General features: G+C 50.5%; 6 protein-coding genes across 6 annotated transcripts; 4 read left to right on the top strand and 2 right to left on the bottom strand.

The window, feature by feature from the left end:
- Positions 1–9,726: 9,726 nt before the first annotated feature.
- On the top strand, positions 9,727–10,653 carry LOC311200852 (olfactory receptor 14C36-like; the record flags this gene model as incomplete). Its single annotated transcript, XM_084275157.1, has 1 exon — positions 9,727–10,653. The coding sequence occupies one exon, from the start codon at positions 9,727–9,729 to the stop codon at positions 10,651–10,653; it is 927 nt and encodes a 308-aa protein (XP_084131283.1).
- Positions 10,654–24,830: 14,177 nt separating this feature from the next.
- Positions 24,831–31,630, top strand: LOC311200851 (olfactory receptor 14A16-like; the record flags this gene model as incomplete). The annotated part of the gene is made up of 2 exons (XM_084275156.1): positions 24,831–25,639; positions 31,153–31,630. The coding sequence occupies 2 exons, from the start codon at positions 24,831–24,833 to the stop codon at positions 31,628–31,630; spliced, it is 1,287 nt and encodes a 428-aa protein (XP_084131282.1).
- Positions 31,631–34,898: 3,268 nt separating this feature from the next.
- On the bottom strand, positions 34,899–35,816 carry LOC311200850 (olfactory receptor 14A16-like; the record flags this gene model as incomplete). The annotated part of the gene is made up of 1 exon (XM_084275155.1): positions 34,899–35,816. One exon carries the CDS (start codon positions 35,814–35,816, stop codon positions 34,899–34,901), a length of 918 nt encoding a protein of 305 aa, XP_084131281.1.
- Positions 35,817–43,616: 7,800 nt separating this feature from the next.
- LOC311200849 (olfactory receptor 14A16-like) lies at positions 43,617–44,549 on the top strand (the record flags this gene model as incomplete). Its single annotated transcript, XM_084275154.1, has 1 exon — positions 43,617–44,549. The coding sequence occupies one exon, from the start codon at positions 43,617–43,619 to the stop codon at positions 44,547–44,549; it is 933 nt and encodes a 310-aa protein (XP_084131280.1).
- Positions 44,550–51,453: 6,904 nt separating this feature from the next.
- On the bottom strand, positions 51,454–52,377 carry LOC311200847 (olfactory receptor 14A16-like; the record flags this gene model as incomplete). Its single annotated transcript, XM_084275152.1, has 1 exon — positions 51,454–52,377. One exon carries the CDS (start codon positions 52,375–52,377, stop codon positions 51,454–51,456), a length of 924 nt encoding a protein of 307 aa, XP_084131278.1.
- Positions 52,378–66,886: 14,509 nt separating this feature from the next.
- On the top strand, positions 66,887–67,886 carry LOC311200989 (olfactory receptor 14A16-like; the record flags this gene model as incomplete). Its single annotated transcript, XM_084275288.1, has 1 exon — positions 66,887–67,886. The coding sequence occupies one exon, from the start codon at positions 66,887–66,889 to the stop codon at positions 67,808–67,810; it is 924 nt and encodes a 307-aa protein (XP_084131414.1). The 3' UTR covers positions 67,811–67,886.
- Positions 67,887–70,188: the final 2,302 nt, after the last annotated feature.

The following is a 70,188-nucleotide window of genomic DNA, read 5'->3' as shown; positions in this document are numbered from 1 at the left end:
CCCTAGGTTGAGTTCAAGGAGGCAATAATGTTCCATGGCCATGAGGCCATGAGGCCTCTGAGGCCTCTGCAGGGACATCAACCATTGCCAAGGGGAAAAAGACCTCGTTTCTGTCAGTTGCTTTCAGCCTGGCCAACACCCCCCACCTTCTGCACCGCAGCCCATCTCACTCTGCCCCACACCTGTGCCTGTTTCCCTGCAGGCTGCAGGCACCTAACCCCTTCCCCCACTTTTTTCTCACCCCACCATGTCCCTGCCTGTACTGCTGTCTCTCCCTCCTCGCCAGCTGTTCCCAGATAAACCAAGCAACCAGCTCATCCACACTTCCTCCAAGTAACTCCAAGCACCACAGCACTACCCTCAGAATGGCATTTCTCCATGCTTATTACCCATCTGCACCTCTAGTTTTAATTGCCATTCATTTGAAAAGGAACTTTCAAGCTCTCTGAGCTACCCCTATACTCTCCTCAGACTCCCATTCCCCAGGCTAAAGAAGCTCAGGTCTCACAGCCTCTCCACACAAGACCCCTAACCCTATTTTGGCAAAATTTCCCTCAACCTCGTGACAGTTTCTCCACATTCATCCTGACCGACCCCCCCCCCCCCCCCCCCACTCCTGGACACTCTGCTGGTGTCCACACCAGTGCTGAGTCAAACAATAAGTGCCTTTGCCTGGGTGGCCATACTGCTCCCAGTGCTGCCCAATGTGCTCATGGCCAGGTTGCTGTGTAGCAGCCCTGGCTGCTATGGCATCCCTCAGAATGCCCAAAGCCTCCTCCTTGACACTGCTGCTCCGCCAGTCATGTCTGAATTCCCTTGATGAGGTTTAACCCTGCTCACTGATGATGTCATCATGCATGGGAGATGCTTTTGGGCAGCTGGCATCAGCTGCCCTGGCAGTCCTCCCTCACAACAACCAGTGCTCCCTGAGCTTCCTTTCTAGTGGAGCAGCATGTGAATCAGGAAGGGCCTTGATGCTGGGCAAGCACTGGGCAGCAATGAATAAATTATCATAGGTCACCAGTGCTGGATTGGTCACAAAAGAGGACGATGTGTTGGTTCTACCCCCTGTTGTGGTTATCCCCTGATGCAGAACATCACAAGATCAGAAGGAGCAGATCAGCTCTGCTTGGAAAAGTTCTTGAGGTTTCTCTGTGTAAAACCATGAAGGTTTTTGCCAGGGTCTGCTGGAAGTGAAGCTCCGATGTGTCAGTGGTTAATGTGTGCGTGTAGAAGCCTCAGCTGACTTGTGGTGCCTCAGCAAGAGGCATTAAAGGACATGATAGAAAATAAATAAATAGAGGAGAGAGTAATTTAAATGCTTCTGGTGGTTCAGCCCCAAACAGTGTATCAGCACCACACACCACTGGCTCACTCCCAGAGGAGAAAGAGACAGAGCCTCTGTTGGTTGGGATAAGGAGAGTTCACTGAAAAAAACTCCATGAAACTAGAACAATAAACAGCCCATTACACTCATACCCGGTGAGACCACAGAGTACCATACCCACCTGAGGATTACAGAGTGCTGCAGGACAGGAGGACCAACCCAACAGCCCAGCTGCACTCAGACTGCCCTGGAGGCACCCAGGAGTGGTGCCCAAAGCAGTTCCTTTACAGAGAAGTGATGTCAGGTGGTGTGGAAAACAGCCAGGGCTAACTCAGCCTCCCCAAGCAGCCAGCACAGGTGAGATAACTGTGGCCTGACCAGAACCAGGACAATATCTACCCCTTTTTGCACACCATCTACATCATGGCCAGATGGGTTTGCCTCTGCACTCCCAGTTGCTTTGTTTCCATTGCTGCAACCACTCCCACAGGGCATTGGCCACCATCCAGGAGTGAGGATAGGGGTAGAATTTTGGCCACTTTTCTCATCTGGCAATGTTTAAAGCCAGCTGGATGGCTTTTACCTCTGCAAACTTGCCCTCTAATCTTGTTCATCATATTAGCTGTTCACTTCTTGCAAAAAAAGGCTGAGCAGTCCCTTCAAGAGGATCACAAGCACAATGACAGACTGGTGGGCTGACTACTGGAAGCTGGTGCAGCATTTTTCCTGGAGAAATCTCTTTCTGTAACTTTTCCCTTGCAGCTTCTTCACTCAGGATTGGAGGTGGGTTTCCCATCTCACCTCCTCATGTCTTCACCATGGTCATGCAGACAGAATGGATACCTCTTGGTGTGTACTTTTTACTGGAACAGGGGAAGGCCTACTTCAGATGGCTGAGATAAGGGAGGAACAAAAACTTTCTTTAAATAGATGGAGTTGGCCAGACACCTCAGCCACTCTCGGTGCTTCTCCCTTTCCCCAATCTATTACTGCCAGGCAGTTGGCATATGATGCTGGTGCACTCCACACAGACTTACACCACATGGGTGAGGGACATTGGACTTCATCAGGATTGGTGGGTAGCTGCAGATCATCAGGATCATAGTAATTCATCTCTCACATGGCTAATCCCCTCAAATACTCCATAATCTGCTCTGTGGTCATGCACTTGCCTGGCCAACACATGACATCTTCACTGAATGGGTACCTTTCCCCCACACTGGACAGAAGTGGCCTCCAGAGGCTGAGGGCTTGAGACTTCTTTCCAATCACCTTGTCAATGGCTGCTTCTCTGGACAGGGATCCCAGCTGCTTGGCCTCCCTGCCTCCAAATTCCAGGCTGCGTGCCCCATTGTCCCAGCCTTGGAGTAGCCAGGGGATGTTGTGCTCCCCTGGAAGGCATCTGAAATCTTTTCTCATTTCTCCCAGCTCACCCATGTACAAGGTTCAGGTTATAATGCTCACTCCTGGAGGAGAAACAGACAGACGCTCTGTGGGTTTGGAGGACAGTTAGTGACAAAAATCACTGTGAAAAAATGATAACAGCACATCACAAACTACATTCACATCCAGTGATAACAGAGAGTACTTTACTGACCAAAGGATCACAAGGTACTGCACAACGCAAGGGCCAACCAAAGGCCCCACTCACATTCAGACTGTCCTTAAGGAAAGCATGAGTGTCCCTCCCCAACCAGCCCCTTTTATGGGGGAGAGATGTCAGGTGGTGTGGAAAACAGCCTGGGCACACTCAGCTGAGCTGTGCTAACTCAAGTCACCACTGCTGGCTGCTTGGGGAAGTTAACTCTTGCCTGACCAGAAACAGGACAGCTGTGCATTTCATCTCCCCTGTCTGTCACATATTTCTACCTGTCCAAAGTCAATTGTCCATGTATGAAATCATCATTCCGACAGTGTGTCTTCACACCAGTGCTTCTGGTTGCTCTCTAGATTTCCCTTCCCCTTCCCCTTGGACCATTCAGACACCTCTCAACCATCCAGCTGCTGCTCTGAGTTTCAGGGAGTTAAACCCTTGCCTTTCTGGCAGTTGTCTGACTCATTCTGTCTTTAGCCAGCTCTTGAGTTGTGGTGATTTCACAGTCTCCTTCCTCACTAGAACATCTCTCACAGGGTTAAGCTTTGTGGAAGGTGAGTCTCACTGGTGGCAGATTGCACTTGGCACAGAGTGAGGAGTGTTTAATTTAATGGTGAATCTTGTCAGGTTTCTTGTGTTGGTGGGAAAATAACTCCCTCTGTGCTGGCTGTGTGCAGCCAGTTCTCTAAGGAAAGCAGGGGAGCTGGTACAGAGGGGCTGTAATGCCCCACTGTGGAGTGCAGCAGAGAGACCTGATGTAAGGACAAGGGATGCAAGTCCCAGTTGGCTGGTGAGAGTCATGGTGGGCTTGTGGAGATGTGCAGCAGAGTTGTCCACATTGTGCCAGACATCAGGGGAACTTTTTTCGGACCAGTCCAGACCTCCATAGGAGACACCCTGGATCAATCTCAGTCAGAGGTTGTCACCTCTCCTCTACAGTGAAAATAATAACCTACACCCTTAAAAAGAAATCAATTTTACTCTGAGCTCCCTTTGAAACTGCTTCAATGGTCTGTACATCTCTTGAAGACTTGAAGATAATTACATGAAGAGACACAGCTCATTAGGGCTTGCTTTTTACTTCTAATGAGCCCTGGGGTGCATTTGGTGCTGAGTCCTTGAAGCTCAGGTACTGAGAGGAGATTACACAAAAACTCCATGTCAAAAGTAGAAGCCAAAGTACCCTGAAGTATTAATGAGTCCCGCTGAGAGCCATTGCTGGCTGAGCCTCCCCAGGGACTCGTTAGAACAGGTAATTGGAGGCCATGTTGGCTGGTAGGCAAAGGCAATGTACAAGCAGCTGAGATGCTGAGCAAGCCCTGGGTTGGTTTGATGAAGCATAAAGGCCAAGCCCTGACCACCAGCCAATGGAAGACAGGTCCTGGCCCTCAGGCATTACTTGGGGCTCTTCCTTGGGCAGTGTGGTCTGTGTAATGCTGAGGGAAGAACAACAGAATGAGAGTTTCTCCTCATTGTTGGTCCAAAGCCCAGCTAGAAATTCATCTGGCCTCCATTTAAATAAAAGAAGGAGCAGGGAGACCCTCCATCCCCTATCAGATTCAGGAGGAAACATTTTTGAAAAATGAGGACAAGGCTGAGGTGCTTAATGAAATCTTTGCCACTGTCTTTAGTAATAGGAGCAGTTGTACAGAGAGAATCCAGTTCCCTGAGCTAGGAGACAGGGAGCAGAATGACCCCACCTCAATCCAGTAGGATATGGTCCTGCTGCACCACAGAGATGTGCACAGATCTGTGGGGCTGAATGGGATGCAGCCAAGGGTGCTGAAAATGCTGGCAAGGGGGTTGACCAAGCCACTTCCCATCAGTCCTGGCTGACTGGATCAGTCAGTGTAACCCCCTATATAAGAACGGACAGAAGGATGATCAGGGAAATTACAGGCCTGATAGTTTGACTTCAGTCACAGAGAAGCTGATGGAGCAGATCATCCTGAGTAGCATTATCCAGTTCATGAAGAACCCCCAAGTGATCAGGCCCAGTCAGCTTGGGTTCATAAGGGCAGGTCCTGTTTGACCCACTGAATCTCCCTCTATGACAGGGTGACCTGCTTCTTGGAGAAGGGAACGGCTCTGGATGTTGTCTACCTTGACTTTAGCAAGGCCTTGGACACAGTTTTCCAGAACTTTCTCTTAGAGAAGCTCACTGCTTGTGGCTTGGAAACTGTGGTAGTTCAGCCCCGAACAATGGCTGAGCACCACATGCTGCTCGCTCTCTCCCGGAGGAGAAACAGACAGAGCCTCTGTGGGTTGGGATAAGGACAATTTACTGACAAAAGAACCATAAAAGGATAACAATAACAGCCAAAATTGCACTCATACTCAGTGATAGCACAGAGAGTACCTTACAAACCCAACAATAACAGAGTGCTGCACCATGCCATGAGCACTCCTCCCCAACCAGCCCCTTTGACAAGGAAATTATGTCAGTGTGCTGGTTTTGGCTGGGATGGAGTTGATTTCTTTTCTAATAGGACATGGAATGCTGTGTTTGGGAATTAGGATTGGAGCAGTGCTGATAACACCCTGATGTTTCTGGTTGTTGCCAAGAAGTCAAGGACTTTTCAGTTGTTTCTATTTCCCTACTAAGGAGAAGGAAGGGGACACAGCCAGGACAGGTGACCCAAACTGGCCAAAGGGGGTATTCCATGCCAATTTCATCATAGTCAGCATAAAAGGAGGGCTGGTGGGAGGAGGGCGAGGCTGGTCCAGGACGTGCAATTTTGGCGACAGTCCTGTTTTCGGGGCGGCTCTGGGCTGCCGGGCCAGAGTTGTGTGGTTCAGTGAGAAACTGCATTGTGTATCACCAGTTTCATATATTTTGCTACAAAGTCCTGTTATCATTGTTGTATCTCTCTTTCTGCTATTCTAGTAAACTATTCTTATCCCAACCCATGTGGTTTTGTTTCCTTGGATTTGGGCTTTTTTTCCCTTTCCCTTTCCTCTCCCTCCCCTCCAACTTGTCCCCCCACCCTCTTCCTTTTAAAGAACAAGAGACTGTGTGGTGCTCAGCTCTCAGCTGGGGCAAAACCACATCTACTCAAATCCCAAAGAAATCTATTCTTAAAAACATGAAAATTCTTATATTAAAGTTATATTAATTGTCTCTTATCAATCTATTCAGCATGAATAGAATCATCATGGCCAGCAATACAATGAAGAAGATGATCAGTTTATTGCTGCTTAGAAAGATCCTTTCCCATTTCCACACGGCATCCTTGAGCTCCTGGTTCCTCATGCTGTAGATGAGGGGGTTCACTGCTGGTGGAAACATCAAGTAAAGAAATACCTCTACCAGGTTAAGTGGTCTGTGGAGACTGGACAGGGGCCAACGGCTCCAAGTTGGAGCAAAGTAAATGTGACAGAGCCCTGGGACAGTCTGCTGAGTGGGTAGTAGAGTCTCCTTCTCTGGAGATATTCAAGACCCGTCTGGATGCCGACCTGTCCGACCTGTCTGAGGACCCTGCTTTTGAACGGAGGGCTTGGACTTGATGATCTCTGGAGGTCCCTTCCAACCCCAACAATTTTTTGGATCTGTGAATCTGTAAATAGGGAGGAGATTGAGAGGGGCTCCAGGTAGGCAAACATGGCAGTGTTGACAAAGAAGGAGTCTACTCCCATGTAAGGAAAGCATGTGGAAAAGTCTCTGTGCCACCCCTACTCCGAGTACAGCCCTGAAAATCTGCACATAGGACACCACGATGAACGCAAAACATCCAAAAGCCAAACAAGCTCTGGCCACAATTTCCCTGAGTGTTGCCCGTGATCAAGAGAGCTTGAGGATCTGGGGGATTTCACAGAAGAACTGGTCAGCAGCATTGCCATGGCATAGGGGGAGTGAAAATATATTTGCTGTGACAGTATATTTAATAACTAATTAAAAATTATCTGTTGCTTTTTGCTGTCAAAGAAAGTAGAGAGAAAGTGTAAGGAACTTTGCAGACAAGAAGTTCGGTGAAGTAGGGGGAGAAGGTCCTCCGAGCCTCATTACACAGATACCCTTGCAGGCCATGCAGAAGACCATGGTGAATGAGGCTGTTCCCCCTCAGCCCATGCTGGATGATGTGGAACAGTGATTCTACATGCAGCCTGTAGACGTCACCATGCTCAGGCAGGTGCAGACACCTGAAGGAGGCTGTGACCTCATAGGAAGCCTGTGCTGGAGCAGGTTTGCTGGCAGGGCTGTGGAGGACCCAGGCTGGAGCAGTCTGTTGCTGAAGCGTCCTTCATTCAAGGACCCCATTCAAGTGACTTACACTGGAACAATTAGTGATGATCTGAAGCCATGTGGGAAAGACTTGGAGGGGTTCATGGAGGACTGTCTCCTGTGGGTGGCATCCAATGCTGGAGCACGGGGAGACTGTGAGGAGTCCTCCCTTGAGGGGGAGGAGCGGCCGAGAAAATGTGTGATGAACTGACCCCAATGCCCATTCCCCATCCTCCTGTGCTGCTCAGTTAGAGGAAGGAGAGAATTAGAGAGTAAAGGGGACCCTGGGAAAAAAAGGGAGGGATGTGGGTGGGTGTTTTAATTTTTTTTTTTCTTTCTCATTCCTCTGCTCTCTTTGATTGGGTAATGAATTATATTGGTTTATTGGGAGAAATTCAGGAGAGTGACCTCTGCATGATCTCTCCCTGTCCTTATCCTGACCTTTTGTTACATCTTCTCTCCCCTATGCAACAGAGGAAGGGGAGCGATAGAGCATCTTTGGTGAGCACCTGGGTCAACTCCCTTCTACAAGAGGATGGAGAGGAAGAAGTACATGGGCATGTGGAGTCAATGGTCATAGGGTACAATAATGATCATTAAACTCTTGCCCAGGAGAGCAGCCAGGTAGATGCCCAGGAAGAGCCAGAAGTGCAGGAGCTGCATCTCCCATGTGTCTGCAAAGGGCAGGAGGAGGAACTGGCTGATGGAGCTGCTGTTGGACATCTGCTGACTCTGGGTATGGAAAAGTGTTTTCCAAAGTAAAAGACAGGAGTGAGGAGAGATTTATAACAAGGAAAACTACAATCTTCATTTGTCTCACAAACTCCCAGGTGTGCTTGAGGAGCAGAAGCCTCTGGCATGGGCTCCCAAGGAGTCATTCCTGGTCTTCAGTTATGGGTACAGCAAATGGAAGTGACACACAGTTTTCATCTGATGAGGCTCACTCTCATGGAGAAGAGTTAATGACAACTTGCCTCCACCCCAGTAATTCCCATGGGAACTGGGACCAGCAGCTCCCAGAGAGAAGGAGCCTATTTGTGCCACCAGAACTGTGACAAGAGGAATCCCAGCACAGGTGGGTTTGTGACAGCCATAAGTCACAGCTGCTTCTTCTTCCAGCCCCAGGGCTGCAAAGCAAGGATGAGGGGTCTGGAGTGACTACAAGAGGGGGAAGGAGTTGCTACCTGGGGATCGTGTCTTACACGAGAACAAGGAAAGGTGATTGTCCTTCCCAGCTCTGGTTTCATCAGGAGAAAGGACTCTGCTGGACACAAGGGTTTCTCCCCAGCCAAGGGAGAGAAAGTCAGTAAAGACTTAGTGTCTTTCCAAGTAGTTTCCTTGGAGATCCAGGGACACCTCACAGGAGACTCTGGGGAATGGAGTACGTGACGTATTTGCCTGCTCCTCTGCTGTGAGCTGGGCTGGACTCCTGGGATGAAGGGAGCCACTGCAACCCAGCAGCCCTGACAAGAGACAGCTCTGGCCAGGAGCAGCTCCTCTGCCAAGCACACAGGGCTGGGGACACTGCCTGTAGGCTCTGAGGGGAGAGCTGTGAGGCTGAGAGAGCTGATGGATGCTGAGAGCTCACTGGAGGAGAAATCTCCACAGCACTCTGCCTGGTATGTCTGTGGGTGCAGGGCAGTGCAGGTTCTGTTCCTGGAGGGATCTCCTAAAGCTGGGACATGGGGCAGTGTGTGGGGTCTGTCAGGAGGACAGGTTCTCTCTAGGACCAGAAAGTGCTGCCTGGAAGGGATGCCCTTCTGCCCCATCAGAGGGAGAGGGCAGGACAGCTGTCTTCTCCTGGCCATGGTTGAGAGGTGCCCAGGGCTGTCCTTGTGAGCAGGGTCCCTGTGCCCCGGGGTCTGTGTGCTGGGGCAGGGACTCTGCTGCTGCCAGGGTCAGCACTCAGCCTACCCGGTGGGCTTTCCACAGGGATATAGACAGCACCTCTGGGTTGAAGGAGTGACCCAGGGAAGGGCAGCACAGGTTCCCTCTTCTGTAAGAATATGCTGCCTGGGTCAGCTTTATTTCCAGATTCATCTGATTCTTGAGACATTCCAAAAGGACTTTGAAAAAAAATCAAGGAAGCCTTTTCCTGCAAGGCAGTGTCTGCTTTGACTGTTCCTCGCCTGTGGGCTGTGCTGTGGTAGATGACAACTTATTTCTCCCCAAAGAATATGCAATGAAAACTCAAATCTTATTAAGACTTTGGAGCTTCTCCTGAGCCCTGCACACACAGAGGTTCCCAGGGCAGTGCCCTGATGCCAAGAGGGGTCTGCAGAGCAGAGCTGAGCACAGGGCATGTTGGATGAGGTCTGTGAGCACAGAGCAGGAGGTGAGATGGGTAAAGAGAAGCAGCTGCAGGGACAGCTCCAGGCAGCAGAGACATTGGCAGAAAGGGAGAAGGAGCTGCTCCCAGCAGTGCCCTGGCAGTGGGGATTTGGTACCTCCCTGACAGCCCCGCAGTGCTGATATGATGAGGGCATTCCATGAGAAGTAGAAGGGGTTTTCCTCAAAGAATCATTCCCTAACTTCTCACTGCCTTTTCCTCCTTGGACAGGTCTCCACACTTGACACCAGCAGATGTCCAACAGCAGCAGCTCCATCAGCCAGTTCCTCCTCCTGCCCTTTGCAGACACACGGGAGCTGCAGCTCCTGCACTTCTGCCTCTTCCTGGGCATCTACCTGGCTGCTCTCCTGGGCAATGGCCTCGTCATAATCACCATAGCCTGTGACCACCACCTCCACACCCCCATGTACTTCTTCCTCCTCAATCTCTCTGTTACTGACCTTGGCTGCATCTCCACCACTGTTCCCAAATCCATGGCCAATTCCCTGTGGGACACCAGGGCCATTTCCTACACGGGATGTCTGGCTCAAATCTTTTTCTTTTTCTTTTTGTTCTCCACAGAGTTCTGTCTCCTCACTGTCATGGCCTATGACCGCTACGTTGCCATCTGCCACCCCCTGCACTACGGGACCCTGCTGGGCAGCAGAGCTTGTGTCCACATGGCAGCAGCTGCCTGGGGCAGTGGGTTTCTCCATGCTGTGCTGCACACAGCCAGTACCTTTTCACTTCCCCTCTGCAAGGGCAATACTATAGACCAGTTCTTCTGTGAAATACCCGGGATCCTCAAGCTCTCCTGCTCAGATACCTACCTCAGGGAAATTGGAGTCATTGTGGTCAGTGCCTGTTTAACTTTTGGTTGTTTTGTGTTCATCGTGGTGTCCTATGTGCAGATCTTCAGGGCTGTGCTGAGGATCCCCTCGCAGCAGGGGCGGCACAAAGCCTTTTCCACCTGCCTCCCTCACCTGGCCGTTGTCTCCCTTTTTGTCAGCACTGCTGTGTTTGCCAGCTTGAAGCCCCCCTCCATCTCCTCCCTGTCTTTAAACCTGGTATTGGCATTTCTTTACTCAGTGATTCCACCAGCAGTGAACCCCCTCATCTACAGCATGAGGAACCAGGAGCTCAAAGATTTCATATTGAAACTGTTGACTGGATGTTTCTAAGTAGCAACAAAATACTTATCTTTGTCTGCATACCAATGGCCTTCACTTTGCTCAACGGTTTCCACCTGCGTTTGCTCTTTGGTTATTTACCTCCCATCAGCTCACCTGGTGATAAGTGACCTTTCCATGGATCTGATTAAATCTTTTCTGGGAGAGAATCTCCTCTGAAAGCTGACCCCCTTCACACGCTGCTTGGCCATAGCAGGCAGCTGAGGAGAGAGATTTCATGGGTATTAAACTGTGTCATGTTTAACTGCTGGGTTTTTGTCAGAGAAATCTGTCCCTGCCTGAGAGCACAGATGATGCCAGGAAAAGTGTTGGGAGTCCCAGGAGACCAGGGAAGCGACCTTCTGCGCTTTGGAAGAGCAAGACTCTCCAAACAGGGTTGGACCTCAAGAGACTGCTTTTCCTGACTGTCCAGATCTCTTTAGGAGACCTCTGGACCAGCCCCCATTGCAGCATGCTGCTGAAATTTCTTCCATCATCTGAGATATGACAGAAACATTTTTTCCTATGAAAAAATCCTCCATTGTCAAACTCCTTTGAAATTTTCATCACTCAAATAAAATCTCTCCAAGGAGTTGGCATGGCTTATTTTTTTTTTTTTTTTTAGAGAAAATTGCATGAAGAGCTATAGTGGTAAGGGCTTTCTGGATGTTAATAAGCCCCATAGTGTGTTTTCTTCTGAGTCCACAGACCTCAGATTCCAAGTGGAGAGTGAAGAAACCTCTCCACAAGTTGTCAGGAATAACGACCAAAGAACGTGAACCTTACTGACAAAGCCTCCCCATGGGCTCCTTAGAGCAGACAACTAGAGGCCATAAGGACAAACACAGGCAAAGCACAGGCAGCTCTGATGCTGAGGACACCCTGGCTTGGTCTGATGAAGCAGGAATGCCAAGCGCTGACCCCCAGCCCCTGGGCAGGGAGATCCTGACCCTCACTTGTGTCTCATGGCTTTTCCTTGGGAAGTGGGGAGTGTGTTTCCAAGGGAAGGACACTGGGGCATGAAACATAGAGGCCTTCCCTGGGGTGGGTACAATGGGACAACAGTGCTCTGTGGCCATGAGGACAATGTGTTACCTCTGAGGCCTCTGTGGCAGGGACATCAGCAATAGCCAAGTGGGCACAGACCTCGTTTCTATCAGGCAGTTTCAGCCTGGCTGGTACCCTTGGCCATCTGCATCACAGATCATCCCACACTGCTCCACACCTGTGCCTGTTTCCCTGAAGTCTGCAGGCACCCAACACCCTTCCCCACCTTGTTCTCAGCCCACGATATCCCTGCCTGTTCTGCTGTCTCTCCCTCCACATCTGCTTTTCCCACAGACACAAAGCCACCAGCTCATCCACACTTCCTCTGAGTTTTTGCACCACAGCACTGCCCTCAGAATGGCATTTCTTTATCCTCACGTACACTCTGATCTTCAAAGCTGCAGTTTCAGTTTGACTTCCTTTCTTATGTTCTTTCCCTGTAGCACAAAGATGGATTCCCTCAGCATCTCCTTCACCAGGCTCACCCCAGGTCTCTCAGCCTCTCCACACAAGACCCCTAACTGTATCTTGGCAGACTTTCTCTGCCTATGTGACAGTTTCTGCCCATTCCTCCAGACCGGGGATACCAGCACTGGGACTGACTACTCCAGACATGGCCTCACCTGATCTGAGTCCGCATGCACAAGAAGGGCCCTTGTCTGCGTGGTCAGATTCCTCCCAGTGCAGCCCAATGTGCTCATGGCCAGATTCCTGTTCAGCACCTCTGACTGCTATGGCATCCCCTGCAATGCCCAAATTATTCTCCTTGTGGCTGGTTCTCCACCCGTCATGTTGGAGCCTGACTTGATGTGTGGGTGTTTGTCATGCTTTCGTGCCATGTTCTGCAAGGACAAGCTGACACCTGGAGAGCCCACATCAGAGCCCCAGACAGCCAGAGGCACCCTCAGATGGCAGGAAATGGACTTCCCAGAAAGGACCTTTCCAATATCTTATAGAACAGGGAGAGGCAGACCTTGGGTCTGCAATGAGAATGTTTTGCTCAGAGAAGAGTGTCCCATGTTCTCACTGCCTTGTTCTCCTTGCAGAGGGATTCATGCAAAGAGGCAGAGAATGCCCAAGGGCAGCTTCATTCCCCACTTCCTCCTCCTGCCCTTGGCAGACACACAGGAGCTGCAGCGGGTTTCTCAGTGCTGTGCTGCACACGACCAAGACATGTTCCCTACCCCTCTGCAAGGGCAATGCTGGTGACCAGTTCTTCTCTGAAATCCCCTAGATCCTCAGCCTCACATGCTCAGATGCCTACCCCTGGGAGACTGGTCTTCTTGTATTCCGTACCTGTTTAGTTTTGGGATGTTTTGTGGGATACCTGAGGAGGTTTGATGCCAGGAACATCTTTTGGCACTCGCACCTTTTTTGGGGGGTGCTATTGTGGACAATTAGCGGTCTTGAAAATGGTCTGTGGTTGAGCCCAAAAATACGGCAGTCAATGTTATGCATTAGCAACACGGCCAGTCGTATGCAGTCCAGACAATTTCTGCAGTATGTTGAAGACAATTTCCTGCTACAGATGGTGCAGGAACCTACAAAGGGAGGGTGGGTGCTGGACCTTGTTCGTTAGGGAGGTGAAGGTCAGGGGCAGTTTAGGACAAAGCAACCACAAAATGTGAGAGTTCGAGATCCTGGGTGGAAGAAGCAAGCCAAAAAGTAGGATAGCTACCCTGAATTTTGGAAGAGCTAACTTTGATCTCCTCCAAAGTCTAGTATGAGCTGTCCTGTGGGCTATGCTGTTAGAAGGGAAGGGAGCCTGTGAGAACTGGGTAGCATCCAAACAGAGCTTCTTCCAAGCTCAGGATAGGTGCATCCCTTTGAGTAAGAAATCAGGAAAGAGAGGCAGAAGACCTGTGTGGATGAGCAGGGAGCTAATGAGTAAACTCAAAGGGAACCAGAAGGATTATGAACTGTTGAAACAGGGTCTGAGCACCTGGGGAGAATACAGGAATGTGGTCAGGGCCTGTAGGGACGTGACTAGGAAGGCGAAAGGCCACTTGGAAATGAAGCTGGCAAGGGACTTAAAGGATAATAAAAAGGGTTTTTTTAGATACGTGAATAGTAAGAGGATGACCAGGGATAATGTAGGTCCCTTGCTGAATGAGGAGGGTGTCCTGGTAATGGGGGATGCTGAGAAGGTGGAGATACTGAATGCCTTATTTGCCTTGGTGTTCACTCCAAAGGCCCCTTAGGACCCACAGATCCTGGATGAAAGTAGGAGTGTTTGGGGAAATGAAGAGCTTCCCTCTGGTTGAGGTGGGGGAGGTCCAGGAGCGGCTCAAAGGGATTAATGCACACAAATCCATGGGCCCTGATGGGTTTCATCCACGTGTGCTGAGGGAGCTGGCGGAGGTGATTGCTGAGCCGCTCTCTATCATCTTCAACAGGTCTTGGAGGACAGGAGAAGTGCCTGAAGACTGGAGGATAGCCAATGTCACTCCAGTCTTTAAAATGGGCAAGAAAGAGGAACCTAGTAACTATGGGCCAGTCAGCCTCACCTCTGTCCCCGGAAAGGTGATGGAACAGCTTGTTCTGGATGTCATCTCCAACCAATAGGAAGAGGAGAAGGTCACAAGGAGTAGTCAGCATGGATTCACCAAGGGGAAATCGTGCTTGACCAATCTCATAGCCTTCTATGATCTCATGACCGGCTGGGTAGATGGAGAGAGAGCAGTGGATGTCATCTACCTTGACTTCAGCAAGGCCTTTGATACTGTCTCCCATGACACCCTGATAGCAAATCTGAGAGAGCATGGGATAGATGAGTGGACAGTGAGGTGGGTTGAGAATTGGCTGTCAGACCAAGTGCAGAGGGTTGTGATTCGAGGAGCAGAATCAGACTGGAGGCCTGTGACTAGCCGTGTTCCCCAGGGCTTGGTGTTGGGTCCAGTCTTGTTTAATATCTTCATTGACGACCTTGATGAGGGAATAGCATCAGCAAGTACCCGATGATACAAAGCTGGGAGGAGTGGCTGACATGCAGGAACACTGTGCTGCCATCCAGAGAGACCTGGACAGGCTGGAGAGCTGGGCAGGGAGAAAACAGATGAAGTTCAACCAAAGCAAGTGTAAAGTCTTGCACCTGGGAAGGAACAACCATTTGTATCAGTACCTGCTGGAGAAGAGCTCAGTGGAGAAGGACCTGGGGGTCCAAGTGGATGACAAGTTGGCCATGAGCCAGCAGTGTGCCCTGGTGGCTAAGAGAGCCAATGGGATCCTGGGGTGCATCCGGAGGAGTGTAGCCAGTAGGTCAAAGGAGGTGATCCTCCCCCTCTACTCTGCCCTGGTCAGGCCCCACCTGGAGTATTGTGTCCAATTCTGGGCTCCTCGGTTCAAAAAGGACAGGGACCTCCTGGAGACAGTCCAGAGAAGGGCTACAAAATGATTAATGGCCTGGAGGATCTTCCCTATGAGGATAGGCTAAGTAAGTTGGGACTCTTCAGCCTTGAGAAGAGAAGACTAAGGGGGGACCTAATTAAAGTTTATAATTATTTTAAGCAGGGGATGCAGGAGGAATCAGCCAGCCCCTTTTCAGTGGTCTGTGGGGACAGGACAAGGGGCAATGGCTGCAAGTTGGAGCACAGGAAGTTCCGCACCAACAAGCGGAAGAACTTTTTCACAGTGAGGGTGACAGAGCCCTGGGACAGGCTGCCCAGGGAGGTGGTGGAGTCTCCATCTCTGGAGATATTCAAGACCCGTCTGGACGCCTATCTGAGTGATATGTCCTAGGGAACCTGCTTTGACAAGGGGGTTGGACCCGATGATCTCTTGAGGTCCCTTCCAACCCCTACAATTCTATGATTCTTTGATTCTATGATTCAAAGTTGGAAGCTGGGAGAGCCTGAAAATGACGTCAGGCACTGTTAGAACATTGTCTTGGTAAGGAGAGACCTGAGCCCCAAGATTTCTGGGGCTGCTAGTGGGCTAACCACGGCGATTTCAAGCCAGGAACATCTTTCAGCCCTCACCCCTTTTCCTTAGGAACTATTGCTGGGCATTTAGGAGTTTCAACTGTGGATGCTGGTAGAGCCCAAAAACAACATCAGGCAATCTTAGGACCTCTCCCTTTGTTAGGAATGCCCTGATCCTAAAGGTTACTGGGGCTGCTTGTCCACTCCCTGAGGAGCAGTCAGGGCAATAATATCTTTAAACTCTCGCTCTTTTGTTTGGGAGCTGTTGCTGGAAGTTTAGAAATTTCAAAGATGGATGCTGGTAGAGCCTGAGGAGGCATCAGGCAATATTAGGAGAGTTCCCTTGGCAAGGAACGACCTGAGCACCAAGGTTCCTTGTGCTTCACGTCTGAACACTGATGAGGGTTCATGCCAAGAATATCTTTCAACCCTCGCTCCTCTTGTTAGAGACCTGTTGCTGGAGGTTTAGCACTTGCGAAGGTGATTGCTGGTAGATGGAAAAATGACGTCAGGCACTCTAAAGGCTGTTGCCTTGGCTGGGAATGCCCTGAGCCTCAAGGTTTGCTGTACTGCTATTCTACTACCTGGGGAGGTTTCAGGCCACAAACCTTTTTCAGCCCTGACACCAATTTGTTTGGGAGCTATTCCTGGACGTTTCTCAGTTTCAAAGGTGGGCTCTTGTAGAATTTGGAAATGAAGTCAGGCAATCTTAGGGCTGCTCCCTCTTCTAGGAAAGCCCTGAGCCCCAATGTTCCTAGGGCTGCTAGTGGGCTACCTGGGGAGGTTTCAGCCCAGGAACATCATTCATCCTTCATAGATTTATTTGGGAGCTATTGCTGTATGTTTAGAATTTTTAAAGGGGGACACTAGTAGAGCCACAAAATGACACCAGGGACTCTTCAGACCATTCCAGTGGTTAGGAAAGCCCTGACCCCCAAGGTTACTGGACATGCTAGTGGGCTACCTTGGAGGGTTTCTGGCTAGGAAACTTTTTCAGCCCTTGCTAATTTTTTTTGGTGATCTACAATAAAGATTTTGGATTCTCCCTGTCCCTCCTTTTCTTAATAGTTCTATAAATACATGAATAACAATATTACTGGTATAAATAATAGTTCTTTTATATATTAATTAATATTAAGTATAAATATTAATACCAATGTTAATATTATTATCAATATCAATATTGATAATTCATAATAATTATATAAATATATTAATGACAAATGGAGTGACAGTGAGAATCTCGAACGTTTATTCGACTCAGGGGGACCAATGTAATAGAGGGTGAAGAAAAGGCTGAGGAACTTAGTGCCTTTTTTTCCACAGTCTTTAGCAGTAAGACCAGTTGTGTCCTGATTCCCAGACCCCTGCGTGGAAAAATGGAGATGTGAATCAGACCGAAGCTCTCATAATCCCAGGGGAATTGGTTAGTGACCTGCTCAGCCACTTAGATCTGTACAAGTCAATGGGTCCGGATAGGATACACCTGAGGGTACTGAGGGAGCTGGCAGAAGTGCTCCCCAAGACACTTTCCCTTATTTACCAGCATTCCTGGCTGACCAGGGTGGCTCTACCTGACTGGAAGCTGGCACATGTGACACCCATCTACAAGAAGGGCCAGTAGGAGGTTCCCAGGGAACAAAATGCCTGTCAGGCTGACCTCAGTGCTGGGGAAGGTGATGGAACAAATCATCTTGAGTGCCATCATGCAGCACATGCAGGGCACCCAGGGGATCAGGCCCAGTCAGACTGGGTTTAGGAAAGGCAGATTGTGCTTGACCAAACTGATGTTTTTCTGTGACAAGGTGACCTGCTCTTTGGATGTGGGGAAGGCTGTGGATGTGATCTACCTGGACTTCAGTGACACCTTCATCACTGTCTCCCACAGCATCCTGCTGGAAAAACTAGCTGCCCATGGATTAGATGTGTATACTCTGTGCTGGGTTAGAAACTGGCTGTACAGCCAGACCCAAACAGTTGTGGTGAAGGGAGTTAAATCCAGTTGGCAGCAGGTCACACATGGTTTCCCCAGGGGTCAGTGCTGGGGCCAGTTCTCTTTAGTATCTTCATTAATGATCTGGATGAGGGGATCAATTGGACCCTCAGTAAATTTGCAGATGGCACAAAAGTGTGTGAGTGTTGATCTGCTGGAAGGCAGGAAGGCTCTGCAGGGTGACTTGGACAGGCTGAAAAAAGGTCCTCCAGAGGAAATTCCTTTGAAATCTAAGGAATTACTAAGGACCCAACTAAAATCCAAGTAGTTGTATAAGTCCTGAGTTTTTTAATGAAAGTGACTTGAAGAGCCATGCTTGTAAGGGCTTTCTGGATGTTAATGAGCCCCATGGTGTCTTTTCTTCTGAGTCCACAGACCTCAGACACCAAGAGGAGAGTGAAGGAATGTCTCCAGAAGTTGAAGTCAGGTGTAAAGCCCAAAGTGCCTTGAAACATTAAGAGGCCTCACTGGGAGCCATTGCTGACAAAACCTCCCCATGGGCTCATTAGAATAGACAACTACAGACAAACACAGGCAAAGCGCAGGCAGCTCTGATGCTGAGGACACCCTGGCTTGGTCCGATGAAACAGAAATGCCAAGTGCTGACCCCAGCCCCTGGGCAGAGAGATCCTGACCCTCACCTGTGTCACCCTCCTTAGGTGTGTGATGCCAAAGGAAGGACAGGGCTATGACACATGTGGCCTCCCCTGCAGTGGGTGCAAAGAGGAAATGATGCTCCATGCCTGTGAGGACAGTATGTCTCCTCTGAAGCTTTTGTGTCAGGGACATCAGCCCAAGGGGGCATTGACCTTGTTTCTATCAGGGCATTTCAACCGGGCCAGCACCCTTGGCCATATTCACCACAGCCCATCCCACCCTGCCCCACACCTGTGCCTGTTTCCCTGCACGCTGTAGGAACCCAATGCTCTTCCTCACCTCATTCTCACCCCACAATGTCCCTGCCTGTACTGCTGTCTCTCCCTTCCCGCCAGCTGTTCTCACAAACACAAAGCCAACAGCTCAGCCAGGTTTCCTCCAAGGGATTTCTTGCACCACAGCACTACCAGAGGGTCAGAATGACATTTCTTTATCCTCATGTCCACTCTCTGACCTCCAAAGCTGTGGTTTCACGTGGACTTCCTTTCTTATTTCTACATAGCACAAAGATGGCTTCCCTCAGCACTCCACCGGCCCCTACAAAGAAAATTTACTTTATCTCGGTCAGAACCAGGCCACCTTTGCAGACAACAAGTGAAACACAATGGTGGGGTCACTCCTGTAGTCACACAGTATGGATAAGTCTGTTGGTCAGTTATGGTCAGCTGGGGCTGTTCTGTCCCCTTCCAGGTACTTGTGCACTCCCAGTTGACTCGTTTCTGAGGCAGAATTAGACAAAAGCCCTTGATGCTGTGCAAGCCCTGCTCAGCAAGCAACAAACAGGTTTATTCAGACTTTTTTTGCTTACAAATCCAAACCACAGAACTCTAGTGGCTGCCAGCATGAGAATTCATTCCAGTCCAGCCAAAATATGGTCAGGAGGAGAAGATCTTTCCTGATTTAATACATTCTCAATATTCCTGTTCATCAAATTCCCAGAGTTTGTCAAGGTCTGTTTGAAGTGAAGTGCCATTTTCTTAGCAGTACACATCTCCTTGCAGGTGGCTCTTCAAAGTTGTGGTGCATTAAAAAAAATGACAGCAAGAGGTGTCAAAGAACCTGGGACTCTATTGCTGGATTTGTAGCATCTTCAAAGGTCGATTATGGTAGAGCCTGGGCAAAACAGACTCAACACAGAATAAAGGAAAGAAAGAAAAGTGATTTATTACTACTACAACTACACACTGAGTGAACCAGAGTCGGGTAATGAGAAGCACAGCCAGGTCTTAAAGCACCTTCCCCCCGTCCCTTTCTTCTTAGCAGAGTTAAACTCCATCACAATTTTACTCCCTTCTTCCCCCACCCAACATGGCGTGGGGAGGGGCAGGGAATGGGGAGTGGGGTTCTGGAGGTTCCTCACAAACTGCTTTCCTTGCCCAGGTCTTAACACTTTGTCTTCCCCCCCCCCCACCTCCTTTCTTCACACACTTGACTTTAATCATCAATTCGCTCCCTTCTTTCCTCCATGGCAGCACAGGAAGGGTCAGGGAATGGGGGTTTGCAGTCCATTCCTCCCAAGTTCTCTTCCATCTTAGCTCAGGGGGGTGCTCCACACACACCCCCTTCCCCTGCTGCACCGTGGGGTCCCTCCCACACAAGTCATATCCACAAACTTCTGCAGTGTGAGTCCTCTCTACTGAGGAATCATCTCCTCACCACAGGCCTCTCAGCAGGACTCCCTTCCATGGGTGCTGATGTTCGGGCCCAGACTCCCCTGGCCTGGTCCCCCACAGAGTCACAACTCCCCTGGCAAACCTGCTGCAGGGTGGGTCAGTCTCTGCACAGGCCATAGATGGTCTCTGCTCCCCGTCCTTATCCATGGGCTGTGAGGGGACACCCACTCCACCATGGTCGTCTCCATGATCTGCAGGGGAATCTCTCTCTCTGGCACCCATGGGTGGGAATAAGGACAGTTTACTGCCAAAAATCACCATGAATGTGGAACAATAATGGTTAGTTACACTCACACCCAGTGCTAACACACAGTACCTTACTGACTAAAGGATAACAGAAAGCTGCCTGACAGCAAGGACAGAACAACAGACCCACCATCCCAGCCACACTCAGACTATCCTGGAGGCAGCCAGCCAGCTCCTCCCCAACCAGCTGCATTTATGAGGAAGTGGTGTCAGGGGCTGTGGAAAACAGCCTGGGCTAACTCAGCTCAACTGGGCTAACTCAGAACACCTGACATGGCTGATTGGGGAGGTTAACCTGGCCTGGCCAGAACCAGGCAGGACAGTTGAACAATTAATGGGTTGACACCCAGGGAAGATACAAGGATTTCCACACCTGAAGGTCCAATCACACACACTACGACCCACAAAACCTCCATTGTTGTCGTTCCAATTCAGACAATATTCCTCCTTTTCTGGAACTGGGGTTTTCCATGGGTTTGCTTCCTCATTCCAATAGAATGAATCGTTTCCAATGGTTATGTCACTTAGATCACTCAGGAGCCATTTCTGGGATATTGCTTCAATGTCCATGGCCAGTCTTTAAATCCTGAAGGGCTCCGACATCCCCAACAGTTTGTCAGGTTAAAAGTGTTGGGCACCTGCTGGCCTAAAGTTATAAATCCATTTTGTCACCCCAGGCTGAAGAGGGGGGCACAAAAGTTTCCCCAGATATTAAAGGTGGTGAGAATGGTTGACCAAAACAATGTTTGTGATAGTCTGTTAAACCTCCTATAAATATTAACAAAGCAGTTATTAACTAAGCTATACAGACAATTAACAGCTTCATCTATTCCTTCAAGCAGGTGTCAGAGATTCCATCTGGAAAAGAAAAGAGAGAAAACCCAGACACAGATTGTATTAAGGAACGTAGGTCGTAGATTCTTCTTAGAAGGATGGAATAATCCACCTTGTATTGACTTTGTGTTCCTTCCCATGGGCATCTTTTGCTTTCCAAGTGTATTTGTTGAGGGGCTCAGCCAGTACGAGGCGAACGGTCCCAATGGTCGGCATTTCTACCAAGACTGGCAGACCAGGAGAGAAAATAACTTTTCTGGGGTGCTGGGAGTGTGGGGTTTGGGGATTAAAGCTGGGGGTTGGGACAAAAGGCATTGAGTCGGGACATCCCTTTCTTCCCCAGCAATCACTGACTCGGGGAACTGCATCCCAGAGTCGTTCTGCCCAGTGTGGCTTGTGAGCTTTTAGAAACCCTTTCAAAAGCCCATTAGTTCTCCCCACTATCCCATTAGCTTGGGGGAAACACGGGGTGTGAAATTGCCACCTGACTCCTCCTTCCTTGGCCCACTCCTGCCCCTTGGCAGCAGTGAAATGACTGCCCTGGGCTGACTGAACAGACTGGGGGTTGGCAGAAAGCAAAACCAGTTTGTCAGGGCCCTCCCTGGCTGTTCTCCTGCTGCTCCTGGAAATGCCTGGGCTTGGACTAGGCCAGAAATGATTTCCACTCCCACTAATACTCTTGTTTCCCCTCCGCCTTCCCAAGGGCTCCAATAGAGTTGATTTTCCAGGCCTCCCAAAGGGTCTTTTCCTCTCTCAGCTGGAGGGGGGTCTCTTCCATGGGGTGCCGCTCTAGCCGCAGGCAGCATTGTTCACAGGCCCAGAGCCAGGTGGGGCAAGCTTCCCAGTGACAGGCCACCCCCTGGCATGTGCCTCCCTGTGGGAATCCTTGGATCCTGCCTGGCCACGTTTCACATGCAGCCATTCCAGGAGCCTGTCCCAATGTCCTCTGAGCTGGTCCTCTTTCTGCAGAGGGGCAATGCTGGCCAGTTCCTCTGAGCTGAGGGAGCTGGGCCTCGTTACCTTGGAGAAGAGGAGACTGAGGGGTGGCCTTACACAGGTCAATGGGTAAAAGCTGGAGCAGAGCAAGTTCCATGTGAATGTCAGGAGAAACTCTTTCACTGTGAGGGTGCCAGAGCCCTGGGACAGACTGCCCAGAGAGGTTGTGGAGTCTCCTCCTCTGGAGACATTCACACCCACCTGGATGTGTTCCTGTGTGGTTTAGTCCAGGTGATCCAGCTCTGGCAGGGGGGTTGGACTAGATGACCTTTTGAGGTCCCTTCCAACTCCTAACGTTCTGTGATTCCTTGACCTTGGATCTCCCTGCACATCTCTTGGAGCATCTCTGGCCCCTCAGGTTTCATCGGGTTTTGGTGTTTGAACACCTCCTTCTTGGCCTCCACCCCCCATTAATTCCCCTGGGAGCTGGGACCAGCAGCTCCCAGGAAGCAGGTGCCTCTTTTGTGCCCACTGGAACTGTGGCAAGAAGAATCCCAGCTTTAGTTGGATTGGGGCAGCCATGTGCCCAAGCTGCATCCCCTTTCAGCCCCAGGACTGCAAAGCAAGGATGAGGTGCATCTAGTCACTTGTCATACATTTTACCCTCCCCAAGGGGAAAGAGTCCCCTTCCCGTCATCTTCTGTGGGTCCTGTCTCATGTGGAGACAAGAAAAAGTGATTCTTCTGCCCAGCTCGTGTTTGATGAGGAGAAAGGACTCTGCTGGACAGAAGGATTTCTCCCCAGCCTAGAGAGCAGATGGCAGGGAGGACTTCAGTGTCTTTCCAAGTTGGTTCCCTGGAGCTTCAGGAATACCTCAGAGGAGCCGAGGAGTACGTGACGCCTTCACCTGCTCCTCTGCTGTAGCTGGGCTGGACTCCTGGGACAGTGGGAGCTGATGAAACATTACAGCACTGATGAGGGGCAGCTCTGCCACAGAGTAGCTCCTCTGCCAAGTGCACAGGGCTGGGGACACTGCCTGTAGGCATCAAGGGGAGACCTGAGAGGTTGAGAGTGCTGCCAGATGCTGAGAGCTCATTGTAGGAGAAATATCCTCAGCACCCTACCTGTGAGTATGTCTGTGGTATGTCTGTGGGTGCAGAGTAATGCAGGTTCTGTTCCTGGAGGGATCTCCTAAAGCTGGGACATGGGGCAGCGTGTGGGGTCTGTCAGGAGGACAGATTCTCTATAGGACAAGAAAGTGCTGCCTGGAAGTGATGCCCTTCTGCCCCATCAGAGGCACAGGGCAGGACAGCTGTCTTCCCCTGGGCATGGCTGAGGGATGCCCAGGGCTGTCCTTGTGAGAAGGGTCCTTGTGACCCAGGGTCTGTGTGCTGGGGCAGGGACTGTGCTGCTGCCAGGGTCAGCACTCAGCCTGCCTGCTGGGCTTTCCACAGGGATATAGACAGCACCTCTGGGTTAAAGTAGTGACCCAGGGAAGGGCAACGTAAGGTCCTTCTGCTGTAAGAAAGTGCTGCCTGGGTCAGCTTTGCTCCCAGCCAGAGCTGATCCTTGAGAAATGCCAAAGAGAATATTTCTCCAAAGGCAGAGTCTTTGCTTTGACTTTTCCTCTCCTGTGGGCTGTGCTGAGTGTGGTAGATGAGAACTTATTTCTCCCCTTGAGAATATGCAGTGAAAACTTGATTCTCATGAAGCTGTTGGAGCCTGGGCTGAGCCCTGCACACACAGAGGTTCCCTGGGGCAGTGCCCTGATGCCAGGAGGGGTCTGCAGAGCAGAGCTGAGCACAGGGCAGGTTGGATGAGGTCTGTGAGCACAGAGCAGGAGGTGAGAAGGGCAAAGAGAAGGATCTGCAGGGACAGCTCCAGGCAGCAGGGGCATTGTCAGGGAGGGAGTAGGAGCTGCTCCCAGAAATGCCCTTGCAGTGGGGATTTGGAACCTCCCTGACACTTTCCGACACCCACCTCCTGGTTTCTGCCACCCAGCACAGACTCTGCACCCAGAGTTACTGGGTTTCAGGCTGAGTGTTCTCCTTGGCAGCCAAACCAGCAGTGAGGAGAAACCCCTGAGTGCCTGTCTGTCTGTTCCTGGCCCTAAAGCTTTTGCTGCAGCATTTCCTGCTGTATCCCCTCCTGTCCTTGCTGCCTTTGTCCCACCATTACCTGGGGCTTTGATCATGTCCATTGGTGGGGCTGGCACTGAGCTGACCCTCACTTCAGGACCCCCATCTGTAGGACTGAGGTTTTCCAGGCAGCTCCTGCTGGGCTGCAGCTGCCCCCCACAACGGCACCGCTCTCCCAGGGACTCTTGTGCCCCAGAGAGGAGCCCCATGCAGGAGACATCTCAGCACAGAGGCCGTGGCAATGCCACTCATCACCTGTGTGTGGGCAGCTGCACTGAGCCCTGGGTGTCCCTGGCTGGGAGCGGGGAGCTGAGATCCTCCTTGGGTAGGATGAGACCGCAGGAGGGCTTTGGAGCTCTGCCCTGTGAGACTGGATTCCTCAGCTCTCAGTCAGGAGAAAACCAAAGCTCCAAAGCTCTGCTCTGCCCTCATTGATATTGGAGTGACAGTGCTGAAAAGCTCATTCATATCCACAGGGGATTTAGTCTGAGATCACACCATCCTTCTATTTACTGACTGCTGCCAGGCAGGACTGAGTTCTTGAGAGCCACAGCCAACCCTCCTCCCAGCAGTGGCACACTCAAGCCAGCACAAAGCAGACCTCCCAAAAGGGACCTGACAAAAGCCTTCCTGAATACAGGGAGTTAATGTGAATTGGAAACTGTTTCCCTCAAAGAATCGTTCCCTAACTTCTCAATACATTTTTCCTCCTTGGACAGGTCTCCACACTTGATGGAAGCAGCAGATGTCCAACAGCAGCTCCATCAGCCAGTTCCTCCTCCTGCCCTTTGCAGACACACGGGAGCTGCAGCTCCTGCACTTCTGGCTCTTCCTGGGCATCTACCTGGCTGCTCTCCTGGGCAATGGCCTCATCATCATCACCATAGCCTGTGACCACCACCTCCACACCCCCATGTACTTCTTCCTCCTCAACCTCTCTGTTCTTGACCTTGGCTGCATCTCAACCACTGTTCCAAAATCCATGGTCAATTCCTTGTGGGACACCAGGGCCATTTCCTACACAGGATGTGTGGCTCAAATCTTCTTCTTTTTATTTTTGGTCTCCACAGAGTACTATATTCTCACTGTCATGGCCTATGACCGCTACGTTGCCATCTGCCACCCCCTGCACTACGGGACCCTCCTGGGCAGCAGAGCTTGTGTCCACATGGCAGCAGCTGCCTGGGGCAGTGGGTTTCTCCATGCTGTGCTGCACACGGCCAATACATTTTCACTTCCCCTCTGCCATGGCAATGCTGTTGACCAGTTCTTCTGTGAAATCCCCCCGATCCTCAAGCTCTCTTGCTCAGATGCCTACCTCAGGGAAACTGGAGTCCTTGTGGTCAGTGTCTGTTTAGCTTTTGGGTGTTTTGTGTTTATTGTGGTGTCCTATGTGCAGATCTTCAGGGCTGTGCTGAGGATCCCCTCGCAGCAGGGACGGCACAAAGCCTTTTCCACCTGCATCCCTCACCTGGCTGTCGTCTCCTTGTTCCTTAGCACTGCCTTCTTTGCCTACCTGAAGCCTCCCTCCATCTCCTCCCTATTTCTGGACCTGTTAGCATCATTTTTGTACTCGGTGTTTCCACCAGCAGTGAACCCCCTCATCTACAGCATGAGGAACCAGGAGCTCAAGGATGCCATGTGGAAACTGAGGACTGGATGTTTCTAACAGTTCATCTTTGGCCATGGAACTCACATAAGGTCCAGTCTGTATTTAGTACGAATTTTGCTGGTTGTTTTGTCTTCTCAGTAGCCTAGAGACATGTATGCACTTCACTTTTCTCAGCAGGTTTCCACCTCTGCTTGCTCTGTGGTCATTTCGATGCTGCTCAGCTCTCCAGTGTCTTCTGAGACTTGGAAAACTTCCCATCTTTCAGATGTCTAATAAACAGTTTTCTCATAAGTTCAATGTGTTGATAAGTGACCCTTCTATGTATCTGAACACAAGTTGGTTTGGAGAGAATCTGCTCTGAAAGCTGACCCCCTTCATATGCTGCAGGATGAGCATGAGCCAGCAAATTGCCCTCCTGGCTAAGAAGGCCAATGGCATCCTGGGGTGCCAAGGTAGATCACTGGCAGCCCCAGTACCTTAGGGCTCAGAGTGTTCAGAGACAAAAGGAGGGTCCTAACATTGCTTGATGTCATTTCTGGCCATACCAGTGTCCAACTTTGAACCTGCTAAATGCACAGCAATACATCCCAAACTAAAGGTGTGAGGGATGAAAGATGTTCGTGGCCTTACATATCCCCTGGTATCCCACTAACAGCTCCAGGAACATGGGGTCAGGGCTTTTGTAGCCATGGGAGTGGATGTAACTCTGCCCAATGTAATTTCCAGCTTCAACAGTGTCCACCTTCGACACTGCTCAATGTGCAGCACCAGCTCCATGGCAAAAGGTGCCCTGAAACCTCCCCAGGTAGCCCACTAACAGCCCCATTAACCTTGGGGCTCAGGGCATTCCTAGCACCAGGAACAGTCCTAAAAATGTCATTTTCAGGCTCTACCATCATCCACTCCTGAACATGCTAGATGTCCAGCAGTAGAGTCCCAGGTTCTTTAGCACTTACTGCTACTGCTGGATTATCCATACTGCATGACTACAGGAATGAGCCCACTGTTGTGGTGCACTTGTTGTCTACAAAGGTGGGCTGGTTTCAGGAAGACTACAGTTGATTTTCTTTCTAGCAGCCCATGTGGTGCCACATTTGGCTGTTAGAATGAGAGCAGTGCTGATAACAGGGAGGCTTTAGTTGTGTCCAAGCAATCAGACTTTTCTGTTGTTCATTCTCTACTAGTAACGGGAAGGTGGGGAGCACCCTGGGAGCTGGAACAGGGACACAGCCAAGACAGGTGACCCAAACTGCCCAAAAAAGCCTATTTCATTCAGATCACACCATAAAAGGAGTGTGGTGGGGGCAGGAGGACTCAGCTCCAGGACACACGTGCTTTCAGGATGGCTGTGAGCTGTGCGGCCAGAGCTGTGGGGTTCAGTGACAAACTGCACTGTGCATCACCAGTTGTGTGTATTTTGCCACAAAGTCCTGTTGTTGTTGTTGTTTCTCTCTCTGCTGTCCCAGTAAACTGTCCTTATTCCAGCCCATGAGGTTTAGGGTTTCTTTGGTTTCCTTATCCCTTCCTTTCCCCCCAACCCCAATTCCCCCACACCCCCCCTCTTAGAGAGAGAGCAGCTGCGTGGTGCTCGGCTCTGGGCTGGGGTGAAACCATGAGAAAAGGTTCCAGCACAACACCCCCACATCAAGGCAGCTCAGACATGATGGGTGGAGAACCAGCCACAAGGAGAAGAATTTGGGCATTGCAGGGGCTGCCATAGCAGTCAGAGGTGCTGAACAGGAATCTGGCCATGAGCACATTGGGCTGCACTGGGAGGAGTGTGGCTGCACAGACAAGGGTCCTTCTGGTCCATCTGCACTCAGCACTGGTGATGCCACCTCTGGAGCAGTCAGTCCCAGTGTGGGGCTTCCCAGTCTGGAGGAATGAGGAGGAACATGTATGTGGTCAGGGAAAGTCTACCAAGAGACCCGGGCTTCTTTAGCCTGGGGAAGGGGAGGCTGAGGGAAGCCCTCTTTGTGCTACAGAGAAAGAACATAAGAAAGGAAGTCCATGTGAACTGATGGCTCTGAAGGCCAGGGTGGACATGAGGATAAAGAAATGTCATTCTGAGGGTAGTGCTGTGGTGCAAGAAGTCACTGGGAGGAAGTGTGGACGAGCTGGTGGCTTTGTGCTTGTGGGAACTGCTGGCGAGGATGGAGAGACAGCAGTACAGGCAGGGACATTGTTAGGTGACAATGAGGTGGGAAAGCGTGTTGCATCCCTGCAGCCTACACAGAACCAGGTACAGGGGTGTGAGGCAGTGTGGCACGGGCTGTGGTGTAGATGGCCAAGGGTATCATTCAGGCTACAAGTGCCTGATAGATCTTTGCCCCCTTGGCTGTGGCTGATGTCCCTGCCACAGAGGCCGCAGAGGAGGCACATTGTCCTTATGGCCATGGAGCATGGTTGCCTCCTTGCACCCACCCCAGGGGAGGCCTCCATGTGTCATACCCCTGTCCTTCCCTTGGTGTCACACTCCCCACATCCCAAGGAAGAGTCCTGAGACACAGGTGAGGGTCAGGATCTCCCAGTCCAGGGGCTGGGGGTCAGCACTTGGCATTTCTGCTTCATCAGACCAAGCCAGGGTGTCCTCAGCATCAGAGCTGCCTGTGCTTTGCCTGGGTTTGTCCTCATGGCCTCCAGTTGTCTGCTCTAACGAGCCCCTGGGGAGGCTTTGTCAGGAATGGCTCCCAGTGGGGACTGTTAGTGCTTCAAGGTACTTTGGGCATTAGTCCTGCCTTAAACTTCTTGAGAGGTTTCTTCAGTCTCTTCTTTGTAGCTGAAGTCTCTGGTCTCACCAGAGACTCCATGAGGCTCATTAACATCCAGAAAGCCCTTACAAGCCTATCTCCTCAGGTAATTTCCTCTAAAAAATTAAGACTCGTATAAGTAATTGGAGAGATTTTAGTTGGGTGATGAAAATTTTGAAGGAATTTCACAATGGAGGATTTTTTCATACAGAAAAAAATTGTTTCTGTCATTTTTCAGTCCATGGAAGAGGTTTTAGCAGCATTCTACAGTGGATGTTTGTACAGAGGTCTCCTAAATAGTTCTGGACAGGCAGGAAAAGCAGTCTCTTGAGATCCAACCCTGTCTGGAGAACCTTGCTCTTCCCCAAGCCCAGCAGTTCCCTCACTGGCCTCCTGGGACTCCCAACACTTTTCCTGGCATCATCTGTGCTCACAGGCACAGACAGATTTCTCTGACCACAAACAGCAGTTCAACATGACACAGTTTAATACCCATGAAATCTCTCTCCTCAGCTGCTGCTACGGCCAAGCAGTGTGTGAAGGGGGTCAGCTTTACTGATGCTCCCAGTGCACAGCCTGGGGAGGTTTCAGGCCAGGGAGATCCTTCATCTCTTGCAACTTGTGCTTGGGTGCTCTTGCTGGGTAGTTAGAATTTTTGAAACTTTTTCTGGTAGAGCTGGAAAACTACCTCAGGCACAGTTAGTGGGAGAGCTGGGGATGTTTCAGGCCAGGAATATCTTCAAGCCTCCACTCCTTTTCTTTGGCACCTCTTGCTGGAGGTTTAGCAGTTTTAGAGGTTGTTGCTGGCAGATTGAAATATGACGTCAGGCACTCTTAGGACCGTTGCCTGGGCTAGGAATGCCCTGGCCCTCAAGGTTTCTTGTTGTGCTACTTTACTACCTGGGGAGGTTTCAGGCCACAAAACCTTTTCCAGACCTCCCATCAATTTGTTTGGGAGCTGTTACTGGACATTTATCAGTTTCACAGGTGGACGCTTGTAGAGCCTGACCATGAAGTCAGGCAATCTTAGGACTGTTCCTTCACCTATGAAGGGGGGCCTGAGCCCCAAGGTTACTGGTGCTCTCTGCTGGCTCCCTGGGGAGATTTCCTGCCAGAAAATTCTTTCCTGCCTCACACCTTTTGTTTGGAGCTCTTACTGGACGTTTGGCATTTTTCAAAGTTGGATGCTTGTAGAGCCCAGCAAGGACATCACACACTCTTAGGACTGTTCTCTCAGCTATGAAAGCTCTGAGTCCTAAATTTACTGGGGCTGCTTTTGCTCCTCCTACCAGGGGAGGTTTCAAGCTTACAAGATATTTCAGCTCTCAAACCTTTAGTTTGGAAGTTATTGCTGGACGTTTAGCACTTCTTGACTGTGGACACTGGTAGAGCCAGAAAATGATGTCTGGTGTTACAGGACCATTCCCTTGGCTGGGAATTCCATTCACCCCAAGGTTACCAGTGCTGCTTGTGGGCTACCTGGAGTGGTTTCAGCCCGGGAACATCGTTCAGCCTTCATAGATTTACTTGGGAGCTATTGCTGTATGTTTAGAAATATCAAAGGGGGAACCTAGTAGAACCCAAAAATGATGTGAGGCACTCTTAGGACCATTCTCTTGACTAGGAACGCCCTGACCCCCAAGGTTACTGGGCTGCTAGTGGGTTACCTGGGGGGATTTCAGTTCAGGATGCTTTTACAGCCCTTGTAACTTCTGTTTCCCACCTATAATAAAGGTGGGATATTCTTTCTGTCCCTCCTTTTGATATTGTACTTAAGGAATTAAAAAATAGAATCTATTAAAAACTGATAAAGTATTAAAAATAGAATCTCCCACACGTTGGATCTCGGGGGAACCACTGAGATGGAGGATAAAGAAAGAGCTGATGTACTTAATGCCTTCTTTTGCCTCAATCAATAGCAGCATGGTCAGTTGTCTCCTGATACCAAGACCCCTGAGTGGAAAGATGGGGATGGGAGGTAGATGGAAGCCCCCATAATCCTAGGAGAATTGGTTACTGACCTGCCCAGCCACTTATATCTGCAGAAGTTGATGGGCTTGGATGGGATACACCCAAAAGCACTGGGGGGGGGGGGGGGGGGGGGGGGGTGTGGATTTGCTCATCAAGCTACTTTGCCTTATTAACCAGCAGTCCTGGCTGACCAGGGTGGTTCCACCTGACTGGAAGCTGGCACATGTGACACCCATCTACAAGAAGGGACAGAAGGAGGACCCAGGGAACTACAGGCCTGTCAGCCTGACCTGAGTGCTGGGGAAGGGAATGGAACTAATCATCTTGAGTACCATCATGCAGCACATGCAGGACACTCTGGCCATCAGGCCCTGTCAGCATGGGTTGAGGAAAGTCAGACTGTGCTTGACCAGACTTACCTCCTTCTATGACAAGGTGACCTGCTGCTTATTGGATGAGGGGAAGGCTCTGGATGTGTTCTACCTGGTGTCGGTAGATAGGGCCTGGCGGTCGGAAGATTTCGGGCTGTACGGAAAGTTAGGACCCCCCCCTCTCCTTAGGTAACCAATAGTAGGTAGCCAGTGAGGTAAGCGGACGGAAGTGACATCCTATCCCTGGGGTATAAAGCCCCGTGCCCCTCTCCAATAAACGCCATTTGCCGCCCACCACATTGGTGTCCGTGAGCTGATGGACCATGCTGCCAGAGTGTGGCGCCGGTGCCGTTCCTGAACCAGGTCGCCATGCCTAACAAAGGCAACAAGTGGCGCCGAAACCCGGGAAATTCGCCTGGATTCGGGTGAATGGTGGCCGGAGCGGCGGGACCAGCCCGGCGGGGAGGACGCTCCCGGACCAACAAGGAGGATGGAAGCCCTTGTGAAGGTCGTATTGGAATTGCATAAGCAGTGGGGTATTGAGTGTCAGGTTAAAGATTTTACTCTCGCCGTTGTGAGACTTTTAAAAATCGGGGTCATTGACCAGCTGGTTGATATTCTCCACCCTGAGGTGTGGGATAAATGTACTAAAGCTTTGGCCGAGGAAATTATGTCCTCAGTTAGTGGGAAAACTCTGAAATCGTGGGGGAGGGTCGTGCAGGCCCTCCGGAAAGCGATACAAGAGCAGGAAACTTGGAGGGAGGTGAAAGAATGTTTGTCGGTCATCCCAAAAATTGGGCATCGGGGCAGCCACACAAACTTTGCAGCCCCCAGACGGTGATAAGCCTGCCGAGCCCAAAGATCGAGAGGGTGATATGCCTCGTAAAAGTTCATGTAAAGTATCATTGGTTTGTTTTCCCCCAGCCCCTGAACTACAAGGGACAGCAATATGACGTGATTTGGATTTTTGCAATTGGACACATTCAAATTGTTAATTAATGTCTATCTAATGTTAACAGTCCTTACTGACTATTGCAAATGCAATTTGAAAATTGTTAATTGTTTGAATGTTTTGATTGTAGCTATTGAGCTATTGTGCACACACTTTTCCTTCCTCCTTACTTTATCTCTATCCTCTATCTATCACGGAGTACCATCAATAAGATGGCAATGTTGAGCCACGGGGTGGTGTGACATACCGTGTCCCTCCACGAATGCCTGTACCAGTGGAATTATGTCTCAACATTGCTGAAATGTTGCATTAAGACGCTTGTAAAGGGTTAAGGAAGGATTGCTAACAGGATAGCTTGAAGTGCCCTAGCTATAACCTCCCATAAACAATGCCTCACTTGAACGACTCTGCCTCACTGATAAAGAAGAAACATCAAAAGGGACATAAGTTTGGGTCTAACACCCTATTTTAAGTAAATTACACTCTCAAGGACTATGTGCTCTGTGGAAATAAAATGACTTCTTTGATGAGTTCCAGTCTCCCCCTCCTCCTTATCTGTTCATGAATTCCTTGCTTGTCTCTAATTGGTCACAAATGCAGGCAAAGCATTTCATTGTAACTAGTTCAAGCTCCCCCTTGTCCTTGCAGGTACACAAAACCTGCTGAAACCCAACTTGTAGTTTGGATCAGAGTCAAGGGGTAACTGAGTCTGCAGAAGACAGAAGGTTACTTGCAGTGACAAAGAGGAGCCACCCGACTTCATCCCCATGAGCCTCAACAACCACCACCCAACAGCAGTGCGCAGGCGCAGCTGGGAGGAGTTGATGGAAATCACTTCTTGGAACTCATTTTAATACAAAGTGGGACAGGTTATGAATATGTACAGGGGTGTGAGGTCACCTAATGAATAAGTAACATTGAACTGTATATAACCAAGAACTGCCACGTTAGTGTGCATGTCCCCAGTGGAGCAACCCCCCGGCACCCAGCGCTGAACCATGACAACCAGCAACTAATGGAACTCCCCACCCGACGTGAAGCCGATTCAGACTGATGGGACGCTTCAGCTCCGTGGTGGTAGATATTGCAATCTCTCTCTCTCTCTTTCTTACTGTCTCTCTCTCTCACTCTCTTTCTCACTCTTCTCTCTTTCTTCCTCACCCCACCCCCCTCCTTCTCCTGCGCACTTGTTGCAGGCCAAATAAAGTGACTTAAACCTTGACTGCATTTTGAGTCTTAATTCTGTTCCCAGGAATTGAGAAGACGTCCTCACGATAAAGCACCTAATTGGACATCACTCAGGGGTTCAGCCCAGCCACCCCCAGCCACCCAGAGCAATCTGAGGTGGGTTGGAATGCAGGGGGGTTTAACCTCTGCCAAAGCAGTCTATCTGGTGTGGATCATGACATTCCTGACTTGAACTTCTTGAGAGGTTTCTTCACTCTCCTCTTGGTATCTGAGGTCTGTGGACTCAGAAGAAAAGACACCATGGGGCTCATTAATCATACAGAAAGACCTTACAAGCACGTCTATTCAAGTAATTTACTTTAAAAACATTAAGACCTGTGTAACTAATTGGAGAGGTTTTATTTGAGTGATGAAAATTTCAAAGGAGTTTCACAGTGGAGGATTTATTTCATAGGAAAAAATGTTTCTGTCATATCTCTGATCATGGAATAAATTTCAGCAGCATGCTTGTCTTGGTTTTGGTCTGGATAGAGTTAACTTCTTTTGTAGCAGCGGATGGAATGCTGTGTTTGAGAGTTAAAATGAAAGCAGTGCTGATAACACCCTGATGGTTTGAGTTGTGGTCAAGGAGTCAAGGACTTTCTCAGCTCTTCGTATTTCTCTATTCATGAGAAAGGAGGGGCGAAGCCAGGACAGGTGACCCAACTGACCAAAGAGAGTATTCCATGCCAATTCCGTCCAGCCCAGGATATCGGGGGCTGACGGGAGGAAGGCCGAGGGCGGCTCCGGGACACGCGGTTCTTGGGGGACGGTCGGGTTCTGGGACGGCTCTGGGTGGCACGGCCTGAGCTGTGGGTTTGGTGAGAAACTGCATTGGGTATCAACAGCTTCATATATTTTTGCTCTAAAGTCCTGTCAGCATTGTTATCTTGTATCTTTCTGTTATCTTAGTAAACTATCCTTATCCCAACCCACGGGCCTTTTAGTTTCTTGGTTTTGGGGTTATTTGCCCCTTCCTCTTCCTTTTCCCTTCCCTTGCCTCTCACCCCCCCCCTTCCCTCTTCCCCTGTGCTTTTCCTTTAAGGAGCAGGCAGCTGCGTGGATCTCGGCTCTCAGCCTGCGTAAAACCGGCACAATGCTGCAATGGCTGCTGGTCCAGAGCTCTCCTAAGGAGATCCGGACAGGCAGGAAGAGCAGTCTCTTGAGATCCAACCCTGCCTGGAGAACTTTGATCTTCTCCAAGCCCAGCAGTTCCCTCACTGGCATCCTTGGACTCCCAAGACTTTTCCTGGCATCATCTGTGCTCACAGGCACTGAAAGATTTCTCTGACAACAAACAGCAGTTAAACATGACACAGTTTAGCAACCATGAAATCTCTCTCCTCAGCTGCTGCTACGGCCAAGCAGCGTGCGAAGGGGGTCAGCTTTCAGAGGAGATTCTCTCCCAGAACAGTTTCACAGAATCACAGAATCAGAATCACAGAATTATCAAGGTTGGAAAAGACCTAAAAGATCATCCAGTCCAACCATTCACCTATTACTACTAGCTCCCACTAAACCATGTCCCTCAATACAACATCCAGTCTTTCCTTGAACGCCCCCAGGGTCGGTGACTCCAGCACCTCCCTGGGCAGTGCATTCCAGTGCCTGACTACCCTTTCCAAGAAGTAGCGCTTCCTAATGTCCAGCCTGAATCTCCCCGGCGCAGCTTGATACCATTCCCTCTAGTTCTGTCACTGTCATCTGTTTCAATCAGATACATAGCAAGGTCATTTATCAACACACTGAACCTTTGACAGAACAGTTCATTAGACTTCTGAGAGATGGGATATTTCAAACTCTCTGAAGCTCAAAGCAGAAATGGGTGTGATGAGTGGAGGTGAATAATCAAAGAGCAAGTACAAGTGGAATCCTGTGAGCAAAGAGAAGGCAAGTGGTATGCAGAAGAAGATGAGTAGTTGGTTGCTACTTAGAAACATCCATTCATCAGTTTCAACATGGAATCCTTGAGCTCCTGGTTCCTCATGTTATAGATGAGGGGGTTCACTGCTGGTGGAACCACCGAGTACAGAAATGCCAATACCAGGTCCAGAAATATGGAGGAGATGGAGGGGGGCTTCAGGTTGGCAAACATGGCAGTGCTGACAAACAGGGAGACCACAGCCAGGTGAGGGAGGCAGGTGGAAAAGGTTTTGTGCCGTCCCTGCTGCGAGGGGATCCTCAGCACAGCCCTGAAGATCTGCACATAGGACACCACAATGAACACAAAACACCCAAAAGCTAAACAGACACTGACCACAATGAGTCCAGTTTCCCTGAGGTAGGCATCTGAGCAGGAGAGCTTGAGGATCTGGGGGATTTCACAGAAGAACTGGTCAAGGGCATTGCCCTTGCAGAGGGGAAGGGAAAACGTGTTGGCTGTGTGCATCACAGCATGGAGAAACCCACTGCCCCAGGCAGCTGCTGCCATGTGGACACAAGCTCTGCTGCCCAGGAGGGTCCCGTAGTGCAGGGGGTGGCAGATTGCAACGTAGCGGTCATAGGCCATGACAGTGAGAAGAAAGTACTCTGTTGAGAACAAAAAGAAAAACACTTGAGCCACACATTCTGTGTAGGAAATGGCCCTGGTGTCCCACAAGGAGTTGGCCATGGATTTGGGAACAGTGGTGGAGATGCAGCCAAGGTCAGTAAGAGAGAGGTTGAGGAGGAAGAAGTACATGGGGGTGTGGAGGTGGTGGTCACAGGCTATGGTGATGATGATGAGGCCATTGCCCAGGAGAGCAGCCAGGTAGATGCCCAGGAAGAGGCAGAAGTGCAGGAGCTGCAGCTCCCGTGTGTCTGCAAAGGGCAGGAGGAGGAACTGGCTGATGGAGCTGCTGTTGGACATATGTTTTTGCTGTCATGTAGGCCTGTCTAAATAGGAAAAGGCAGTGAGAGTTTAGGGAACTCTTCTCTGAGGAAAAAACGTATTCAGGAAGTTTACCAGGTCCCTTTTGGAAGGTCTTGTGTTTTTCTGGCTCCAGCATGCCACTGCAGTGAGGAGGGTCATCTGTAGAACTCAGTAGAGCTCTGTAGAACTCAGTCCTGCCTGGCAGCAGTCAGTAAATAGAAGGATGGTGTGATCTCAGACTAAATCCCCTGTGGATAGGAAAGAGCTTTTCAGCACTGTCACTCCAGTTTCACCCGATGGTAGAGCAGAACCTCGGAGCTTTGGTTTTCTCCTCCCTGTACCTGAGGAGTGTTTCGTCTGTCAGAACTGCCTGACATTGCTGCTGCAGTGCCAGTGAAACCTTCCCCTGAGTGCAGAGTGGGGAGACCTGCTCTGTCCAGCAGCCCTGCTCTCAGCTGCCCTGTGCTGGATTCTGTCTGATCACACCCTAGTGTTCTATTTAGTACATCATGGTCTGCACTGTGGGGTATTTCAGGGAGTTCCCACATCACCACTGCCACGGCATTTCTGTGAGCATCTCCTTCTCCTTCCCTGACAATGTGACTGCTGCCTGGAGCTGTCCATGCAGCTGTTTCTCTTTGCCCATGTCACCTCCTGCTCTGTCCTCCCAGACCTCATCCCACCTGTCCTGTGTTCAGATCTGCAGACCACTCATGGCATCAGGGCACTGCCCCAGGGAACTTCTGTGTGTGCAGAGCTCAGGAGATGCTCTGACAAGTCCTAATAACAAATGAGTTTGCACTGCCTTCTGCAAAGTTATCAAGAAAAGCTCAGCTCCCACTTCCCACCCAGTCACCAGGAGCAGAAAATTCAAAACAAAGTCTCTTTCCCTGGAGTGGAAAATTCATCCTTGGTGTTCTTGAAATGTCCCTTGGATGTTCCCAGTGGTCAGCTGGCATAGTGACCCGACCTGTCCTACACAGCACACTTTGACAGGTGAAGGACCCTAAAAGGTCCTTCCACGGCTCACACATGCCACCCACAGGTTCTGTCTGAGGCGATACTGATTTAAGCCCAGCAACAGGCTGAGTGCTGACCCTGACAGCAGCAGAGTCCCTGCCCCAGCACACAGCCCGTGGGGTGCACGGTCCCTGCTAACCAGGACAGCCCTGGGAACCCCTGGGTGCACACGCTGCTTCACACCTCTGCAGCCATGCCCAGGAGAAGACAGCTGTCCTGCCCTGTCCCTCTGATGGGGCAGAAGAACATCCCTTGCAGGCAGCATGTTCAGGTCCTGCTGAGAACCTGTCCTCCTGACAGACCCCACACACTGCCCCATATCCCAGCTTTAGGAGATCCCTCCTGAATTGTCCTGCACCCACAGACATACCAGGACAGAATGCTGTGGAGATTTCTCCTCCAGTGAGCTCTCAGCTTCACAGGTCTCCCCTCGGTGCCTCCAGGCAGTGTCCCCAGCCCTGTGTGCTTGGCAGAGGAGCTGCTCCTGGCCAGAGCTGTCTCTTGTCAGGGCTGCTGGGTTGCAGTGAGCTCCCTCCATCCCAGGAGCCCAGCCCAGCTCACAGCAGAGGAGCAGGCGAATACGTCACATACTCCATTCCCCAGAGTGTCCTGTGAGGTGTCCCTGGAGCTCCAAGGAAACTACTTGGAAAGACACTAAGTCTTTCCTGCCTTTCCCTCCCTTGGCTGGGGAGAAATCCTTCTGTCCAGCAGAGTTGTTTCTCCTGACCAAACCAGAGCTGGGCAGAAGAATCACCTTTCCTTGTCTCCCCATCAGACAGGAACCCCCGGCAGGGACAGGGAGGTGACTCTTTCCCGCTGTGAGAGTCACTCCAGACCCCTCATCCTTGCTTTGCAGCCCTGGGGCTGGAAGGGGACACAGCTCTGACCTTTGACTGCCACAAACCCATTGTATCTCGGATTCCTCTTGCCCCAGTTTTGGTGGCACAAAAATCAAAACCTTCTGCCATGGAGCTGCTGTTCCCAGCTCCCATGGGAATTACTGGGGGCAGAGGCAAGTTTCCAAGATCCCCTTCTCCATGAGAGTGGACTTGATCTGATGGAAACTGTGTCTTCCCCATTCACCTGTACCCATAACTGAAGACCAGGAGTGACTCTTTGGGAGCCCATGGGGGAGGCTTCTGCTCCTATTGCACACCTGGGAGTTTGTGAGACAAATGAAGATTGTATTTTTCCTTGTTATAAATCTCTCCTCACTCCTGTCTTTTACTTTGGAAAACACTTTTCCATACCCAGAGGCAGCAGATGTTCAACAGCAGCTCCATCAGCCAGTTCCTCCTCCTGCCCTTTGCAAACACACGGGAGCAGCAGCTCCTGCACTTCTGCCTCTTCCTGGGCATCTACCTGGCTGCTCTCCTGGGCAAGAGTGTCATGATCATTACTGCAGCCTACGACCATTGACTCCACGTGCCCATGGATTTGTTCCTCTTCCATACCTTGTTGAATGTGTGGTGCTCACCAAAGCTGCTCTATCTCTCCCCCTTCTCAGCTGCACAGGGAAGAGAAGATGTAACAAAAGGTCAAGTGCTGGTAGAGTTTGAAGATGATGTCAGGCACTGTTACAACCATTCCCTTGGCTAGGAAAGCCCTGAGCCCCAAGGTTCCTAGTGAGGGAGTTTTCAGGCCAGTAAGATCCTTCATCCCTTACAGATGTTGTTTGGGTGCTGTTGCTGGGTATGGAGCATTTGTGAATCTTGATGCTGATAGAGCTGCAAAGTGATGTCAGGCAGGGCTAGGACCCTTCCATTCAATGGGAAAGCCTTGAACCCCAAGGTTACTGGTTCTTCTAATTCCCACCCTGAGGAGGTGCCCAAAGCATTTTTCAGCCCACACACATTTTGCTTGGGAGGTATTTCTCTACATCTAATGGTTTCAAAGGTGGAAGCTGGTAGAATAAACTTAACACAACAATAAACCCATCCAGTTCTCTCCTTCCTCTGATTGAGTGGCACAGGGGGATAGAGATTGGGGGTTGGGGTCAGTTCATCACACATTGATTCAGCTGCTTTTCCCTCATCATGGGGAAGACTCCTCACAGTCTCCCCTTGCTCCAGCATTTGGTCTCACCCACAGGAGACAGTCCTCCATGAACCCCTCCAACATAAGTCCTTCCCACATAGCTTCAAATCAGCACCAGCTACTCCAGGGCCGGTCACTATAATGGGGCATTTTGTCCTTCAGCAACAGACTGCTCCAGCCTGGGTCCTCCACAGCCCTGCCAACAAACCTGCTCCAGCACAGGCTTCCTATGAGGTCACAGCCTCCTTCAGTGTCTGCACCCTGCACTGGCTCGAGTGTGGGGACCTCTATGGCTGCATGTAGAATCACTGTTCCACATCATCCAGCATGGGCTGTGGGGGAACAACCTCATTCACCACAGGGCTTGGAGGAGCTTCTCCCCCAAATTTACTGACCTTGTTGTCTGCAAAGTTCCTTACACTTTCTCACTCCTTTCTCTTACAGCAAAAACCAGCAGATAATTTTTCATTCCATATTAAGTATATTGTCACAGGCAATGTATTTTCACTCCCCCTCTGCCATGGCAACGCTGCTGACCAGTTCTTCTGTGAAATCCCCCAGATCCTCAAGCTCTCTTACTCACGGGCCTCGCTCAGGGAAATTGTGATCTAAGCATGTTTGGGTTTTGTGTTCATTGTGGTGTCCCATGTGCAGATCTACAGGGCTGTGCTGAGGATCCCCTCACAGCAGGGACGGCACAAAGCCTTTTCACCATACTTTCCTTACATGGGAGTAGACTCCTGGTTTGTCAGCACTGACATGTTTGCCTACCTGAAGCCCCTCTTGATATCCTCCCTATATACAGATTCACAGGTACACAGAATCACAGGGGTTGGATGGGATCTCCAGGAATCATCCAGTCCAACGCCCCCTGCCAAAGCAGCTCCCTAGGCCAGATCAAACAGGTCGGCGTCCAGAGAGGTCTTGAATATCTCCAGAGAAGGAGATTCCACAACCCCCCTAGGCAGCCTGTCCCAGGGCTCTGTCGCCCTCACTGTAAATATTTTTCTGCATTTTGGTGTTGAACCTCCTATGCTCCAACTTGAAGCCATTGCCCCTTGTCCAGTCTCCACAGACCACTTAACCTGGTAGAGGTATTTTTTTACTCGGTGTTTCCACCAGCAGTGAACCCCCTCATCTACAGCATGAGGAACCAGGAGCTCAAGGAGGCTGTGTGGAAATGGGACTGAATGTTTCTAAGCAGCAACCAACTGATCATCTTCTTCATTAAATTGCTCCATTGTGGCAAGACATCTCTGCCCAGCTAGAGAGCCTAACTGTAGAAGTATGTCATGTAGATGCCCATGTACCCAAGAGCTGAGCTAATGAAGAACATCTAAACAACCAGAAGGTCAACCAGGCTGCTAAGACTGAAGTGACTCAAGTAGACCTTGACTGGCAATGTAAGGGCAAATTCTTTATAGCTCACTGGGCCCATGACACCTCCAGCCATCAAGGAAGAGATGCCACATACAGATGGGTTCACGATCGAGGGGTGGATTTGACCATGGACACAATCTCACAGGTCATCCATGAATGTGACACACGTGCCTCCATCACTCAAGCCAAACCTCTGTGGTATAGAGGAAGATGGCTTAAATACAAGTATGGAGAGGTCTGGCAGATTGATTACATCACTCTCCTGCAGACACGCCAAGGCAAGTGGTGTGTGCTCACAGTGGTAGAAGCAACCAGTGGCTGCCTAGGAACATAGTATGTGTTCCATGCCAATGCCTAGAACACCATTCTGGATCTTGAGAAGCAAGTCCTCTGGTGACATAGCACTCCAGAAAGATTTGCGTTGGACAATGGGACTAATTTCCAGAACATTCTCACAGAACCCCTGGCCAAAGAACATGGCATCGAATGGGGATATCATATCCACTACCATGCACCAGACTCCAGAAAAATGGAGGTACAATGGACTGTTAAAAACTACACTAAAAACAATGGGTGGTGGAACCCTAAATAACTGCAATAGGGATTTAGCCTGGGCTACCTGGTTAGTTAATTCCAGGGGATCTTGCCAATCGAGCTGGCCCTGCCCACTCCAAACTCCCACAAATTGTAGAAGGGGATAAAGACCCTGTCATGTGCACGAAAAATCTGTTGTGGAAGACACTCTGGGTTGTTCCTGCTTCAGACAAAGGCAAACCCATCTGTGGGATTGCTTTCACTCAGTGACCTGTGTGCACTTGATGGGTGATGCAAAAGAATGGGGAAGTCCAGTGTGTACCCAAAGGGGATTTAAATTTAGGTGAGGATAGCCCCTAAATTGTTGGTGTATAACAAAATCGGTCCATGGCAAAAGGTCTAAATAATAGATAAATGATGTTATGAACCACCCAAATTAACGGAAACTGTAAGATCTGGGCATGGTCTAGATGGTGTGGAATCAGGGGTTGAGAATGTCCAGGTCCTGTCCAGGACAGAGTTAACCTCCCCAAGGAGCCAGCACTGGTGAGCCGAGTTGGCTGGTGCTGTTCTCCACACCATGGGATATCACACCCCTGTAAAAAGGGCTGGTTGGGGGGGTGAGGTTCGGTCTGTCTCTGGGACAGTCTAAGCACGGTCAGGCACCGGGTGTCTTTGCAGAGCTGCAGTGCTCTGTGTTACCACCACAGCGGGTTGGTAAAGTGCTCCATGTTATCACCAGGGGTGTGTGTGAATTCTGCCCTGGGCCCTGCTATTGTTCCCATTCGTAGTGCTGGTCAGTGAGCTGTTCTTATCCCAACCCACAGGGGCTTTGTTTCTCCTCTGGTGGGGGGGGTGTGAGTGAGAGGTGCATAGTGCTCAGCTGCTGCCTGTGGCTGAACCATGACAACTTGGCATTGCATGTCCCCATCATCAGTGCATCAAGAAGAGCCCTGAGGAATGTGTGTGGAGAGGACCTCCCTTCCCAGGGGCTGGGTGGCCAGAGCTCTGCTCTTTGGCTTCATACAACACATCCAGGATTGCTCAGCATCAGGGCCACCCTGACATTGCCTTTGCCTGCCTATCAGCACTGTCTCCAGTTTTCTGCTCTAACATACCCTAGAGTGGCTTTGTCAGTAGTGGCCCTCAGGGGGACCCATTAAGAAACTTCAGAGTTTGCATCTGATTTTCACTTTTTGAGAAGATTCCTCTCAGGGTCTGAGGTTCATAGCATCACCTCCAAACCCACCAGGGGGGTTATTAACATGCCTTTGGCTGGTCCTCTGTTGCTGAGGTGCTGCAGGCTCCTGGGATGGACAGGGACCAAGCATGTGGACTGCGCTGCACAGAGACAGTTCTGCCCAGAAACAGCTCCTCTGCAAAGCAGAGCAGGGTGAGACGTACTGCCAGGTTATTTCAGGGAGATGAGCAAGCAAGAGTTTAAAGGTACTCCAGATTGGAAAGATGACAGAACTCCAAAGAAGAGAAAGCTTTTCAGCCCTTGACATGGTAAGTCTCTGAGCATAGGTAAATGCAGCTGCATGTCTTGGAGGGATCTCCTATAGCTTGCACTGCCCACAGCTTATATGACCTGTAAGAAGGAGACTCTTTTAGGCAGTTTTGAGTATCTGTGAAGCCACAGTGTGTAGCACAGGACTGTTCTTCAGAACAGGGTCTCTGCACCCCAGGGAACTGTGTGCTTGGGTGTGGATTCTGCTATTTTCCAGGGTCAATGCTCAGCCTGCCTGGGGATGTCCCCGTGTCACTGTAGGGAGAAGCTGTGAATGGAAGGAGCAACCCCTCGTGCAGCAGGGACAGGTTGTTCTGCGGTTAAGAGGGTGCTGTGGTATCAGGCCGGCTCACAGCTCCGTATCAACACTGGGAATTTCACAGGGCACTTTTTAAGAAGTACATCAAGTCAGGGGCTCCGTGGAAATAAAGGTGCTTCCCGGGGTCAGTGTTTTCACTTTAGATATGTGATGGTAGGTGGAAATGGTCACAGAGCTGCCAGGTTTGCAGAGAGAGAGAGAGAAAGAGACTACTACAATGTTACAGCGAGTGAAAGGTTTTTTCAAGGAACTTGATAAAGTCAGTTCACCCAGTGAAGCCTACAGAAGGCATCAACATCACCTCTGTGGCCAGTTTAGGATTTCTCTCATCCCTCTTCAAGACTTCCAACACTTGCCAGCCCTGGGCATTGCCTTGCTGCACACAAACGGTGGGATGGGATCTAAGAGCAGGGACAGAGAGGAGATCTGCCCAAAGAGAAACAGGCCATTACATCTCCAAGGAGCAGAGATATGGACAGGGAGTGGGAGGAAACTGCAAATCAGGGCTGGGAGATACTGTGTTCAGGAAACTCTCTTTTGGTCCTTCACTGTAGATATCTGCCAGACAATGAGCTTGCTTACCATGTAAGAACTCCTGTATCCCAGAGCCCTGATGGCCTGCTCTGTCCTTCCTGCTGGGCTTGAATGCTTGCAATCCCTCATGAGTTGCCAGTCTTCTCTCAGATTCGTTTGCATCTCTCTGAGAGGTGTGTGAATTACACCTGACATCTCTCATGACCATCAGATGTATCAAGATCCAGCTCCCACATACTCAGTGCAGCAGGGCAGAGCTGACATTTTAGCAGCACCTGGGCAAAAAATCCTGCTCCTCAAAGTAAATGCAGACAGCACAAAGCAAGGAAAGGAAATTACTTGGAGTTGGGGAAGGTGGTGGGATTCCCATGAATTATGGAGTGGCATTGCTCAGAGAAGTATGCTGTAAATTTCCTCTGTCTTTTCCTTCTTAGGACAGTGCCCCCATATCAAGAACCATCAAATGTCCAACAGCAGCTCCATCAGCCAGTTCCTCCTCCTGGCTTTCTCAGAAACACGGGAGCTGCAGCTCCTGCACTTCTGGCTCTTCCTGGGCATCTACCTGGCTGCTCTCCTGGGCAATGGCCTCATCATCATCACCATAGCCTGTGACCACCACCTCCACACCCCCATGTACTTCTTCCTCCTCAACCTCTCTGTTACTGACCTTGGCTGCATCTCCACCACTGTTCCCAAATCCATGGCCAATTCCTTGTGGGACACCAGGGCCATTTCCTACACAGGATGTGTGGCTCAACTCTTTTTCTTTTTGTTTTTGATCGTCACAGAGTTCTTTCTCCTCACTGTCATGGCCTATGACCGCTACGTTGCCATCTGCCACCCCCTGCACTATGGGACCCTCCTGGGCAGCAGAGCTTGTGTCCACATGGCAGCAGCTGCCTGGGGCAGTGGGTTTCTCTTTGCTGTGCTGCACACGGCCAATACATTTTCACTGCCCCTGTGCCATGGCAACGCTGTTGAGCAGTTCTTCTGTGAAATCCCCCAGATCCTCAAGCTCTCCTGCTCAGATGCCTACCTCAGGGAAACCAGAGTTCTTGTGGTCAGTGTCTGTTTATCTTTTGTGTGTTTTGTGTTCATTGTGGTGTCCTATGTGCAGATCTTCAGGGCTGTGCTGAGGATCCCATCGCAGCAGGGACAGCACAAAGCCTTTTCCACGTGCCTCCCTCACCTGGCTGTAATTTCCCTATTTCTCATTACTGCTGTCTTTGCCAACCTTAAGCCTTCCTCTATCTCCTCCCTATTTCTGGACCTGGTCATGGCGTTTCTTTACTCGGTGTTTCCACCAGCAGTGAATCCCCTCATCTACAGCATGAGGAATCAGGAGCTCAAGGATGCCATGTGGAAACTGATGACTGTGTGGTTTTTTCCTTTCTAGTTTTTCTATAGCTATAAAAACATGGTCTGTGTTCATCCCGTTCCTAATGCAGTATCTCCTGGTCTTGTGTGAACCAGATGTTGTGTAATGAGGATCTGTGCTCTCTTTGCATCCTGTGTGCCTGCAAAAGGACACAATTTCAATTTGCTCTTCTTTTTTTTTTTTTTTCCTTACAATTATAAATAATTTATAAGCACATTTTCCTCAGCTGAATCACTGAACTACTTGTCTGGAATGGCAATGCTTTCCTACCATTGCAGAACACGTATTTCCAGGACTGGTACTCGTGTCAGCAGAAGAAATACTCACCTTCCTCTCAATGTGAATTACCGCCAGTCTGTCTCTGTCATCTCCCTCATCATTCAGGAGTTTTCCACCTCTCCTGATGATACAGCCATGACTAAGGACATCTTTTCCACAGATGGGCTGGACGTATGCATTTCAGTTTGCTCACAGGTTTCCACCTCCTCTTGATCTTTTCTCCTTCAGATGCCATTCAGTGCTCTGGTGTCTGCTTTGAGCTTCAGAGAGTTGGAAAACATCCCATCCTTCAGAAGTCTAATGAACTGTTCTGTCAGAAGGTCAGTGTGTTGATAAGTGACCTTTCTATGGATCTGATTAAAACTGTTCTGGGAGAGAATCTCCTCTGAAAGCTGATCCCCTTCACACGCTGCTTGGCCGTAGCAGGCAGCTGAGGAGAGAGATTTCATGTGTATGAAACTGCATCATGTTTAACTGCTGTTTGTTGTCAGAGAAATCTGTCCCTGCCTGTGAGCACAGATGATGCCAGGAAAATTGTTGGCAGTCTCAGGAGGCCAGTGAGGGAACTGCTGGGCTTGGGGAAGAGCAAGGGTCTCCATCCAGGGTTGGATCTCAAGAGACTGCTTTTCCTGCCCATATAGATCTGGACCTGTGGACCAGCCCCCATTGCAGCATGCTGCTGAACTTTCTTCCATGATCTGAGATATGACAGAATCGTTTTTTCCTATGAAAAAATCCTTCATTGTGAAACTCCTTTGAAATTTTCATCACTCAAATAAAACCTCTCCAATTAGTTACACAAGTCTTATTTTTTTTAAAAGGAAATGACTGGAAGAGCCATGCTTGTAAGGGTTTATTCTATGATTAATAAGCCCCATGGTGTGTTTTCTTCTGAGTCCACAGACGTCAGATACCAAGAGGAGAGTGAAGAAACCTCTCAAGAAGTCCAAGTCAGGAGTAGTGCCCAAAGTACCTTGAAGCCCTAATGGGCCCCACTAGGAGCCGTTACTGACAAAGCTTCCCCATGGGCTCGTTAGAGCAGACAACTGGAGGCCATGAGGACAAGCACAGGCAAAGCACAGGCAGCTCTGATGCTGAGGACACCCTGGCTTGGTCTGATGAAGCAGAAATGCCAAGTGCTGAACCCCAGCCCCTGGACAGGGAGATCCTGACCCTAATCTCTCTCTCAGGGGTCTTCCATGGGATGTGGGTAGTGTGAGGCCAAGGGAAGGACAGGGGTATGACACATGGAGGCTTCCCCTGGGGTGGGTGCAAGAGGGCAACGATGCTCTGTGGCTGTGAGGACAGTGTGTCCCCTTTGAGGCCTCTGTGGCAAGGCCATCAGCCATAGCCAAGGAGGCATATACCTCACCTCTATCAGGCCCTTTCAGCCTGGTCCACACCCTTGGCCATCTGCACCACAGCCCATCCCACACTGCTCCATGACTGTGCCTGTTTCCCCATATACTGCAGGCACCCAACACCCTTCCCCATCTTGATCTCACTCCATGATGTCCCTGCCTGTACTGCTGTCTCTCCCTCCCCACCAGCTGTTCCCACAAACACAAAGCCACCAGCTCATCCACACTTCCTCAGAGTGTCTTTTCACACCACAGCACTATCTATCCTCAGTGACATTTCTTTATCCTCACATCCACTCTGACTTCCTTTCCTATGTTCTTTCCATGCAGTACAAAGAGGGCTTCCCTCAGCCTCACCTTCCCCAAGCTAAGGAAGTCTGGGTCTCTCAGCCTCTCCGCAGAACCTATCTACTATCACAGAACTTCTAACCCCATCTTGAAAGTATTTCTCTGACCACATGAGAGTTCCTCTCCATTCCAGCAGACCAGGGAACCCCTCCCTGGGACTGACTGCTCCAGGGGTGGCCTAAGTAGTGCAGATAGACCATAAGTATTATTGTCTGTGTAGCCACACTCCTCCCAGTGCAGCCCAATGTGCTCATGGCCAGATTGCTGTTCAGCACCTCTGACTGCTACAGTATCCCCTGGAATGCCCAAATTCTTCTCCACTTGCCATGCCTGAGCTGCCTTGATGTGCAGGTGTTGTGGTGGAACTTTTTGTTATGGTTTCACCCGAGCCAAGAGCCGAGCACCACACAGCCGCTCTCTCTCTCTCTAAGAGGGTGTTTGTGGTGAGGGCAGGTTGGGCTAATCTAACCACAAAATATAGGGGAATTACTTCCACCCCAGCCAAAATATGATCAGGAGGAGAAATCTTGATGTTCCAGTTCATCGAATCCCAGAGTTTCTCAGGGTGTGTTTGAAGTGAAGCTGCATTTTCCTATCGGTTCACATGTGCTTGCAGATGGCTCTTCAAACTCGTGGTGCCTTTAACAAAATTACAGCAAGAGGTGTAGGTGAGGGTAGAGCCTGAAAATTACTTCAGGCATTGTTAGGACCGTTCTTGTGGCTGAGAATACCCTGAGCTCCAAGCTCAATGGTCCTCTTAGTGAGGTACCTGTGGAGGTTTCTTGCCAGGAACATCTTAGATCCCTCACACCTTCTGGCTGTGTGTCATTACTCTAAGTTTTTCATGCTCAAAGGTGGACACTGGTAGAATCTGAAAATGACGTCAGGTGCTTTTAGGACCGACCCTTGGCAAGGAAAGCCGTGAGGCCCAAAGTCACTGGGGTGCCAGTGTGCTACCTGGGGAGGTTTCATGCCAGGAACATCTTTCATCCCTCACACCTTTTGCTTGGGACATACTGCTGGGTGTTGAACAGGTTGAAAGGTGGGCGCTGTTGTAGCTGGAAAGTACAGCACCGTATTACTGGCCTAAACCTCCCCTTTTCCACCCCTCAGATTCCCCCATATCCACCCCTAGCACCCCCCTAAAACATACCCACACCCCCTGCCAGCACCCCTTGTGTCCCCTCAGCACCCCCATTGACTCCCGACAGGCCCTTTTCACCACCAAATTCTCCAAATCCCCCCAGCACACCCCAGCACCCACCTAAGAACACCCCCACACACACACTCCATTCCAGCACCCATGGGTGCCTTCCCCTCCTCAACCCCCCCCTTAACCCTCCCATCCTACATTTTATACCTCCCCAGCACCATATTACCCCCATCAAAGTCCCTCATTCCCCCCCCATATCCCTCCAAGGACAGCCCCAACAACATCCCCACACCTTCTCCAGCATCCATGGGAGCCCTGGTATGCTCTTTAAAACCCCTCCAGCCTCCTCTTAACTCCACCTAGCACATCTGGTGGACCACCAACACCCCCATACTCTCCAACCCCTCATTTTATCTTTTGAAATACCCCCATATCTTTCCTCAGCACCACCATATGCCCCCCTCAACCCCCCCCAGCCACCTATGGGTTCCTCCCCATACCATTAAAGCCATCACCCAGCCCACCCTGACCCCCCCAAGTACTCCTGGCTTCCCCCCCCCCGCCCCCCCATAACGCCCAGCATCCCACCCCCCAAAACTCCTCCCATATACCCCCCCAGCACCAATAGATTCCCTCACCACCACATAAACCCTCCCAAGCAAACCTTAATCCCCCAGAAACCTCTATACAACCAGCATGATACTACTCCCCCAAACCCCCGCCTTTTACCCTCCAAATCCCAACATATCTCCCCCCAGCACACCACTAAATCCCCTATGCCCACCCTAGCAACCATAAGAGCTCCCCGTTCTCCCCAGCACCTTCTTAACCCCACCCCCCAAAATGTTTTATACTCCAGCACTGTATTACCTACACAACCCTCTATCCCACTCTACTCAGCACTTGTCAGGCCATGCCTGGAATACTGGGTGCAGTTATGGCCAGTTCAGAGAAGGTCCAGAGAAAGCCCAAAAAGAGGACAAGGGGCCTGGGAAGCCTGACATATGAGGAAAGGCTGAGGGAGCTGGGTTTGTTCAGCCTTCAGAACAAAAAGGCTGAGGGGAGACCTCATCAATGGGTCCCAGTACTAAAAGGCCGTCTACAAAGAAGGGAGAGACTCCTGTGTTTCAAGGAGTCATATGAAATAGCTGGGGAATAATGGGTGCAAGTTCCTCCTGGAGAGATTCCCACAGGACACACTGCTGTCCCAATAAACTGTCCTTATCCCAACACACATGGTTTGGGGGGTTTTGGTTTCCTTTTTTCTCCCTTCCACTCACCCATAATCACACACCACCCCCCCCCCACCACCACCACCACCACCCCCCGACCAAATACCCAAGGTGTATTGCTCACTCTCAGCTGGGGCAAAACCAGGAGAAAAGGTTCCAGCACAACCCCTGCACATCAGTGCAGGCTCAGACATGATGGGTGGAGAAACCGCCACAGGGAGAAGAATTTGGGCATTCCAGGGGATGAAATAGAAGTCAGAGGTGCTGAACAGGAATCTGGCCATGATCACATTGGGCTGCACTAAGAGGAGCCTGGCTACGCAGACAAGGGCCCTTACAGGCCACCTGAATGCAGCACTGGTGGGGCCACTTCTGGAGTAGTCAGTCCCAGGGTGGGGCTCCCCAGTCTGGAGAAATGGGGAGGAACACTTATGTGGGCAGTAAAAGTCTGCCTAGTTACAATTAGGGGTCTTGTGTGCAGGGGCTGAGTGACCATTGCTTCTTTAGGTCAGGGAAGGGGACACTAAAGGAAACCCTGTCTGTGGTATGTGGAAAGAACATAGGATATCAAATACACAGAAACTGCAGCTTTGAAGGTCAGAGTGGACGTGAGGATAAAGAAATGTCACTCTGAGGGTAGTTCTGTGGTGCAAGAAGTCACTCAGAGAAAGTGTGGATGAGCTGGTGGCTTTGTGTTTGTGGGAACAGCTGATGAGGAGGGAAAGACAGCAGTACAGGCAGGGACATCATAGGGTGAGAATGAGGATGGGAAGGACAATGCTTGCTTGCAGCTTGCAGGGAAACAGGTATAGCCTAAGGGCAGTGTGAGATGGGCTGTGCTGCAGTTGGCCAATGGTGCCATCCGGGCTAAAAATGGCCTGGTAGAAATGAGGTCTCTGCCCCCTTCTCTATGGCTGATGTCCCTGCCACAGAAGCCTCAGAGGAGATACTTGGTCCTCACGGCCAAGGAGCATCGTTACATCCTTGAACCCACCACAGGGGAGGACACCGTGTGTCATGCCCCTGTCCTTCCCTTGGGGTCACACTCCACACATCCCAAGGAAGAGCCCTGAGACACAGGTGAGGGTCAGGATCTCCCTGCCCAGGGGGTGGGGTCAGCGCTTGGCATTTCTGCTTCATCAGACCAAGCCAGGGTGTCCTCAGCATCAGAGCTGCCTGTGCTGTGCCTGGGTTTGTCCTCACGGCCTCCAGTTGTCTGCTCTAAGGAGCCCCTGACACATTTGTCAGTAATGGCTCCCAGTGGGGCCATTAATGCTTCAAGGTACTTTGGGCATGACTCCTCACTTGGACTTCTGCAGAAGTTTCTTCACTGCCCTCTTGGTATCTGAGGTCTCTGGACTCACCAGAGACACCATGGGGCTCATTAACATCCAGAAAAACCTTACAAGCATGGCTCTTCATGTAATTTTCTTAAAAAAATTAAGACTTGTATAAGGAATTGGAGAGGTTTTAGTTGGGTGATGAAAAAAATCAAAGCAATTTCACAATAGAGGATTTTTTCATAGGAAAAAATGTTTCTGTCATTTTTCAGTTCATGGAAGATGTTTTAGCAGCATTCTACAATGGATGTTTATCCAGAGGTCTCCTAAAGTGTTCTGGACATCCAACCCTGGAAGGAGACCCTTGCTCTTTCCCAACCCCAGCAGTTCCCTCACTGGCCTCCTGAGACTCCCAACACTTTTTCTGGCATCATCTGTGCTCACAGGCACAGACAGATTTCTCTGACAACAAACAGCAGTTCAACATGACACAGTTTAATAACCATGAAATTTCTCTCCTCAGCTGCCTGCTACAGCCAAGCAGCGTGTGAAGGGGGTCAGCTTTCAGAGGAGATTCTCTCCCAGAACTGTTTGAATCAGGTACATAGAAAGGTCACTTATCAACACACTGACCTTCTGACAGAACAGTTCATTAGACTTCTGAAAGATGGGACATTTTCCAATTCTCAGAGTCTCAAAGCAGGTACCGAGGCTGAGCAGCATCTGAATGACCGAATAGCAAGTGGAGGTGGAATGCAGTGAGGATACGTCCATCTAGTCTGCTGAAAAGCTGTCCTTATGCATGGCCACATCATCAGGAGAGGTGGAAACACCTGAATGATCAGGGAGATGAAAGAGGCAAACTAGTGGTACGACAGTTACAGGGGAAGGTGACTATTTCTTCTGCTGCCCTAGGTACCAATACTGGCATTTCCCATTCTGTCCTGGTGGGAAAGCATTACCACTCCAGACAAGTAGACAAATGATTCAGTAGATGAAGAGGTGCTTGTAAAATTTTTTTAAATTAAAAAAATAAAAATACAAAGAAGGAAAAATTGTGTCCCTTTGGAGGCAGACATGCTGCAAAGTGTGGAGAGACCTAGAGATACTGCATTACCTATAGGATGAATGTGAACATTGTTATAACAGATTAGACAATTAAAGAGGAAAAAATACTAAAAATAATTAAAACCTGCTAAATAGAGACTGGTTCTAACATGAGTTTCATGGTCAGTGATATGCAAAAGACCATGAGCAGTTCATTGCTGCTTAGACACATCCAGTCATCAGTTTCCACATTGCATCCTTGAGCTCCTGGTTCCTCATGCTGTAGATGAGGGGGTTCACTGCTGGTGGAAACAATGAGTAAAGAAATGAAACTAACAGGTCCAAAAATGGTAAGGAGATGGAGGGGGGCTTCAGATGGGCAAACACGACAGTGGTGACAAACTGGGAGACAACAGCCAGGTGAGGGAGGCAGGTGGAAAAGGCTTTGTGCCGTCCCTGCTGCGAGGGGATCCTCAGCACAGCCCTGAAGATCTGCACATAGGACACCACAATGAACACAAAACAACCAAAAGTTAAACAGGCACTGACCATAATGACTCCATTTTGCCTGAGGTAGGAATCTGAGCAGGAGAGCTTGAGGATCTGGGGGATTTCACAGAAGAACTGCCCAACAGCATTGCCATGGCACAGGGGCAGTGAAAACGTATTGGCTGTGTGCAGCACAGCACTGAGAAACCCACTGCCCCAGGCAGCTGCTGCCATGTGGACACAAGCTCTGCTGCCCAGGAGGGTCCCGTAGTGCAGGGGGTGGCAGATGGCAACATAGCGGTCATAGGCCATGACAGTGAGGAGAAAGTACTCTGTGACGATCAAAAATGCAAAGAAAAAGAGTTGAGCCACACATCCTGTGTAGGAAATGGCCCTGGTGTCCCACAGGGAATTGGCCATGGATTTGGGGATTATAGTTGAGATACAGCCAAGGTCATTAACAGAGAGGTTGAGGAGGAAGAAGTACATAGGGGTGTGGAGGTGGTGGTCACAGGCTATTGTGGTGATGATGAGGCCATTGCTGAGCAGAGCAGCCAGGTAGATGCCCAGGAAGAGGCAGAAGTGCAGGAGCTGCAGCTCCCGTGTGTCTGCAAAGGGCAGGAGGAGGAACTGGCTGATGGAGCTGCTATTGGACATCTGCTGCTGTCAACTGTGGAGACCTGTCAGAGGAGAAAAAGACACAGTGAGAAGTTAGGTGACTTTTCTTTGAGGAATACCAATTGCAACTCTCAGGGAAGCCCCTGATTGACTCTATTTAAGAGGTCTTTGTCAGGTCCCTTTTGGGAGGTCTGCTTTTTACTGGCTTGAGTGTTCCACTGCTGGGAGAAGGGTCAGCTGTGGCTCTCGAGAACTCAATCCTGCCTGGCAGCAGTCAGTAAATAGAAGGATGGTGTGATCTCAGACTAAATCCCCTGTGGATAGGAATGAGCTTTTCAGCACTGTCACTCAAATGTCACCCCAGGGCAGAGCAGAGCTTTGGAGCTTTGGTTTTCTCCTGCCTATACCTGAGAGAGTTTGTTCTGTCAGAACTCCCTGACCTTGCTGCTGCAGTGTCAGGGAAACCTTCCCCTGAGTGCAGTGTGGAGATCTGCTCTGTCCATCAGCCTTTCTCTCAGCTGCCACGTGCTCTGTGAACACCCTGGTGGTCCCCTAGAAGAAACTGGATCTCAAAGAGCTGAGGATTCCAGTCTCGCAGGCAGAGCTGCAAAGCCCTCCTGCAGTCTCATCCTACCCAAGGAGGATCTCAGCTTCCTGCTCCCAGCCAGGGACACACAGGGCTCATTGCAGCTGCCCGTATACAGTCCATGAGTGGTATAACCACGTCCTCGGCACATATATGTCTTCTGCACGGGGCTCCTTTCTGGGGCACAAGAGTCCCTGGGAGAGCGGTGGCATTGTGGGAGGCAGCCTGCAGCCCAGCAGGAGCTGTGGGAATTCATCAGTCCTTCAGATGGGGGTCCTGAAGTGAGGGTCAGCTCAGTGCCAACCCCAAGATAAATGGAATTTCCCACAGCCCAAGATAATGGTGGGACAAAGGCAGCGAAGGACAGGAGGCGAAACAGAGAGAAATGCACCAGCCGAGGCTGGAAGGACAGGGGCAGACAGACAGGCACTCAAGGGTTTCTCCTCACTGGGGTTCAGGCTGGCAAGGAGAAGACTCAGCCTGAAAACCTGGAATTCTGTGTGCAGAGTCTGTGCTGGGTGGCAGGAATCAGGGACAAGTAAGGGAAAGTATCTGCACTGTGGGAGATGTCATGTAGGTACCAAATCCCCACTGCCAGGGCATTTCAGGGAGCAGGTCCTTCTTTTTCTTCTTCCTGGAGCTGTCCCTGCAGCTGCCTTTCTTTGCCCATGTCACCTCCCGCTCTGTGCTCTCAGACCTCATCCAACCTGCCCTGCGCTCAGCTCTGCTCTGCAGACCCCTCCTGGCATCAGGGCACTGCCCCAGGGAACCTCTGTGTGTGCAGGGATCAGGAAATCCTCTGATGTGGACATTCTTGAGAGGAGAAATAAGTTCTAATATACCACAGTCAGCAAAGCCCACAGGAGAGGAAAAGTCAAAGCAAAGACTCTGCCTGGCAAGAAAATGTTTCCTTTATGTTGTTCTTCAAATTCCCTTTGGAATTTCTCAAGGGTCAGTTGGAGCTGGGAGCAAACCTGACCCATGCAGCACTTTCTTGCAGCAGAAGAACCTTATACTGCCCTTTCCTGTGTCTCTCCTACAACACACATCTACTCTCTCTATCCCTGTGGAAAGCCCAAGATTTAGGCTGATTGCTGACCCTGGCAGCAGCAGAGTCCCTGCCCCAGCACACAGCCCCTGAGGTGAAGGGACCCTGCTCACTAGGACAGCCCTGGGCACCCCTACACACGCTGCTTCACACCGCTGCAGCCATGCCCAGGAGAAGACACAATTCCTGCCCTGTCCCTCTGATGGGGCAGAAGGGCATCCCTTCCAGGCAGCACTTTCTGGTCCTAGAGAGAACCTGTCCTCCTGACAGACCCCACACACTGTCCCATGTCCCAGCTTTAGGAGATCCCTCCAGGAACAGAACCTGCATTGCCCTGCACCCACAGACATACCAGGCAGAGTGCTGTGGAGATTTCTCCTCCAGTGAACTCTCAGCATCCATCAGCTCTCTCAGCCTCACAGGTCTCCCTTCGGTGCCTACAGGCAGTGTCCCCAGCCCTGTGTGCTTGGCAGAGGAGCTGCTCCTGGCCAGAGCAGTCTCTCTGCAGTGTTGCCATGTTTCTTGAGCTCCCACTGTCCCAAGAGCCCAGCTCAGCTCACAGCAGAGGAGCAGGTGTCGGCGTCACATATTCCATCCCCTCTGGGCTCCTTCAAGGTGTCTCAGGAGCTCCAAGGAACCAACTTGGAAAGACACTGAAGTTCTTACTAAAGTTACCTCCGTCGTCTGTGGAGAAATCTTTCTGTCATTTCTCCTGATCAAACCGGAGCTGGGCAGGAGAATCACCTTTCCTTGTCTCTGCATGAGACAGGAGACACAGACAGGGACAGTGAGGGGACTCTTTTCCCCTGTGGAAAGGAGAGAGTCAGGTGACTCACTCCAGACCCCTCATCCTTGCTTTCCAGCCCTGGGGCTGTAAGGGGACTTACTGCTCTGCCCCATGGCTTCCTTAACCCTACATCAGTTCCAGTGGGCACAAAACAGGCACCTGCTGCCTGGGAGCTGATTGTACCAGCTCCCACGGGTATTACATGGAGTGAAGGCTGGAAGGGAGGTGTTTAAATTGAGGTGCTAGATGTGTTCTAAGAGGCATGCAGGGAAGTGGCCAGGCATCGCCTGATGATGGGAAGCAGAGCATCACCTTTTGCTTTGATTTCACCCCTGGCCTTTAGCTTTTGCTGTAATAAACCGACTTTAACTTGACCCACAGTTTTGGGTTGTGGTTTTTCCTTCGCATTTTTATCCCTTGCATGTCCTGCTGAGGGGGGATTGACAAAGCAGCTTGGTGGGCACCTGGTGTCCAGCCAAGGTCAAACAACCACTGTCCTGTTTGGCACTGAATGTGGAGCTCAACAATGGCAGTTTGTTGTGCCACATCTGGAATGGTTATTAAGCACCGAGCTCCCCTATGGATGTCCTGGTTCTGGAAAGGCCAGAATAAACCTTCCCAAGCAGCCAGCCCAGGTGAGCTGAGTTAGCCAGGGTTTTTTTCCACACCACCTGACATTACTTCCCCATAAAAGAGGCTGGTTGGGTAGAGGCACTCCTGGGTGCCTCCAGGGCAATCTGAGTGCTGATGGGCATTGAGTTGGTCCTCATAATGTGCAGCTCTCTGTCAATCCTCAGTCTTTGGGTCAATAAGGTACTCGGTGTTATCACCAGGTTTGAGTGTAATTGGCTGCCATTGTTCTACCTCGGAGTCCAATGCTATAGCTGAGCCAGACAGCCAACCAGTACCAATATCAGTTGCCCCTATACAGGAGGAGAAATACACAAAGAAATCAATTTCCCTTGTGAAAGATGATGATGAACCATGACAACCACAAGATCATGAGGAAGAAGCGGTACCAGAGGTTATATCCAGATCCTTGTCCTTCAGTGAGCTGAGAGACATGAGAAAAAATTTCAGCCACTTTCCAAGGGAGCACATCATCACCTGGCTACTCTGATGCTGGGACAATGGGGCACACAGCCTGGAATTAGCAGGCAGGGAGGCCAGGCAGCTGGGATCCCTGTCCAGAGAAGGAGCCATTGACAAGACAGTTGGAAAGACATCCCAAGCCCTCAGCCTCTGGAGGCCACTTCTGTCAAGTGTGGGGAAAGGTGCCCGTAAATTGAAGATGAACCCATTGGGGCCAGATGGGATCCAGCCGAGGGTGCTGAGAGAGCTGGCAGATGTGCTTGCCAACCCCCTTCTGTGATCTATCATCAATCCTGGCAGACTGGGGAAGTTCCACCGACTGGAGGCTGCAGATGTGACACCCACAGGCAAGAATGGCCTGTCAGTCTGACCTCAGTCCCAAGGAAGATCATGGAGAGGGTCATCCTGGGAGCTATCATGCAGCACATGTGTGATGGCCAGGGGATCAGTCCTAGCCAAGATAGGTTTGCAAAAGGTAGATCCTGTCAAACTAAACTGACCTCCTTCTATGACAAGGTGACCCGCTTCATGGACGAGGGGAAGGCTGTGGATGTGTCTACCTGGACTTCAGGAAAGCCTTTGACAGGGTTTCTCACAGCATTCTGACTGAGAAACTGGCTGCCACTGGCCTGGACAGGGGGACCCTCAGCTGGGTTCAAAACTGGCTGGATGGCTGGGCCCAAAGGGTGGTGGTGAATGGAACCAAATCCAGCTGGAGGCCGGTCACGAGTGGCGTCCCCCAGGGCTCAGTCCTGGGTCCAGTTCTGTTCAACATCTTTATCAATGACCTGGATGAAGGGACTGAATGCTCCCTCAGTAAGTTTGCAGATGACACTAAGCTGGGAGGAAGTGTTGATCTGCCTGAGGGTAGGGAGGCTCTTCAGAGGGATCTGAACAGACTGAACTGATGGGCTGAGACCAATGGGATGAAGTGTAACAAGGCCAAGTGCAGAGTGCTGCACATGGGACAGAATAACCCCATGCAGCGCTACAGGCTTGGGGGAGGTTGTCTGGAGAGCTGTCAGGCAGAGAAGGACATGGGGGTGTTGGTTGACTGCAGGCTAAATATGAGCCAGCAGTGGGACCAGGAAAGCAAATGGCATTCTGACCTCTATCAGAAATAGTGTGGCCAGTAGGTCTGGGGAGGTGATTGTGCCCCTGTGCTCAGCAGTGTGCCCGGGCAGCCAAGAAGGCCAATGGCATCCTGTCTTGCATCAAAAACAGTGTGGTCAGGAGGTCTAGGGAGGTAATTGTGCCCCTGTACTTGGCATTGGTGAGGCCACATCTTGAGTACTGTGTGCAGTTCTGGGCTCCACACCATAAGAAGGACATTGAGGTCCTGGAGCAAGTGCAGAGAAGGGCAACCAGGCTGGTGAAGGGGCTGGAGGGCAAATCATATGAGGAACGGCTGAGGGAGCTGGGGATGTTTAGCCTGGAGAAGAGGAGGCTGAGGGCAGACCTTGTCACCACCTACAACTTCCTGAAGGGAGGTTGTAGAGAGGTGGGTGATGGTCTCTTCAGCCAGGTGACAGGAGATGGGACAAGGGGCAATGGCGCGAAGCTGTGCCAGGGCAGGGAGAGATTGGATAGTAGAAAAATTTTTTTTACTGAAAGAGTTGTCAGGGCTGGAACAGGCTGCCCAGGGAGGGGGCTGAGTCACCATCTCTGGATGTGACCATCCCTCAAAAAAAAAGGGTTGATGTGGTACTTAGAGATCTGGTTTAGCTTAGGATGGGAATGGTTGGACACTATGATCTTCAAAGGTCTCTTCCAACCTTGTGATTCTTGTGATTCTTAAGAGACAATAAATATAACTTTAATATAAGAATTTTCATGTTTTTAAGAATAGATTTGTTTTGGATTTTAGTAGATGTGGTTTTGCCCCAGCTGAGAGCCGAGCACCACACAGTCGCTTGTTCTTTAAAAGGGAGTGTGGGGGGAGAAGCAGTTTGGGGAGGGGGGAAGGGAAGGGAAAGGAAAAAAAAAAAACAAAACCAAGGACACAAAAACCATCAGGTTAGGGTAAGGATAGTTTACTAGAAGAGCAGAAAGAGAGATATAACAATGATAACAGGACTGAGTAGCAAAATATATGAAACTGGTGATACACAATGCAGTTTGTGACTGAACCACACAACTCAGGCTGTGCAGCCCAGAGATGTCCTGAAAACGGTACTGTCCCCAAAAATGCACGTCCTGGAGCTGCCTCCTCCTCCTCCCACCAGCCTCCCTTTTATGCTGAGTATGATGCAATTGTCACCTGTCCAGGCTGTGTCCCCTTCCTTCTCCTTAGTAGGGAAATAGGAACAACTGAAAAGTCCTTGACTGCTTGGCAACAACCAGAAACATCAGGGTGCTATCAGGTCTGCTCTTATCCAGACTCCCAAACACAACATTCCACCCACTATTAGAAAAGAAATTAACTCCATCCCAGCCAAAACCAGCACACTGACATAATTTCCCTGTCAAAGGGGCTGGTTGGGGAGGGGTGGTCATGGTATGGTGCAGCACTCTGTTATTGTTGGGTTTGTAATGTACTCTCTGTGCTGTCACTGGGTGTGAGTGCAATTTGGGTTGTATTGCTCCCCTTTTATGGTGCTTTTGTCAGTAAACTGTCCTTATCCCAACCCACAGAGGCTCTGTCTGTTTCTCCTCTGGGAGTGAGCGAGCAGCATGTGGTGCTCAGCCGTTGCTTGGGGCTGAACCACCACAGTTTCCAAGCCACAAGTAGTGAGCTTCTCTAAGAGAAAGTTCTAGAAAACTGTATCCAAGGCCTTGCTGAAGTCAAGGTAGACAACATCCAGAGCCCTTCCCTTGTCCAAGAAGAAGGTCACCCTGTCATAGAGGGAGATTCAGTGGGTCAAACAGGACCTGCCCTTATGAACCCAAGCTGACTGGGCCTGATCACCTGGGGGTTCTTCATGAACTGGATAATGCTGCTCAGGATGTTCTGCTCCATCAGCTTCTCTGGGACTGAAGTCAAACCATCAGGCCTGTAATTTCCCTGACCATCCTCTTTATATATCACCCTTATATAGGGGGTTACGTTGACTGATTTCCAATCTGCTGGTACCTCTCCAGTCAGCCAGGACTGATGGAAAGTGGCTTGGTGAACCCCCCTTGCCAGCTCTTTCAGCTCCCTTGGCTGCATCCCATTCAGCCCCGCAGATCTCTGCACATCTCTGTGGTGCAGCAGGACCATCTTCTCCTGGATTGAGGTGGGGTCATTGTGCTCCCTGTCCCTGTCTCCCAGCTCAGGGAATTGGATTCTCTCTGTACAACTGCTCCTATTACTAAAGACAGTGGCAAAGATTTCATTAAGCACCTCAGCCTTGGCCTCATCTCTCAACAATGTTTCCTCCTGAATCTGATAGGGGGTGGAGGGTCTCCCTGCTCTTTCTTTTATTTAAATGGAGGCCAGATGAATTTCTAGCTGGGCTTTGGGCCAACAATGAGGAGAAACTCTCATCCTGTTGTTCTTCCCTCAGCATTACACACCCTGCGATGCCCCAGGAAGAGCCTGAGCAATGCTTGAGGGACAGGACCTGTCTTCCCTTGGCTGGGGGTCAGGGCTTGGCCTTTCTGCTTCATCAGACCAATCCAGGTCTTGCTCAGCATTTCAGCTGCTTGTACATTGCCTTTGCCTACCAGCCAACATGGCTTCCAGTTACCTATGCTAACGAGTCCCTGGGGAGGCTCAGCCAGCAATGGCTCTCAGCGGGACTCATTAATACTTCAGGGGACTTTGACTTCTGCTTTTGAGATGGAGTTTTTTCTGTAATTTCCTCTCAGTACCTGAGCTTCAAGAACTCAGCACCAAATGCACCCCAGGGCTCATTAAAAATAAAAAGGAAGCCCTAACAAGCTATGTCTCTTTATGTAATTATCTTCAGGTCTTCAAGAGATGTACAGATCATTTAAGCTGTTTCAAAGGGAGTTCATAGGAAAATTGATTTCTTTTTGAGGTTGTATGTTATTATTTTTACTGTAGAGGAGAGGTGACAACCTCTGACTGAGATTGATGCATGTTGTCTCCTAAGGAGGTCTGGACTGCTCCAAAAAAGTTCTCCTGATATCTGGCACAGTGGGGACAACCTTGCTGCACATCTCCCCAAGCCCACCATGACTCTCCACAAGCCCAGCCAGCTGGGACTTGCATCCCTTGTCCTTACATCAGGTCTCTCTGCTGCACTCCACAGTGGGGCATTACAGCCCCTCTGTACCAGCTCCCCTGCTTTCCTTAGAGAACTGGCTGCACACAGCCAGCACAGAGGGAGTTATTTTCCCTTCAACAGAAGAAACTTGACAAGATTCATCATTAAATTCAACACTCCTCACTCTATGCCAAGTGCAATCTGCCACCAGTGAGACTCACCTTCCACAAAGCTTAACCCTGTGAGAAATGTTCTAGTGAGGAAAGAGGCTGTGAAATCACCACAACTCAAGAGCTGGCTAAAGACAGAATGAGTCAGTCAACTGCCAGAAAGGCAAGGGTTTAACTCCCTGAAACTCAGAGCAGCAGCTGGATGGTTGAGAGGTGTCTGAATGGTCCAAGGGGAAGGAGAGGGGAAATTTTGAGAGCAACCAGAAGCACTGGTGTGTAGATCCACTGTTGGAATGATGATTTCAGACACGGACAATTGACTTTGGACAGGTAGAAATATGTGACAGACAGGGGAGATTAAATGCACAGCAGTTCTGTTTCTGGTCAGGCAAGAGTTAACCTCCCCAAGCAGCCAGCAGAGGTGAGCTAAGTTAGCAGAGGTGACCTGAGTAGGCACAGGTGAGCTGAGTTAGTCAAGGCTGTTTTCCACACCACTTGACATCTCTCGCCCATAAAAGGGGCTGGTTGGGGAGGGGCACTCCTGGGTTCCTTAAGGGCAGTCTGAATGTGGCTGTAGCATTTGATTTGTCCTTGCATTGTGCGGTACCTTGTGATCCTTTGGTCAATAAAGTACTCTCTGCTATCACTGCATGTGAGTGTAGTTTGCAATGTGCAAATGATTTATAATTTTTTGACAGTGATTTTTTCATAAACTGTCCTTCTCCAAACCCAAAGAGGGTCTGTCTGTTTCTCCTCGAGGAGTGAGCATTATAACCTGATCCTTGTACATGAGTGAGCTGGGAGAAATGAGAAAAGATTTCAGCTGCCTTCCAGGGGAGCACATCACCACCTGGCTACTCCGATGCTGGGACAATGGGGCACGCAGCCTGGAATTTGAAGGCAGGGAGGCCAAGCAGCTGGGATCCCTGTTCAGAAAAGGAGTCATTGACAAGGTGATTGGAAAGGAGTCTCAAGCCCTCAGGCTGTGGAGGCAACTTCTGTCAAGTGTGGGGGAAAGGTACCCGTTCAGTGAAGACGTCATGTGTTGGCCAGGCAAGTGCATGACCATGGAGCAGAGTATGCAGTATTTGAGAGGATTAGCCCCTCATCATAGATGAATTACTATGATCCTGATGATCTGCAGCTACCCACCAATCCTGATGAAGTCCAATGTTCCTCACCTATGTGGCGTAAGTCTGTGTGGAGTGCACCAGCTTCATATGCCAACTGACTGGCAGTAATAGATTGGGGAAAGGAAGAAGCACAGACAGTGGCTGAGGTGTCTGGCCAACTCCATCTATTTGAAGAAAGTCTTTGTTCCTCCCTTGACTCAGCTGTGGAAAAGTTGTCTTGAGAGGTCTGGCAACTCAAAGACGATATGTCCTGCTGCCCACCTGGGCAGACAACGATTTCAACCATCTGAAGCAGGCCTTCCCCTGTTCCAGAAAGAATCCCACACTACGAGGCATCCTGTGGTTCTCTCTGCATGACCGTGGCAAAGACATGAGGAGGTGACCATGGGAAACCCACCTGTTGCAGTTTTGTGAGGCTGTGCTGCTGAGACGGTTTCTTTAAGCAGCAGTTAGAGTTTTCTGCCAGCCTGAACTATAAACAACGAGCAATTCAAGGCCAATGTTGTGGCCCCAGAGATAGCCGAGCACCTCTGAGAATCACATAGAGGAGAAAACAACCCGTAAGCAGCTGCATTTTGCCACTAGAGGAGGAAGGGAGAAGATGTAACGAGCTGTGCAGACACAGGGCAGGGGAGGAGGTGCCTCAGGTTACAGAGAGAAAGATGCCCCTTCAGCCCCTGGAGAAACCTGTGGAAAAGGCTGAGACCCCACCTGCAGCCCGTGGAGGGGCTCCATGCTGGATGGAGCAGGTGGAGACATACAGGAGATGCTGTGACCCTACGTTGGAAGAAGCCCCTGCCAGCACTCGCAGCCATGAGGAGAATCAGAGAGGCAGAGATGAGTGAGAGAGAGATTTGCACTGGAACAGGTTTGCTGGGGGAGGCTTGGAACCCTGTGGAGGGATTGAGAGACACTGTGATTTATGACTGCACCCATAGCAGTGACCCACACCAGGGCAGCTGATGAATAAAGCCCTGGGGAAAGGATTCATGTTGGAGAAGTTCATGGAGGACCGTCTCCTGTCGGTGAGATCCCATGGTGCAGCAGGGGGAGGGTGTGGAATGAATGCATCCCCCACACACCCCGGCCAAGAAGGAAACCAACTTGCAAGGGACAGACTGAACCCCCCCATCTCCCAGTCCCTGCCTCCCTGTGCTGTGAGCAGGGGGAAGAAGGGAGCAAGATCATGGCTAAAGGGAAGTCTGCTTAGAATAGAGGGGTGGGGGGAAGGTGCTACCGAGAACCCCATCTTCCCCAGTCCCTGCCCCCCCTGTGCTGTGAACAGGGGGGAAGAAGGGAGCAAAATCCTGACTAAAGTCTGCTAAGAAGGGAGTGGTGGGGGGGAAAAGTGTTTTAAGATCTGGGTGCGTTTGTTTTAAGATCTGGTCACACTCCCAAATCCGGTTTTTTTCTTCACTGTTTTTTGCAATTGTAGTGTAATAAAGTAGAGTAGCTTCTCTCTTCTTCATTTTGTGTTGAGTCTGTTTTGCCCACGTCGATGACAGAGTGATCTCTCCCTGTCCTTATTTGACTCCTGAGCCTCTTAATACATATTTTCTCCCCTGTCCAACAAAGAAGGGGAGTAATAGACTGACTTCGGTGGGCATCTGGCCTCCAGCCAGGGCTAAACCACGACAACATTAATAACAGAAGGAGGGCCAGGGAGGGAGGATCTCCCACCTTTACTGAAAGTGGGGGGAACCATTGTGATGGAGGATGAAGAAAAAAGGCTGATGTACTTAATCCCTTCTTTGCCTCAGTCTTCAGCAGTAAAACCAGTTGTCTCCTGATACACAGATCCCTGATTGGAAAGATGGGGATGGGAAGCAGACCAAAGCTCCCATAATCCCAGGGTAATTCGTAAGTGACCTGCTCAACTGCTTAGATCTGCACAAGTTGATGGTTCTAGATGGGATACACCTGAGGGCGCTGAGGGAGCTGGCAGAAGTGCTTGCCAAGAATCTTTCCCTTATTTACCAGCTTTCAAGGATGAGCAGGGTGGTTCCACCTGACTGGAAGCTGGCACATGTGACACCCATCTACAGGAATGACCAGAAGAATGTCAGGGGGAACTACAGGCCTGTCAACCTGACCTCGGTGCTGGGGAAGGTGATAGAACAAATCATCATGCAGCACATGCAGGACACTCAGGCAATCAGGCCCACTCAGCATGGGTTTAGGAAAGGCAGATGGTGCTTCAAGAAGCTGATCTTCTTCTATGACAAGGTGACCTGCTCACTGGATGAGGGGAAGGCTGTGGATGTGGTCTACATAGTTAAGCCTTCATCACTGTCTCCACAGCATCCTCCTGGAGAAATCTGAGCACCTTACCAGGGAGACATAATGCAGAGAGCACAGCTTTTTGTTAAGGAATGTCTGCATCACACAAGCCTGGGAGATACTGGGTTAGGAATGGGATAAATGTGAACCATGTTAGTATAGAAGAGATTCCCTTGAAGGCCCTGGTGAAGGCCATGGTCAGTAAGGTTGTTCCCCCACCTCCAATTCTGGATGATATGGAGCACAGATTCTACCTGCAGCCTGTAGACATCACCATGCTTGAGCATGTGGAGACACCTGAAGGAGGCTGTGACCTTCTAGGAAGCCTGTGCTGGAGCAGGTTTGCTGGCAGGGCTGTGGAGGACCCATGCTGGGGATGTCTGTGGCTGAAGGACGGCATCCCATTAAAGTGACCCACCCTGGAGCAGTTGGTGATGATCTGAAGCCATGTGGGAAGGACTCATGTTGGAGGGGTTCATGGAGGACTGTCTCCCATGTGTGGGACCCAATGCTGGAGCAAGGTGAGACTGTGAGGAGTCCTCCCATGAAGAGGAAGGAGCATCAGAGACAATGTGTGATGAACTGACCCCAATCCCCATTCCCATTCCCCACCCCTATGCTGCTCAGTTGGAGGAAAGTGAGGAGTAAAGAGTGAAGTGGACCCTGACAAAAATAGGGAGGGATGTGTGTGTGTGTTTTAAAATTTGGTTCTTTTCCTTTTTCCTCATTGCTCTACTCCCTTTGGATTGGGTAATAAATTAGATGGGTTTCTTGAGAGTAACTCAGGAGAGTGACCGCTGCATGATCTCTCCCTGTATTTAACCTGACCCTTTGTTACATCTTCTCTCCCCTATTCAGGTGAGGAGGGACAGTGATAGAGCAGCTTTAGTCAGCACCTGGGTCAACCCACCACACATTCAAAAAGAGGTTGAAGAGGAAGAATAAGTACATGTTTGTGTGGGGTCAATGCTCATAGGCTACAGTAATGATCATGAAACTCTTGCCCAGGAGAAGAGCCGGGTAGATGCCCAGGAAGAGCCAGAAGTGCAGGAGCTGCAGCTCCCGTGTGTCTGCAAAGGGCAGGAGGAGGAACTGGCTGATGGAGCTGCTGTTGGACATCTGCTGCCTCTGGGTATGGGAAAGTGTTGCAGAAGTAAAAGACAGAAGTCAGGAGAGATTTATATAGAAGGAAAATTAAAATGCTTCATTTGTGTCACAAACTCCTAGGTATGTATGAGGAGCTGAAGCCTCTTCCATGGGCCAGAGCTGTGTTCCCTTCCAGCACCAGGTCTGCAAAGCAAGGATGACGGGTCTGGAATGACTGGCCTGACTCCCTTCTTTTCACAGGGGACAAGAGTTGCCTCCCTGTATCTGCATGGTGGTCCTGTACCATGGGGAGACAAGGAAAGGTGATTGTCCTGCCCAGCTCTGGTTTGATCAGGAGAAAGGATTCTGATGGACAGAAGGATTTCTCCCCAGCTGAGGGAGGGAACATCAGAGAGGACTTCAGTATCTTTCCAAGTTGGTTCCTTGGAGCTCCAGGGACACCTTGCAGGAGCCTGTGGGGAATGGAGTATGTGATGTATTCACCTGCTCCTTTGCTGTGAGCTGGGCTGGGCTCCTGGGACAGTGGAAGATCATGAAACATTACAGCGCTGCAGAGAGACAGCTCTGCCCAGGAGCAGCTCCTCTGCCAAGGGCACAGGGCTGGGGACACTGCCTGTAGGCATCAAGGGGAGACCAGAGAGGGTGAGAGAGCTGACAGATGCTGAGAGCTCACTGGAGGAGAAATCTCCACAGCACTCTGCCTGGTATGTCTGTGGGTGCAGGGCAATGCAGGTTCTGTTCCTGGAGGGATGTCCTAAAGCTGGGACATGGGGCAGTGTGTGGGGTCTGTCAGGAGGACAGGTTCTCTCTAGGACCAGAAAGTGCTGCTTGGAAGGGATGCCCTTGTGCCCCATCAGAGGGACAGGGCAGGACAGCTGTCTTCTCCTGTGCATGGCTGCAGAGGTGTGAAGCAGTGTGTGCATCCAGGGGTGCCCAGGGCTGTCCTTGTGAGCAGGGTCCCTGCGCCCCAGGGGCTATTTGCTGCGGCAGAGATGCTTCTACTGCCAGGGTCAACACTGAGCCTGGCTCATGGGCTTCAAACCACAGACAGCAGCTCTGGGTGGGAGGAGAGACCCAGGGAAGGTCCTTCTGTTGTAAGAAAAATCTGCATGGGTCAGCTTTGCTCCCAGCTCCAGATGATCCTTGAGAAATTCTACAGGGACTTTGAAGAACAATATCAAGGAAGCATTTTCCTGTCGACAGAGTCTTTGCTTTGACTTTTCCTCTCCTGTGGGCTGTACTGACTGTGGTAGATGAGAGCTTATTTCCCCACTCAAGAATAGAAAATGAAAACTCATTACACGTTCGAGAGCTGCCTGAGCCCTGCACACACAGAGGTTCCCTGGGGCAGTGCCCTGATGCCAGGAGGGGTCTGCAGAGCAGAGCTGAGCACAGGGCAGGTTGGATGAGGTCTGTGAGCACAGAGCATGTGGTGACATGGACAGAGAGAAGCAGCTGCAGGGACAGCTCCAGGCAGCAGAGACATTGTCAGGGATGGAGAAGGAGCTGCTTCCAGCAATTCCATGGCAGAAGAGATTTGGTGCCTCCCTGACATCCCCTGCAATGCAGACACTTTCCCAACGTGACCCCCTGGTTTCTGCCAGCCAGCACAAACTCTACAACCTGAGTTCCAGTATCTCAGGCTGAGTCTTCTCTTGGCAGACCAATCTCCAGTAAGGAGAAACCCCTGAGTGCCTTTCTGTCTGTGACTGTCTTTCCAGCCTTGGCTGGAGCATTTCTCGCTGTTTCAATTTCTGTCCTTGCTGCCTTTGTCCCACTGTTACCTGGGGCTCTGGGCATGTCCAATGCTGGGGATGACACTGAGTTGACCCTCAATTCAGGACGTCCATCTATAGCTACAAAGCTTTGCTCTGCTATCAGGTGAAATTGGAGTGACAGTGCTGAAAAGCTCATTCCTATCCACAGGGGATTTAGTCTGAGATCACACCATCCTTCTATTTACTGACTGCTGCCAGGCAGGACTGAGTTCTTGAGAGCCACAGCTGACCCTCCTCCCAGCAGTGGCACACTCAAGCCAGCACAAAGCAAAGCTCCCAACGGGGACCTGCCAAAAGTCCTTCTGAATACAGAGAGTCAAAGTGAATTAGAAAAGTTTTTCCTCAAAGAAAAGTTCCCTAATTTCTCTCTGCCTTTTCTTCCTTGGACAGCTCTCCCCACTTGATGGCAGCAGATGTCCAACAGCAGCTCCATCAGCCAGTTCCTCCTCCTGCCCTTTGCAGACACACGGGAGCTGCAGCTCCTGCACTTCTGCCTCTTCATGGACATCTACCTGGCTGCCCTCCTGGGCAATGGCCTCATCATCATCACCATAGCCTGTGACCACCACCTCCACACCCCCATGTACTTCTTCCTCCTCAACCTCTCTGTTCTTGACCTTGGCTGCATCTCCACCACTGTTCCCAAAGCCATGGCCAATTCCCTGTGGGACACCAGGGTCATTTCCTACACAGGATGTGTGGCTCAACTCTTTTTCTTTGCATTTTTGATCACAACAGAGTACTATCTTCTCACTGTCATGGCCTATGACCGCTACGTTGCCATCTGCCACCCCCTGCACTACGGAACCCTCCTGGGCAGCAGAGCTTGTGTCCACATGGCAGCAGCTGCCTGGGGCAGTGGGTTTCTCAATGCTTTGATGCACACAGCCAATACATTTTCACTGCCCCTGTGCCATGGCAATGCTGTTGACCAGTTCTTCTGTGAAATCCCCCAGATCCTCAAGCTCTCTTGCTCAGATGCCTACCTCAGGGAAACTGGAGTCATTGTGGTCAGTCTCTGTTTAGCTTTTGGTTGTTTTGTGTTCATTGTGGTGTCCTATGTGCAGATCTTCAGGGCTGTGCTGAGGATCCCCTCGCAGCAGGGACGGCACAAAGCCTTTTCCACCTGCCTCCCTCACTTGGCTGTGGTCTCCCTGCTTCTCAGCACTGGCATGTTTGCCTACCTGAAGCCCCTCACCTTCTCATCCATGTCTTTGAACCTGGCAGTGTCATTTCTTTACTCGGTTTTTCCACCAGCAGTGAACCCCCTCATCTACAGCATGAGGAACCAGGAGCTCAAGGATGCCCTGTGGAAACTGAGGACTGGATGTTTCTAAGCAGCAATAAACTGCTCACTTGACCAACCATATAAGTCATGTTATCACCACTCTCTCTTTAGTAGTGTTTTTAGTTCTTTTTTTTTTTTTCTTCTAATTTGTCTAAGCTAACCTTAAATCCAATTAGTTGTAGAAGTCTTGGGTTCTTTAATGAGAAAGACTTGAAGAGACATGCTCTAATGGGTTTATGGATGTTAATGATGTATTTTCTTCTCAGTCCACAGACCTCAGATACCAAGGGGAAAGTGAAGAATCCTCTCAAGAATTTAAGTCAGGAGTAATGCCCAACGTACCTTGAAGCACTAACAGGCCCCACTGGCAGCCATTACTGACAAAGCCTCCCCATGGGCTCCTTAGAGCAGAGAACTGGAGGCCATGAGGACAAACACAGGCAAAGCGCAGGCAGCTCTGATGCTGAGGACACCCTGGCTTGGTCTAATGAAGCAGAAATGCCAGTGCTGACCCCCATCCCCTGGGCAGGGAGATCCTGACCCTCACCTGTGCCTCAGGGCTCTTTCTTGGGATAAGAGGAGTGTGACAGCAAGGGAAGGACAGTGGAAGGACACATGGTTGCTTCCCCTGGGATGGGTGCAAGGAGTCAACGATGCTTCATGACTATGAGGACAATGTGTCTCCTCTGAAGCCTTTGTGGCAGGGACATCAGCCATAGCCAAGGGGGAAAAGACCTCGTTTCTATCAGGCCCCTTTAGCATGGCCAGGAACTTTGCCCATCTGCACCACGGCCCGTCCCGCACTCCTCCAGGCCTGTGCCTACTTCCCTGCAGGCTGCTGGCACCCAGAGCCCTTTCCAGCTGGTTCTCACCCCACACTGACAGCTTAGACTGCTGTCTTTCCCTGCTCACCAGCTGTTCCTGCAAGCACAAAGCCAGCAGCTCACCCACTTTCCTCCATGTTCTGTACCTGTTGCAGTTCTGCATAGCTGGGTTCTGGTGGAGAAGGCGGAGTTGTAGAAAATGGCTCCAGCAAGAAGCAGCTGGAAGCTCTTTCCAGGCCCCAGAGAGTAAACATTGGCCAATTGAAGGCCAGAGGCTCTGCTGACCAGCACTGAGCCCATCAGCGATGGTCACAGTTCCTCTGGGAATCACATATAGGAGAAATGATACCCCACAGCCCATGGAAAAGGGCCAGACCCCACCTGCAGCCCCTGGAGAGGCCCCACGCTGGAGCAGGGGGAGATATACAGGAGATGCTGTGACCCGTGTTGGAGCAAGTCCCTGCCAGCACTTTCAGCCCATGGGGAGAGACAGAGACACAGAGATGAGCGAGGGAGAGATTTGCTCATAACAGGTTTGCTGGGGGGAGGCTGGTGACCCCGTGGAGGACTGGGACTGAGAGACATTGTGATTTGTGACTGCATAGATAGCAGTGACCCATGCTGGGGCAGCTGGGGAAGAGCTGAAGCCCTGTGGGAAAGAACTCACGTTGGAGAAGGTCGTGGAGGACTGTCTGCCGTGGCTGGGACCCCACGGTGCAGCAGGGGGAGGGTGTGAGGAATGAATGACTCCCCCGCCTCGGCCAAGAAGGAAACCAACTTGCAAGGGACAGACCAAACCCCCATCTCCCAGTCCCTGCCCTTCCCGTGCCACAATGGGGGGGAAGAAGGGGAAGCAAAATCCTGACTAAACTGAAGTCTGCAAGAAGGGAGGGGTGGGGGGAAGGTGCTTTAAGATCTGGTCCCATTGTTTTAAGATCTGGTCACGCTTCTCATTATCCAAATCTGGTGTCACTGGGTGTGCAGTGTAAGAAACTAGAGAGTTTTCTGTCCTTCCCTCTGTTGAGTCTGTTTTGCCCATGTCGTTCATTACAGGATGATCTCTCCCTGTCCTTATCTTGGCTCCTAAGCCTCTTGATATCTATTTTCTCCCCTGTCCAAATAAAAAGGGGACCAACTTTGGTGGGTGTCTGGCCTCCAGCCAGGGCTAAACCACCACACCCACAAAAGCCACATGCCTTCTCTCAGCATCAAAGCGAATCCAGCACCAATGAAACCATAACGTCGTGCACAAGTAAGGTGCACACTCCTGCCCTGTCCACCACTCAGGCAAAGGTGATCTCACAGCATCTACCACTGACATGTCCCCATCCCTGGCTTGTCAGGTATTTTGGCACCACTGACATCACAAGGACATTCATAAGATATCTGTCAGTTCCTGGCCAGTCATACGTCCAGCTACCAGTAGCCTCAGAAGGACCTATTCTTCCCATAAGCCTGGTCCTAGACTCAGGCTAGAGATATTTCCTCAGAACCCACACAGCCTATTGGTCTTTTCTCTGCCTATCAACTATTCAGGGAGTAATGATACTCTCTACACAAGTTTTGGGCTTTTTCTGAGCTATCAGCTACTTGAGAACCACTG

The sequence above is a fragment of the Gallinula chloropus genome (assembly GCF_964237585.1).
Source record: "Gallinula chloropus genome assembly, chromosome: 25".
In the NCBI taxonomy this organism is placed as follows: Eukaryota; Metazoa; Chordata; class Aves; order Gruiformes; family Rallidae; genus Gallinula; species Gallinula chloropus.
The sequence above is the reverse complement of the archived record's forward strand: the minus strand, read 5'-3'. Positions and strand labels throughout refer to the sequence as shown.